This window comes from Centroberyx affinis, unplaced genomic scaffold (genome assembly GCF_046629955.1).
Source record: "Centroberyx affinis isolate AG114_WGS23_722 - 3 ecotype Tasmania unplaced genomic scaffold, CSIRO-AGI_Caff_v1 ptg001095l_1, whole genome shotgun sequence".
NCBI classification, from domain to species: domain Eukaryota; kingdom Metazoa; phylum Chordata; class Actinopteri; order Beryciformes; family Berycidae; genus Centroberyx; species Centroberyx affinis.
This window is the reverse complement of record NW_027279640.1, coordinates 162877-221069: the sequence shown is the minus strand read 5'-3', so window position 1 is coordinate 221069 and position 58193 is coordinate 162877. Positions and strand designations below refer to the sequence as shown.

The following is a 58193-nucleotide window of genomic DNA, read 5'->3' as shown; positions in this document are numbered from 1 at the left end:
GCGTTCCCTCGCCCTGCTCCGAGGACGACACAGCCACCATGGCTTGCCTCTCTGCAGATTGTCAACATCGGTGGAGGTGTGGACCTGCCATGAGGAACGGGTCTTGCATCTGTTTACATAATGTCACTGGCCAGGCCTGCGATATCTGTACCTCCATAATAGACAACCATGATCAATGCTCGATTGAGACACAGACGCAGGGCAGCACGCCACTGTGGCTCATAGCTGTGATTCTTCCTGTTTCCATCTTCGTGATTATTATATGCTTGCTTATTGCCCTCATCAGAGTGAGGCGAGAGAAGGCAAAGGATCATGGTCCTAAGTGTCCACAGAAAACAGAGCAAGGCACAGACAATATAGTGTTTTGCTTTGATGACGGCAGTACGCTGGCGGACGCTTTATCTGCAGAGGGAGGCAAACCATGTGAGATAATCAGGGCCGACAAGCAGAAGTCAAGTGTGGAGTTTTACTGTGATGCCAGTCTGTCCAGTGTTCAGGCAGTTGACCCAAACAGTGAGCTGGAGTACTACGAAATAGGCAGCGTCTGTAGTGCGTTTCATTCAGACACGGCCTCTCTGAGGCTCACTTGGCACAAGCATTTCTACAGCACAAAGCGTGTGAGAGCTGATCGTAAAAGATGGGGAGATTTTCAGATGCTGATAGCGGGTCTAAAGAATGACCGCTTGAGCCAAGAGAGGAAAAAGTCTCCTGTGAATCCCAAAACCTTTGCTTCCCCAAAGAAGCGTTTGTCGGCAATGTTTGACTCTGAGCAGAGACAGAATAAGCAGTCCCAGCACGCACAGCCCTGCTACATGAGGCGGTTCCTGAAACCGGAGCTGCTGGAACCAGTGCAGTGCCTCTCTGTTGAAGAGGTCAGGCAGTTGAACACTCCTCTAGAGCAAACGGCGTGCTGCGACTATCAGACACGCCAAGCATCCGTGAGGCCCGGGCCAGTCAAGTCCACCACCATGATCAATGTCTCATCTGATAGTGAAACGGATAGCACATTCACCTGCTCGGAGTCTGGGTATGGACAGTTTTCTGTCATCAGGGACAGGAAATTTATACATGACCAATCATCGCTTTCTGCATGCAGCTTCAGACAGCAAGGTATCTTTCCTGTTCACTCAGTATTCAAACACACCTGCTGCTGCACTGAAGGGCAGTACAAAGCTGAGATCGCTCCCTCTGGTACCATCGAGCAATGGGAGAATATTTTGAATATGCGTCTACACTTTAGCACCTTTGCCGAGGTATTTGAGGATATTGCATGTCTGCCCATCGAGCTCAGCCATGACTGTGACATGCAAAGTGACTTGGAGGAAATTATTTGATGATTATAATTATGTCATTATGGCTTATTACTTATGTGATAGAATACCAAGTATTAACACAGAGTCTGTTACTTGCACTACTACAGCTATTGAAATATGAATTTTGATCTTATGTTGTAATTGTTACCTTTATACCTCATCGAAACACTGTTATTAATGTAGATTTGCAGAGACAATCCAGATTTTTTGACTAGACTTTGATCAAGCACTGAACAAGCAGTGAAAGGTGTAATTTCCACTTCAACCAAAACAACAATCAGTTCTACTTATCTCTGTTACCATGACAAGTAGTAGCTTATACTTCAATATCTTTTCCTGTTTAGATATTCAGCAATCATCTCTTGCCAATTCGTCACTGCAAACGTATCTGATTAAAGTTCATTCATACCATCTTCCCTGAATTGTGGTTCATACAGTCGACTTACATTATTCCAAAGCTGCCCAAGCTACCACTGTATGTGATCATGCCTGTTATGCGTGTAAAACCCATGAAGATCATCACATTTAATGAAAATGTCATGGTAAACATTTGTATGTCACTGTTTTATTCTAAATGCCCAGGCTTACCTGAAGCTGATTGCTTTGTCCAGGTGAACTTGTGGACTGTGGGTTCATTGAGTGGCCTATCAAGAAAAAAAAGTGACACCTGATTATTCAGGATTACATTTTTAATAGATTTGGTGAGTTTTGTGGGCTTTTGAGGAATTCCCTGTACATTATCAGATGCCTTGGAAACCCGTGGCAGCACTGGACCACTGGAAGCCTATAAGGATGATAAGAATTATATTTATTTATACAGCACTTTTCAAAACACAGTTACAAAGTGCTTTACAATGTAAAGTAAGTAAAAATAAAAAAATTAAATCAACAGGAAAAACTAATCTACATTTGAAATAGCCAATAGGGGTCTTCCTAAGCACCTCAGGCTGCCATCCGCTCATATGAAGTTAAAAGCGTTGTGATATAACATTCATGCCTTAAAAGTGGTCAGTAAAATCTTGAAATCAAATCTCTAACTAGCATGTAACCAAAGTAAAGATGCTATAATCAGGATGATATGGTCTTGTGTTTTTGTTCCAGTAAAAATCCGAGCTGCTGCACTTTGTACAAGCTGAAGATGAGAGAGGGACTTTTGACTGAGACAGGAAAATAAACAGTTAATCCAAGCCAGAAGAGATGGATGACTTTTTCTTGATCACTAAAGGACAAAACCTGTTTAAATTTGGAAATATTCTTCAGTTGGAAAAAAACAACAACATTACACAACTTTCTTACTAGTGGCTTTACACTGGCAGACAGAGTATCCAGTTCATGGTTTAATGGATCAGTTTAATGGGGTTTGGTAGGCTGAAAATAACTATTTTGATTTGGTTTCATTTAGTTGTAGAAAATTCTGTGCTATTAAGCACTTTATGTCTGTGAGGCCGTTTATGAGAGTGGCTAGACTGTTAATGTCTTGACCGTTTTATAGCCAGATATAACCGTGTGCTGTTGGTAGAACAGTGAAAATTTAAGTTGTTTGGGGATAATACGTCCAAGTGGAAGCATATAAATGGAGAATAAAACAGGGCCCAAAATTTAACCCTGTGCAAGTGTGACGCCATGTCTGCTGTGGATAAAGATGAGTTTACAATGTTAAAAACATTCTTGTCATTCTAATATGGGAAGATAGGAGTCGAATCAATGAAGAGCTATGACCCACTCAGTCTCTAATAAAACAGTATAGACTGAAATCCTAAAGAATTAAACATTCTCATGCAGTCTCTGTGCTATAAAGTAATCTAAATCCAGTTTAAAATTTCTCAAAGATATTATTTTAACTCATAAAGGATATCATTTGGGTTATGACAAATTAGCATTTTCTAAAACCTAGATAAAAAGGGAAGTTTGGAGATGCCCTGTTTGCAGGAGACAAGGGGGCGTGGTTGAGCCACTATTGACAAAAAAAAAATCAATAACATTCAAAAGGGCCCCAGAGTTATGATGGTTTCACCCCCCCAAAAATTCTTCACTGTCTGACTTAAAAGTGGAGGTATAAGTGGACTTGAATCCACAGTTTTAATTGAGGCTTTGTTTTTATTTTACATACCATAATGGTTTGGCTCTATCTAGTGGACAAATGTAAGGTTACAATCAGATCTATAGCACTCCACTATACTTAGATGGATGATTTAGTGATTTAATGATTTAGTTTAGAAGGGCACCCTACTTCAGAGTTATGAGGTTTCCCATGCATTCTGAAAAATCTGAACATTTAAAAAGTAGTTTTCCAGTCAGGGAAAATACATGAAACTTGAGCAAATACGAACACCTTTCTATGCCCAATATCCTGTGTATTTGCCTCTGTAAAAATATTTTAAATACCAAATAATATCTGTTCATTATGTATAGGGGTGATTTTAATTAAATACTTCCACTGTGTTATTTCATGCTTAGAATTCTAATACACAGGTTCATCGACAGGAATAAGGCCACTGTAAAAGTAAGTGTTGCTGAGTAAACAAAAAATAAAATGTCATGGGGGACTTTATCTGGACTGAATATATCCATGTGCAATTTGATTGAAAATGTTCTGCAAATGTGCAAGAAGATTATTTTCTCAAAACAGCTGGAACCCTGCAGCACTCCACTGGTGAGTGAGAAAGGTAAGTGGTTGTAGGTGGGGGGTGGCATCATATCAAAAGAGCTATTATGCACAGAGTGACTGTAATTTTCAACAAATACAACCCACTTATTACAGTCTTGTTTCTGACTTGTTGATTTAGTTGCCGGCAACAACAAAAAGGCACATGTCATGCTCAGGGATTTTTATTTTGCAGTAAAGTGTGCAGACCTCCGTGGTTTTAGAGTCAGAGAATGATAGAGAGACACAATATGGATTCACACCTGAAAACTGTAAGAGGTTTGACTTGATCTTCAGCTGAGAGCAAGCCAACATGTTTGACTTCATTCATGAGCAAGACGACTACTCAACACTTAGCTCCATTCTTTCTCAATTTTACTCTGCATGTTCATTGCAATGTAAAATGACTGGCTTGATCATAATTTTATATCAGCAACAACTCACTTTAAATCACTATCATTCTGACTGCACATCAGTCTATTGTGTAACATTTAGTGGGAGGCCTTTATGTCAAATCCAATTTTTGTGCTTTTCAGTTTTTTCGTAAGTGCTTCCTTGATGTCCTTAGTTTTAAAACAATATATAAGTGGATTAACTGCAGCAGGGAGAAGACTGTATAACAATATCACAGCAATGCGCATGTCTGTATTTGGGAATTGAAATCCCAAAAAATATGCCAGATAAACAAAACATCTTGGTATGTAATAAAGGCATGTTATGAAGATCTGCGGGGTGCAGGTGGACAAAGCCCTGTAGCGCCCCTCTGAGCTGGAAATTTTCAGAACAGATATGATAACAGCAAAATATGAAAAAATGATGAATGTAAGAGGAACCAATAGACTGAACATTGAAAAACCAAATGCCACGTCTTCAATGTATTTGTCTTTTTTGCATGCCAGTCTGACTACTGAGATGCGATCGCAGTAGCATTGCACAATCATGTTGGAATTACAGTAAGGTAAACTGAGAGCGTGGACCAGAACCACGAGCATCCTGATGAATGTCACAATCCAAAACATCCCACAAACAATTGAAATAATCTTATTTGTAATTAAAGCTGGGTACCGCAGTGGAATACATATGGCAGTAAAACGGTCAATGGCCATCATCAGCAGAATGAGAGAATGAATGGCTCCTAAGGAATGAACAAAGTACATCTGAGTGAAGCAGGCACCAAACGATACAATCTTGTCATCCCACCAATATCTGGCGATGACCTTAGGCAGAGTTACAAACCCAAAGCCAATGTCCGTCACAGCAAGGTGACAAAAAATAATGTAGTTTGGCTTATGAAGACACCTTTCACAGCTAACAAAAACTAAAATGAAGACATTGCCTAAAACAATAGATAGGAAAGTGAGGAGAAGAAGGGCCGACATCGGCCCATGGTACTGTGGCAGAAGTCCAGGGAATCCAATGACGCGGAAGTGCTTTATAGTTGTTATATTGGTGTAGATCATAATCGTTACAACCGTACAACAGGTATTATTCTGGAAATTATTTTATTTTGTTTGTTTGCAACCAAATCCCCCGTTTTGCTCAGTATTACTACTGAGTACTATCATCTACCAAGAAAATGAATGATCTGGTCTTCTAATTTTCACAAAATTTCTCCCCGTCAGAAAATAATCAAACAGAAAAATGTAATCAAGCAGTTTGGCATTTTCATCAGATCTGCAGAGCAGGCTCTCCTCTGCTGACTTGAACAGAGTGTGTCCTTCAGAAGCAATCTCTTAGCTCTTGATGCCTTATAAATTCTTCTCACCTTCTCTTTTTTTTTCTGACTCCATCTCAAAGGAGCAAATACTCAAGTGAATTCCACTGAGGACAACCTTTGTGTGTGATAACATAATAGTCAAACACCTTCATAAACAAATCATTAGATTGTGTGAGAATTGTTAGTGGAGTCAAAACAAAATGCACTGCAGTATAGAAAGTGGTTTGTTAAAACACAAATTAATGCATTTATAAATATTATCTTCTGCATTTCAAACCCCAATCCTATTGACAGGCAGATGAATCTGTACTTACAAATAGAAAATAAACTTGTTGCAAACTCCAACTCCCATCATACAATGACAAGAGTCTTCCATGTTTTTATTATTTCCAATATTTTATATTGTACATGTAAGGCAGTAGCCTAAATGAGCCACTAGGTGTCACTGTTGCGCTGTCTATTCCCCTGAGAAATTAGCAATTATCGCTGTTTGACACAGTAGTTCTTGAACGCCACCTTGTTCAAAGTTTACTTTCACTACTTCGTAAGGTAAGCGGTGTTAATGGCGACCTAGCTTTAAAGTCCCATTGAAACAGCATTTCAAGAACATTTTGCCTCCTTATTTTGATGTATTTTGATGTATTTCCTGTTGAAACAAGATATCGGGGCGGGACATAATGTGGGGAGGGATCATTTAAAAGTGTAAACCAATGGAATATCAGTTAGGGAGAGAAAGGCTATTTTATTTGATGGGAGGGGCGGAGGGGCGGGATTGTTAAAAAAATCTGTGATGGTTTTATTGGTTGGAATTTTTCTTTTTTTTATTTTATATATATTTATACTGTGGGGTCACTATTAACGATACACTGTTTTCCAGGAAGTAAGAGTAATGGAATTGTGATATAAAAAAAACAAGAAAATACAAATTTTGTAAATGTTTTGGAATTTATTGTTAAATATGTGTATTGTAGGAAGGAAAATTAGCTAACAAGGTGAGTAAGTCATTTTTCATTCCATTGTGTCTTTAAAGGAACAATCAGTAATATTTTACTGGCTCGTTGCACAAAATGACCATAATATGTCAGCGGGGGTTCGCAAGTGTTGTTTATCAATGCCAGTCTCTCCACTGTTACCTCAATGGCTGCTAAGATTTCATGCTTTCTAAACAAACAGTCCGGCCCGTGCTCTCTGTTTTGGTGGAAATGATCCACACCTCCAGTCATTTCAAGATAAGCCCAAGCTCTGCCCCCTGAACGACCCCTTTGGGTTCTGAACTTTCAGTTTCATTTGTGCAACCATGGAACGTAACGTTACAGCACCCAAACGACCATCTTTGCAAGACACCTCTGCAATGAAGCCTGAAAAGCCTCGTTCTGAAGTCAAAAAGGCCAATGACAAAGCCCACTCCAAAACCAGAGTGAACATTGCTGCAGCATTTCAAAGCTGGAGGGAGCTTATGACTCTGAAAAACTTCAAGACCGATGTGGAGTTTGCCTTACATTTGTTGAACAGGTAAGCAACCTAACGTTACATAACGTTAGCCACACAAGCTAGCTAGCTAAGATTTTGTGTTGATGCAACATGGTAAACGTTAGCTTGCCGCAGCTTCTTTGTATAAATAAATATCTGTCAAGCAATATGCTCACAAACAACCTGTTGTTATAAGCGGCTAAACGGTATTGGGTAAAGTTGGTTAGCGTATCTTGAGCTGCTAGACCAGAGGTCTGTCGATAGTAAAGCATCTTTTACTTGACTTGCTGTAGGCCTGCTGTAACTCTGTGGGATGCTCTAAACAGTTATCAGTCAGTTGTGAACGCCTGGTTCACTGTGTTGTGAAGGCACAAATCTTAAATGAAGTAGGCCATCACCTTTGTTAATCCCTCACTTTGCATGCATAGGACCTTGCTCTAGGATGTGTTGGTTGCTTTCTGTAATGGAATACTTGGTTGGCCCTGTATATAGGTAAAACATGACAATGTGATTGACATTAGTCATTGTTGTAGTTTTCCTAAAGGTTGGCTACTTGAGTTTTAAGTGGTAAAGCTTGCACAGTAATGCCATGTGGCTCTTATTAAGTTGTCTCTGGAATCTAATAAAAGCTTAATTCAGTCCACTAGTTTGCTTTTACAGAGGGGGAACTGGCTAAATTGTGCGCTTGTTTGCTTCTGTGTTGCCACTATCAATACCAAAAATCGTGCTTTGAGTAACAGAACATAAGAGTGCTCTTGTTTCTGTCAGTCACTTTGTAGGTCTTCTTGCGCCATCGAAATGTTAAAGTTTCCATACTGTTCACATTTCATGAATTTGAACCTTGTCTCAGGATAATAATATAGTCCTGATTTTTTTTTTTTTTAAATAATAGCCTAAACATAGTTTATTATTTACAGAACATGTTTAGAATTTTAGTTAGCCACCCATACCTCTTAGTAGAGCCCTGCACGGGTCTCAAATTTAGGCCCTAGCCCAGCCCGGGCCCTAAGGCTTATGAGCTTTTTTTTTTTTTTTTACATAAAAACCTAATGTGTTTGATCAATTTCGAATAGCTTATTAAATCAACACCATACAAAACACCATACAAAACATTTCCAAAGCATTACCAGTATTAAATATGTCAGTTCAAACGTTTATCAGAAAAAGGTTGAGCTTTTTAACAGGATTGGAGCTTACTTCTATTTTTGACGGACTACTATGCATCCGTCTGTTCTGTATTTTAGCCATATAAATCTACATAAATAATAGTTTGTTTATTGTAGCCATTTATCACCATGTCAGTTAAGAAAATAGAGGATACATGAATCAATGTTGCTTATATGTTGGAGATTAAGTTATCCACGGAGAGCCGCTGAGAAGCAACATTACATCTACACTCAAAAAAAGGGACACAAGTACTCTTCTATGGTACAATAATGTTCCTCACAGTACAACGTGAGTTGTTTATAGAACAATAAGCAAAACTGGATAACTGTGTTGACTGTGTTGACCCATAGGTAAAATAATAGATACACACAAAAGAACGGGCAGCAGCTCCGTTACGCAAATGGAATGCATGCTGTGTATGATCAAAAGCTCCACGAAGGAACATGGCTAGAGTCTTATCAAGAACAGAACAGTAACGTTAGTCCATGAGGCCAGTGCTTGCTTGGAAGCGACAGGAGGGCGAGTGTGTGCGCGCCAGCCAGGCAGACTGTCTGTATTTGATAGGCTAAAACGTTTTTCTATCTTAACTTTGTTTTATAATCAAATTTTATTTATTTTCTTAAATTAGTAGTTTCTTTGATTGGTATGCCTATTGATTTCAAGTCCCAAGCCCAAAAAAAAAAGAAACAGGCCCGGCCCCAACCCGAGCCCGAGCTAGTGATGTGAAAATCGGCCTGAAGCCCGGCCCGAATCTGTCATAGCCTCGGCCCCCGTCAGGGTCGGGCCAGAATGCAGGGCTCTACCTCTTAAGTCATATGGGACTGGTCTGTTAGTTGTTCCCAGGGTGAAAACAAAATCTGGTGAAGCTGCTTTGAGTTATTACACTCCCAGTTGCTGGCATAAACTTCCAGATGCCCTGAGATGTTCTCCCTCTTTCACCTTTTTTTTCAAGTAGACTCAAAATATTCCTTTTCTTTGTGGCCTTTTACTAAATCATGTGTTTGTGGCCATGATTTAGAACATATAGGCCTAGAGGTTTATATAGGCATAGATGGCTGTTGCTGGAGTACAGTAAATCGTATAGGTATATAAGTTTGTTCCTACACTGGAACAAACCTTATAAGATATAAGATTGTGAACAGAAATGCTATAGAACAAAATTGTATTGTTATTGTGGATCTGCAGAATACATCTTGATAACTCAGTTCTGAGTTGTAGTTTACTGGTGTTACTATGGGTGTTATGAACACAGGTGGGACCCAAACGCAGGACACGGACAGGGTGGTGTTGGTAAGGAAAGGTTTTATTGTAAGGGAGGATCTGGATGAGGGGCTGATGGCAGGGAACGGGAATCCGGTGGCTGCAAGGGGGAGTGATGGGGAGGAGAGGGGCTTGGCGTGAGCGTGGGAGGAGGGGAAGCGTGGCAGGCAGGGGTAGCTTGGAAGCTAGGAGGTCGCTAGCAGGCAGGCAGGGAGACAGGCAGGAGGACAGGCAGGCGGGTGATGATCCTGGGATACAAGAAAGGCTGGTTAGGCTGGGGATACACTAGACAACTATTGCCCTGATTTTAGCCAGGATTCATAATCGGGCCGAGTCTGTCCTGGTCTGCACTAGTCTGCAGATTTTGGGGCAGTCGGCGTGGCCAGTTGGCACAGAAAATCTATAAGTGTATGAGGGGAACAGACTCTAGTCGACAAGTGTGTGAGGGGAACAGACTCTAATCTCTTGCCTCCCGACGTGAGTTGGAGCCACTACGATTACATCAAACATGTATTTTTACAAGCGGAATCTGGACGCAGTCGGGTAGTGTTGTAACGTTCTTGGTCGTGTCTTAGCTTACTTTAGCTTTAGGTTGCTCCAAGACAGCATGACAGAGCCAGACGACGTCAGTATTGGGATCTCACACAAGTACCCCTTTATTCACCTATACTTGTCAACCATACAATGCCTGGTCTCTACGGCACTATAATCTCTCAACATACATGTAGATTGATATAGTTTAACACGCACCAAATCGTTACTGAAGACACAAGCTACTCGTCGGGAGACAGACTGGGAGTAGTACTCAAACTCAGTGTTGCCAACTAATTTTCAGGGAAAGTTGCTACAGGCAAGTCGATTTGTTGCTAAAAGTTGCTAAATGACGTTGTGATGTCATTGCGTGATGACGTCATTACGTAATGACGTAAAACTGCGTAATTACGTAGAATACACAATGACATTACTCAAATTGACTGTCCATCTACGCGAAAAATATGATTTGAAATTTGTTAGTTTAGATTTGTTTATTTATTATCATATATTTTTATTTGTAAAAGTAATATAAACACAACACATTTTTTATGATCAGAATTTTTATTTTTGTTTTATTCAAGACTAGCTTAATTTTCATCTGCAGTGAGTGCGCTAGCATGTAGCCTAGTAACGTTACTGAAGGCTTAGCCCTTTTCAGATTGTTAATGCTACTTTGTGGAGGAAATTCTAAATTCATCTTTTTTTTTTTAAAATTGTGACTGAATGTGTTTAAATGATTTGACCAAAAAAATTACGTTTTTCTCGTTGAAGGCATGCTACTGCTGCTGCAGTCAGCCAACGATTGCTGCCTGTGCCTGGCTATTGTGCTGTGCCGTCACTACTGCTGACGTCACTCACAATGCACCCGTTTTTGGGTCATTAAAATGCGTGCATTTTAGCGTTTGAGTCACTTTTCAAAAGTTGCTAAAAGTTTCCAAATAAATTTTAAAAGTAGATAAATTTGTTGCTAGGTGCTTCTTGAAAAAAAAAGTTGCCAGGGTAGTCTGAAAAGTTGCTAAATCTAGCAACAAAATTGCTAAGTTGGCAACACTGCTCAAACTGTGACTGTAACTCTGTAAAAACAAGGAGCGCCACCCAGTGACTTAATCTGTTACTGCAACCAAACAATGTTCCAAAAGCATAGTAGCCATATTTGCGACTGTTACAGTGTGTACTCGTCAACAACTCAAATGCAAATGGATCCCATCAATAGCCAGTGAAAAACTATGAAGCTACGCCATAACAAGCCAATACGGTGTTTAGCCCACACCAAGGAGCAACCAACTAGTTAATTCTTCATACAATAAATTTATAGATAGACCTACCAATCTTTCTGGTACCAAGGCACACAGGAAAAAAAATATCTCAATTATTGATTCCACAAAACCTTGGCTGCCAGATGCCGAGTCTAGACCGTAAAGTCAGGTTTTATAATTATTATTTATTAGCCGACATGTCCGGTTGGTAGTCCTGACCGGACAATGTAAATGCGCAGTCCGGTTTTGCAACATAATCATCTGGCACTGTAGCAACATCGCCTACAAACATTCTCAGCTCCCACTTCATAGCTTTGGCTCCATTATGTAGCAACAGGTATTTGATTCACATTGCTACTCACCTCCAGCTCCCTCTGCAGTCTGTGCAGTCCATACTGACTTCCACACCTTTATGTAAATGCGTTTTGGGTCTGTGTATTTTTTGGTAATTCTATTTTCCTCCCTCTCTGCTTCTCTCTCTCTCTCCTTTCCGCTTTCCAGGCCTTGATGGTGCTGAAAGACGCACAGCTCTGTATTCAGGTTGCAATCCCAAAATGGGCTTTTTTAATTTTTGTTATTTTATTTTCTGTTTTACAAAGGAGAAAAAGAAAATCAAGTCCTTTGTAAATGTTGTATCTGCCGTTTCTCACCAGGAAAACGGTCAATGCCTTGTATATTTAGGTTTTCCATTTTTGGATTTTGAAATGAAAATTAAATCATCATTTGTTTTCCATTTTTTTATTTTCTGTTTCTGAAAAGAAAATAGAATGACCATGCAGATGGTCTTTATTCCATGCAGATGGTGGCGCAACAACAACAGCAAGCTCTAGTACGCTACTCATAAAAATGTATAATGTGAATTTACAGTATATCTATGCTGTATCCCCGTGTTTGCTTTGCTACCAGCATCTCGTAGCATACCGCGAGAGCTCGTGTTTTCATGTGAGTTTGGTACGTTCAGTTTGGTTCAGTTGCAGTGACAAGTCGATTAGTGTGTGGTCCCTCATCTGGCGTAGTCATTAAGTGTGTGATCCCCAGTTTTTCAGTCGTCATAAAAAAATCTGCAGTTAGGATTTTAAAAGTTGTGTGGTGTATCCCCAGCCTAAGTCACAGGAAACACAAAGGGACAAAGTCCCTAGAAGTTCTAACTAGATTTGGCCTTGAAGTGTAACTACCACTGTGGTTGAAATAACAATCTGGTGAAGATTGGTTGATGAGCTGGGGTAGATATACTGCAGGCAGATGAGCTGATGAGAGGCAGGTGCGCAGACTGGGAGAGGTGATGAGCCGATTGCAGACAGGTGTGCAGAAAGAGCAGAGCTGGGAGCCAGGAGAACGAGGAAGGGAGACCACATCCACGCCAATACACACACAAACAAAACATAGACAGAGAGAGAGACAGACAGGGGAGCACTGGGAACACAGGGAAGGGGAAACACAAGGAAACACTAGAGAACACTAGATCTTCTAGGGGTACGGCCACGGCCGTAACAATGGGAGAGAAACATAGTGACTGGACTGTTCTTGGCCAGGAGAATAATATATTAATTCTTTAATTCTTTAAAAGAGTGTTTTTCAGCAAACCTTTGTATCAATATTAATTTTCCTGTTATTCAATCTCTTTTTCAAAGTTTCTTTGATATCCTTGGTTTTGAAGCAGTATATTATTGGATTGACTGCAGCAGGTAAAAGACTGTACAGCATTACTACAACAATGCGAACTGGAGCACTGAAATTTAATCCCAAATTATTTGCCAGGTACACAGAGCATCTTGGTATATAATACAGGCATGTGATAAAAAGTTGTGGAGTACAGGTAGACAGAGTTCTCATGGGCCCCTCAGAGTTAGACATTTTTAAAACTGTGGCAATAATGCAGAAATATGAGAAGAAAATAAAGCCCAGGGGGACCAACAAACTGAACATGGCAAGACCAAATGCAACAACCTGAATTGCTCGCACATTCTCACACCCAAGCCTCGTTATTGCTATATGGTCACAATAGCATTGTGTAATTATGTTTGAATTACAGTAAGGCAAAGTAAGAGCATGACATAAAATACCCACCATCCAAGAAATTGGCAAAAACCAAGATATTCCACAAAGCACGTTAATAATAGTATTTGTGATAAGTATAGGATACCGCAATGGAGTACATATTGCAACAAAGCGATCAAGGGCCATCACCATCAGGATGAAAGAATGGGTAGCTCCTAAAAAATGAACAAAATACATCTGTGCAAAGCACTCATAAAATGAAATAATGCTGTCATCAAACCAATATTTTGATATAATCTTTGGCAGAGTAACAGTCCCGAATGCTAAGTCAGTTAATGCCAAGTGGCAAAAGATCAGATATGTGGGTTTGTGAAGAGACCTCTCGTGTATAACAAATGCTAAAATGAAAATATTTCCTAAAGCTATAGCAAGGTAGATGAAAAAAAGAAGGGCTGACACAGGTCCATAATACTGCGGTAGAAGTCCAGGGAATCCAAGGATAAAGAAGTTTTTTATCCTTGTTACATTGGTATAGATCATAATCACTTGAATTCACAATAAGAACTTATCAGAAACAAGACAGAAATCCCTGGAAGGTAAAAGTAGTCATTAGGCGTGGCATGTCGAGAGCAATTCTTAATAACATGACTTAACAATAACAATATACATGATAACTACTTAACACAACCTACACTTAAGCTGTTAAGTATGGAGTTTACAAAAGAGAACAAATGCGATGCAATCCGATGTTTTCTATATGGCGTCTAAGTGTAAATCTTACCTTCCAACATTTAGATCTTCATTGAGCCTACTGCAACATCTCGTTTTAGTGCTTCCTAATATGTGCTTTGATGCTGTGATTTATATAAACAGGCATAAACTCAAAGGAGCAAGGTCCCAAATGAATCCCACCAGTAACTGTAACCACTAATTGTCCATGGATCAGTAATGACACGTGTTCAGCAAACGGCTTATGCAGATCAAAAATATGACAGCCTCAAAATAAAATGTTTTATCTTATCAGAAAGAAATCTAACAATAGCTATACCCTCGAATATCAGCTTTTGTACGTGTGCTGCAGTCACTCAGTAGACAAAGCTGTTTTGACTTCCCAAGTCAAGACTAAACTCAAAAGTTAATTGAACATTTGCAGCCAAGGCATCTATACTTGGAGCAACTTGCCTGAAGAAATACAATAAGCAAACAGAGTGCCTTCAGAAAATATTCAACCCCCTTGACTTTGTCTGCATTTTGTGGTGTTGAAGCACAAATTTAAAATCGATTAAATTGAAATTTTGTCAAAAATATACACAAAATACCCCATAATGAAAAAGTGAAAACACATTTTTTGCAAATTCATTGCAAAAATGTACAGAAGTATCTCATTTAAATACGTTTTCAAGCCCCTGATATTTTGATATTTTGTAGAAGGCCCTTGGTAGCAGTTACAGTTTTGACTCCTCATGGCTACATCTGTATCTGTATGGAGAGCCACATGTGCCAGAGGAATTATTATAGGCTAGTACAGTGATTAATTACCAGTAATTGATTAAAAGAAAAATAGCCTAAGTAAAACAATTCATAAAGCGATTAATTTAAATGCTTTTAAATGGCCCATTTAATAAAACTATTTATAAACTGATTAATTAGCATGCTTTTAGATCGCTCATTTAATAAAACTATTTATAAAACTATGAATTAAATGGACAAATAAATGACACAATTTATTTTTCAATTTATTTTTTCACAATGCGATTTTCAAGAAGACATTTAAAGGTCCCATATTCTACACTTTCCAGTGTTTTATTTTATGTCTTGAGGTCCATTAAAAACAGTTTGTGTGGTGTCATGTACCAAAAACACTCGCAATCCATTTTTACACGTTCATTTTACAGCATCTCTAAGCCTTGCCAAGAACAAACTGTTTCTGTTGCTGTGTCTTTAAAGCTCATTAATTTTAACGACCCAGTGTCAGGTAGGGAAAACTCTCTGGTAAGAAACAATGACAACTGCTTTGTTAGTCTATTATTTCTTGCAAAAATGCTAATGAGCGTACCTTTGTGATGCCACAAAGTTGCAGAAGTGGATTTAGTTGGCTACCGTGCGTTTTGATACTTTCAGGATGTTTAGATAGCACATCCAACTCCTTTATAATCAAAGAGGCAAGGGAAATCCCGTTTTCCACGATATTTTCCTCTTCTACTTAAAGCACAAGCACCAAGAGTGTCATGCTAATAGTAATAGCTGCAGAGCTCTTAGTAATTTAATATAGTTGACTGATCAAAAGAAAAATAAGTCAAACAATTAATAATAATAATAATAACTAATAATTTACTAATTAAAGATTTAAAATGTGTCAGTGTTCTTTTTTATAATAATGAAATGGGAAATTAAATGTATCAATATGATTTCATATAGTTTCTGTAATCCATAAATAAATCACTCAATTTATAATTTCATTTGCAAAATGGCTGTTCAAATCTAAAAAATCGTTTTGTTTTTGAACTTGCTTATTCATTTTCCTATTCCTTTTCCATTAAGTAAATGCTTTAAGTAAAATGACAGGGACCAAGAGTGTCCGGGTAATATAATACAAAGTCCAACCCGCAGAGTAGTAACATGAGCCCTCACTGGCCAGCTGCTGGTCTGTGGATTCTCCCTCACTCTATCTACAGTCAGTAGGCTGTAGCATGTTACTAACGCTACCAAGCCAGCACAATGTCAGGGAGGGGAACCCTCAACCTTAGCCTGGTCTGACAGACCAGATGGAGCACTAACCTGACTGTGTTCCATCCAAGCAGCCAAAACCACGGGTGAATTTTGAATCCAATAAGGAAGTGGCTGAAAGCTGCAATTCCTTTAACGTCCGTTAGATGCTGGCTCCAAAAAGACTCCGAATCCAGCCCAACTCCATGCAAGTCAATGTCAAACCCCAACTTTTGGCTTTAAAACGGCCCTTCAGAAAACTATAGATTACGTCACACTTACGACGTCGATCTTTTTTTACAGTCTATGGTGCCATCACAATCCTCCTCCAAGCCATCTAACAGCAGTGGAGTAAACCAGTGAACAGTTTTAATTGTTTTATAAATAGTTTTATTAAATTTTTTTATTAAATTGCCCATTTAATAATAATTCAAAATGCATGTATGCATAATTAGATTTTGCTTTTTGAATATTATAGCTTCAAATACATTTCTAGAATTTTGTTTTCACTTTGACAGGCTACAGAACCTTGTGTAACTCTCGGACAGGAAATCCCCAAATAATGTTTTTTTAAGTTATTTTGAAGCAAAACAAAATTTATGCATGTATGCGTAATTGGCTCAAACAAGGCTTAGGCCTACTTCACTGTTAGTGGACTCTCAAGTGCCATGATAGTACACAAGGTACACCAGTGAAATTTAGATATCAGAAACATAAAATTATTGAAATACCATGCTGAGCTTTTTCAAAATATGTAGGCACATATTCAAACGCTATGTATTTATTTACATACATCAACAAAGAATTGCTAACATGTTTGCACAATACATAGATTTTACTTTTGTAGTTCCACATATTTTGACCATTAAGCTAGTCTGTCAGTTTGAATGGCTGAGGTTATTATTTTGATATTCTAAGCATCAGTCCTCTATTAGTAGGAAAGTTTTATCTCTATTCCAATTTTAGTTTTTTTCAGCCTCTTCATCAAAGTCTCTTTGATATCCTTAGTCTTGAAACAATATATGACTGGATTAACAGCAGCAGGAAAAACACTGTACAACAATATCAATAAAATGCGGACATCTAAACTGAAAGAAAATCCTACAGTGTTAGCCACATAAACGAAACATCTGGGTAGGTAAAAAAGGCATGTGATGAATATTTGTGGGGTGCAAGTTGATAAGGTTTTGTAGCGTCCTTCAGCATTAGACATCTTCAAAATAACTACAATGATTGAAAAATAGGAAAATAAGATGAATGCAAGAGGAACCAAGAGACAAAACATGGCCATACAAAGAGTAGTAACCTGAACAATTTTAACATCCTCACCACATCCCTGTCTTGTAATAGAGATGTGGTCACAGAAGCACTGAGTAATGACATTTGATTTACAGTAAGGTAAAGTGAGGGCATGGAGTACAATACTCACCATCAAAGACATTGGTATAAACCAAGCCAAAGCACAAAGCACTGATATAGTGTTGTTTGTGATTAGAACAGGGTAACGCAATGGAATGCATATCGCAATAAATCGATCAAGAGCCATTACCAACAGGATAAAAGAATGTACCGATCCTAAATAATGAACAAAAAACATCTGTGCAAAGCATCCATAAAATGAAATAATGCTATCATCAAACCAATATTTAGATATAATCTTTGGTAGAGTCACAGTGCCGAACGTTAAGTCATTCAGTGCCAGATGACAAAAGACCAGATATGTTGGTTTTTGAAGTGACTTCTCATAGATAACAAATGCTAAAATGAAAATATTTCCTAAAGCAATAGCTAAGTAGGTGAAGAAAAGAAGGGCTGACACAGGTCCATAATATTGTGGTAGAAGTCCAGGGAATCCAAGGATAAAAAAGTTTTTTATCCTTGTTACGTTGGTGTAGCTCATAATCAGTTGAGGTCACAATAAGAACTTATCAGAACCAAGGCGAACCAAAATCACTGAAAGGTAAAAACATGTATTAGAAATTGTAAATACTTTTCAATATAGCTAGTTTATAATACTAACCGATCAAGTGATTTGACATAACTATATCCAAAATTAGTTTAGCAAAGTTTAAAGCCATGGGTTATCTGACAAATATGTAGTATACAAAAGAAAACAAAGATCATTACAATGGTTTCCCATGTTTTCCATTCAAAGTCTGTGTCTGGGTCTTACCTTCCAGATCGTAGGTCAGCATCCAAAAGCTCATTACAATGTCAGGGTGCCAGCTAATATCTGCTGCTCGTGATGTTTGACCAGGCATACCCTCAAAGGATCATATTCTCAAATGAATTAAAGAGCCTGAATGTGTAAATGTGTAATTTGTTTCCCCTTCCGATTATCAAATCAACCTGAACAAGAAATTGTAAAAACTGAAAAAATGCAGATATAAATTCATGTTTACATCACTGAAAGGTTGCATGAAAATTAAATCAATAAATAAACAATAAAGATATTTACACATGAAAATAGATGGATTGTGAGACTGACTGCCAGTGAGGTGCATTGGCTGCTGTAATGCGGATGTCGTATTGGATGGTGGTGTTGAACAGAGAGCTGAGCCATAAAGCAAAGCTCTTTATTTACCGGTCGATCTTCATTCTGACTATCACCTATGGTCACAAGCTTTGGGTAGGCCAGTGGCTGGCCTCACTCTGCGTGATAAGGTGAGGAGTTCAGAGAGGACCTTGGTATCAAGCCACATTTAGAGGAGCCAGTTGAGGTGGTTCAACCACCTGGTAAGGACGCCCATGGGCAACTCCCTTTGGAGGTGTCCTGCATGACCAACTGGGAGGAGATGTCAGGGTTGACTCAGGACATGCTGGAGGGACTACATCTGGGAGTGCTTGGGGATCCCCACCTTTATCTCTTTCAGTGACTGTAGTGACCAGAGAAACAGGGACCACATCATTCCAAACTTTAAACAGTTGGTATATTTGCGATGCATTGGCTGTCAGTTTGTGCTGCCCCATGCCATGTGACCACATTTGTGACCTTTGCCACTCCTCAAAGTCAATGGCCACCCAAAATCCTCATAGGTCAAACTCTGTGACCACGAGGGTCAGGAGGTATAGTATGGCATTCTTTAGCTGCTGGTAGTCCATTTGGGAGGATGCTGGTGTGCTGCTAATTCACTTGGATGAATACGAAAACTCTACCATGACAGTCTCACCTCATAATGTCACACTATTCATGCCAGTCAGTTTTTTGTATAAACTATATATTTGCACGTATAATGGTGGGAAGGTGACTATTTTTTTTAACAAGACTAGGTTGACCTAGTGCAAGCTGGGCCATTGATGTTTCGCCTCCTCTTGGCTTTCACACCCTAGTATAATAGGTGTTCTGTACTGCCCTCTGCATTGTAGTGATATAGCTTACTATATAAGTGGCACTTTGTACAATTTTAAAGGCCCATTTACATCTAGAACGATGACTATAAAGATAACTATAACTACAACAAGATTTAAATCATTCTAAGTAAATAGAATGTCTGTGTTCACACTACAACTATAACTATAACAACATCCAAAACGACAACTATATTAATGGTTCCATCTCAGAGCGATTTTTTTTTTTGGATGTAGAGACAACGATAAAACATTTTCAACCAATCAAAATAAAGTTCTGCAAAGGACGGGGTGGGAGAATTCGGTAGTTCACTGCAGTGATGGCGTTGCTTACTGAGGAACTGATTACAGAAGTCCAGAGGAACCTGGCGCTATTTGACAAAGACCATCGCCTCCAAAAGAAATGTGACATATCGGTTGGGATTGGAAGAGCTCTTGGGATTAGCAGTAAGGCGTGTTTACTGACTTGGATATACTCTCTAGCTAGAGTATTTGCTAGTTACCTTGCTAACTAACAAAATAGCATCATGTCTTGGCCAACCTGATCTGCCGAGGGCAAATAAAGCAATATCACACAAGAGGGAGTGCTGCTGCACTGTGTATCAGCATTAGAGATGCACCGATTGCAATTTTCTTGGCCGATTCCGATTTCCGATTTTTTAAAAGTCTGACCTGCCGATTCCGATTTTGGCCGATTCCGATTTTCTTTCTAAGAACTATAATTGACAGCACACACAAACATTTTTGTAACTTTTCTTTAATTGAAAATTAAAATTCAATTGTATGTTCATAATAAAACATTGACTATTAATAACTTACATTTTCTCCAAAACTGCACCAGGTTACAGGACCTTCTCTCACTCTCACTCAAACAAATCTCAAAATAAAAAAGTGCTCCAGCTTTTTTGAACAAATAAAATCCAAATGAAAATGAATTGCAGTATATCCCACTTAATACTTTCCCGAAAGAAAACAGGTGCAACAGATCTATATAACAACACACGGACTATTACTATTATGGACTATTATACAACAGGTAGTTCCGACCAAGCAATCTGATTGATCAACTAGACATTTAGAACGTGATCAAATCAGCATGACAGCACACCTAGCCGTGCTCATCACTAAAAATTACTCCGCCATATTATCATACAATATATTTAAATATAACGCTACGCTAACTCTGTTCAGCCTTGATGTTACCAGACGCTCTGCCATCCATCAGCTGTGCCGGTGAGTCGGTGACACGGCGCTACTAGCTTAAAAATACATGTGAAGTTCGCGGAGATAGTAGCTAAATCTGTCCATGGAAAAATTATTTTTTTCAGCAGATATCTTAGTTACAACAAGATTGAGCTAGCAAGGCAGTTTTGTGTTTATATGTGTGGTATTTATTCAGTTTGGGAAATCCCGCGATCTCTAGAAAGCATTAGCTCAAGTTGGCTGGCTGACTCAACAGGGACTAGAAATCGTCTCTGTTGCTAGGTCGTTACTAAGGCTCCGCCTACTTGCTGGAGTAGTAAACTTGTTCCATTACATAGGAGTCTACTGACGTGACTGATTGTTTTCCAGTTATTAGTCAGACCTCATGTATTTCCAGGGAAACGGAGATAACACTAGCAAAACGTTTTTTATTTTGAGAGCGAATTGCCCCACGATATGAATACATTTTGTTTGTATCTTTTATTTTGTTGGTAACTGTTGTATAATCGCAATATTACACCCGAGGGTGTGCGTTACCGTCATTATTGGCACGACAGTGATGCGGTCAGGACCGAGGCGCTTGCGCCGAGGTCCGTAAGCATCACGGTAACGCACACACTCTCGTGTAATATTGCTTAATTACAGCGGAGTTTTTACTGTTGTCTTAAATTTGACCGGCACAGAATCGGATATATGAGACTGATCGGCTGGTCACCGGTCATGGCCGATCAGCTGAAAACCGGCCGATTCCGGTCACCGGCCGATCGATCGGTGCATCTCTAATCAGCATACTGTGCTGATATACAGTACAACAGCACAATCTTGAGTAATAAAGCAAAAAATGACCTTTACACTAATTTCCAGGCTGACTCCACATCAACTTAGAAACCCCTCTAACAATAATATTCTGTGTCAGAAGAACGTCTAGGCTGCAACTAAATAGCGTCTTTGTTGCTTTAGTTTGAAAGCCGGTCATTTGTCCCAAAAGCATCTATATCAGTAGTTCTCAACATGGGGTCCGGGGACCACTGGGGGTCCTTGAGGGGGTTCCAGGGGGTCCCTAGCAAACTGATGAATTGTTAAACTTCAGCATTATTTAATTCACAAGAAGTTAACACAATTAGAGAATGTAGAAGAATGACTGTTTTGATCATAGTTTCTCTGTTATCTCTCTACCTACAATACAGATAGTCATGGAATTCTGAATCAAAATCATATCTAACAATAAAAATATTCTCAGATTTACATCCGAGAGACAAAATTTCATCAAATGGGGGTCCATGGTTTTAATATGTACTAAATTAGGGTCCTTGATATGAAAAAGGTTGAGAATCACTGATTTATATGTCATTATAGGCTGACATGGTGTGAATTAGTCTCAAGTAAGTACAGTCTTGAGTCCATATCTTGCCTGCACGCTTCTGAAACTGTGTGTTGGCAGCGATGAGGCTGTGTTCCTGGAGAAAGTCGACCAGATACTGTCCATTCCGGTTGGTGAGGTCATGGAATGAGAAGGGCACGTCTTCCAGGCCCACTCGGGCGTTGAAGTCTCAGAGTATAGCCAAGAAGTTGTGGGCTGGTACTGAGGCAACGGCAGCTCAAAGTTTCTTATAGAAGTTCTCCACATACTCTTCATCGCTGGAGTTATGGGGTGAGTAGGACACAATGACTGTGCTGGCGGGGTTGCCATCAAATTCAGCTACAAGTACTCGTTCACTGGCTGAGGTGGCGCTTCGCAGTGCTTTCCTCACCTTCCGGTTCAACATCAGCCTGACTCCGCCTCGTGCAGAGCTAATTGTTGGCTCTCTCCAGGCCGATGTGATGAGGTGGACTTCTTCTGTTTCTGAGAACCTGAGCTCTTCATTGGGGTGTACATGCCGGTGTTCCTGGATTCCCAGGATGTCTGTTCTACAGCTGCTTGCTCTCGACACCAGCTCTGTGGTGCGCGTCGTGAGGCGAATTGTGCGAGCGTTGAAGGTCGATATCGCAGCACCACAGCATCTGGCTTTAAAGCTGCCCTGTGGCAGGACACAATATTGCCACCAGTGCTAAAAGCATGCTCTGAGGGTGAGCTGGTGGCAGGAATACACAGGTACCGCTTTGCCAGGAGGCTCACTCTGGGATATGTTGTTGAGTGGATCTTCCACCATGCCAGGGGGTTGGTCTCGCTGTCTGCATCAGGAGCTAGCAGGTAGCTGTTCACTTCAGCCTCAATAGCCTGCTGGTCTGTAAGACCAGAAGTAGCAACAGAGTAGGACTTCTTGAAAAAGCTGCCCAGTGTCTTGTCCCGCATTTTGGCTGGTGTAGCTGCAGCATCTCCTCTGCCTCCCCCGGTGCAGTAGATCTGAATGTGAGAGTAGCTTGCGATGTGCTCCGATATTCATCCAGCATCTGAGCCACAGCTCTGGATTTCACGGCCTCAACCTTGTCTTCTTTGATGTAGCGGGTCTTGAACCGAGGATCAACTAGGGATGCCCTCACTGTGTGCTATTTTTAGAGCTGAAAACTTAACATTTAGGCATAACTCTTTTCTCAGATGTGTTCATTAACTTACCAATGGCTAGATGCAGCCGGTGACCGAAACACTGCAGGCGAGTCCAACCTTTAAATGAAACAGCCTTGACAATGTTTGCCCCATTGTCCGTTGTGATACACATCTGTCGGTCTTTGCTAAGGCCCCAAGATGTGAGTGCATCCTCCAGCCCCTGGCAGATTATTTCGCCAGTATGGTCCTCTGGAAACTATGCCGTCTGCAAGCATCTGCTTTGAAGAGCCTACTCCTCATCAATGTAATGAATGGTGTGGCTCATATATGGCTCAGATGTACGGCTGGACCATACGCAGGGCTCCAGACTGCGACCAAAATGGGGGGGTGTGGGGGGGGGGGGGGTGTTACCTTTTTTGTTAACAATTTCCTCACCTGAGGATAACGCGAGTTCACTTGTTTCACCGTCACTTTCGTGTCCCTCGGCACTCATTTTTTTCCTCTTTTCCAGAGGACATCCACTTTCTTCACCGGTAGCTCAAACAATGCTTTGCGGTAGGAAATGGGCATGTACTTTGATGTGTAAGCCAAAAGCTGCAGACTGACTGGCTGTTGTCGCGTTTATTTCTGCTGTGTGATAGGCTGTTAGATCTATCCATATCGAGTAAAACATGTCCAAAGTTTATCATCGTTATTGACATGAGTTTTATCGCGATCCCTTATCGAGATCGTTTTATCACCCAGCCCTAGCTGCAGCACTAAAAGTTCATCTATTACAGGCACCCAAAATAGTTAATTATTTAAAGACCACTTATTTATAATTTAATGAGGGCCAAAATAATGTTATCGATGTGTTACAAGCCAATATTAACAATTTGCTAACTACAGAAAATTTTTTAAAAAGTTTTTCAGTATATTCAGTGTTAGTAAACTATTTAAAGACAAAAATATTTGTTATTATTTGATAGTTAACAATACATTAATAATTAACTATTGCTAAATAATGATAAATTACCATTTATTAAGGATGATTATCATAAAGTGTTACCCAAAAGGCTGGATTAGAGAAATTTTCATGGAGAACAAATAATTGCCCTTGAAACCATTTAGCCCTAAAAGGAAACAGGAAGAGGTTATGCTTTTGTACATTACATTTTCTTTTATTTGAATGCTATATCTTAAAGTAAACTTGAAGAATTCTGGTTTTCACAAAAAGTTGTGTAGCTCATAGAATATTACAAATAAAAAATGTGCAAAAAGTCAAGTAGCACCCATACTTTAGAGCATAACTGTGATTGGCTCAAGCATGGCTTACTTTACTAAGGAGTCTCTAGAGTGCCATGATGGACTACAATGTATGCAAATTCTACACATTGACTCATCACCCTTGTTGTTTTACATGTCTGCAAAACAGTTAGCACCATACAAATAATTTTATACTAGAAGCTTGCAGACCTGAATTACTTTAGAATTAATGTGGTTTAGACTGATGAAACATTTTGTTGACTTAAATTCATTGAAATAAGCCCAGCATTAATTAAAATAGGAAACATGTATACACACATGGAAACACTATGCGGTCTGTTTCAGTAAAATGTGTTTAATTTCATGCACTGACAAAAAATTGCCAACAATTTTGCAAAATGAGTGGATATTAGTCACATATTGTGAACATAGCTCTAACCTTTCAGTTTGGATGCCTGAGGTATGGTGAGGATTTAATGTACAATATTCTGACAATCTATGCATCAATCCCCTATTAGTATGAAAGTTTTATCTCTATTCCAATTTTAGCTTTTTTCAATCTCTTCATCAAAGTCTCTTTGATATCTTTAGTCTTGAAACAATATATGATTGGATTAACAGCAGCAGGAAAAAGACTGTACAACAATATCAATAAAATGCGGATATCTAAACTGAAAGAAAATCCTACAGTATTAGCCACATAAACAAAACATCTGGGTAGGTAAAAAAGGCATGTGATGAATATTTGTGGAGTGCAAGTTGATAAGGATTTGTAGCGCCCTTCAGGATTAGACATTTTGAAAATCACTACAATGATTGAAATGTATGAAAACAAGATGAATGCAAGAGGAACCAAGAGACAAAACATGGCCATACAAAGAGAAGTGACCTGAACAATTTTAATGTCCTCACCACATCCCTGACTTGTAATAGAGATGTGGTCACAGTAGCACTGAGCAATGATATTTGATTTACAGTAAGGTAAAGTGAGGGCATGGAATACAACACTCACCATCAAAGACATTGGTATAAACCAAGCCAAAGCACAAAGCACCGATATAGTGTTGTTTGTGATTAGAACAGGATAACGCAATGGAATGCATATCGCAATAAATCGATCAAGAGCCATTACCCATAGGATAAAAGAATGTGCCGATCCTAAATAATGAACAAAAAACATTTGTGCAAAGCATCCATAAAATGAAATAATGCTATCATCAAACCAATATTTAGATATAATCTTTGGTAGAGTCACAGTGCCGAACGTTAAGTCATTCAGTGCCAGATGACAAAAGACCAGATATGTTGGTTTTTGAAGTGACTTCTCATAGATAACAAATGCTAAAATGAAAATATTTCCTAAAGCAATAGCTAAGTAGGTGAAGAAAAGAAGGGCTGACACAGGTCCATAATATTGTGGTAGAAGTCCAGGGAATCCAAGGATAAAGAAGTTTTTTATCCTTGTTACGTTGGTGTAGATCATAATCAGTTGAGGTCACAATAAGATCAGAACCAAATCAGAACCAAGAAACAATGAAATACCTGGAAGATAAAAGCAGGGATTAAAACAGAACAATCCATAATCCAACTATCCAAAATGCTGTTAACAAAGGTTTCAAATTATATCTTGCAATTATTTAACATATAAAAGAGAACAAAGATCCACTAGAATGTTTTCCCATGTTTTCTTGTGACTGTGAGTCTTACCTTCCAGATCGTAGGTCACCATCCAAAAGCTCATGACAGTACCTGGGTGCCAGCTAATATCTGATTCTCATAAAGTTTGACCAGGCATATCCTCAAAGGATCATATTCTCAGATGAACTAAAGAGCCCAGCTGTGAAAATTTGTCATATATTTCTTTCTTTTTTTTCTCTTTCCAACAATTAATTCAACTTAAAGAAGACAATGTAGCAACTAAAACAAAAGAGATTAGCCTAATTCATATTGTTTACTTTACTGAAGGCTTAGATGAAAATAAAGTTAATACATAATATTCTATCAATAAAAAGACAAAAATAGATAATAGCTAAATTCCATCTGGATGCTGAATCCTCCAAACCAAAAAAACATCCATGAAGCAAGAACACAGTGTATCATGCTCATGTGGCAATCATTTATTAAATGGGAGTCTTTTTCTTTCTTTCTTTCTTTCTTTCTTTCTTTCTTTCTTTCTTTCTTTCTTTCTTTCTTTCTTTCTTTCTTTCAAAACTGTCAGGTTAGGTAGCCCAGTGCACAGGCCCATTATCCAACCTCCCTGGTAGATGTTGGACAGGGCCTTGGCACTGTTAGTGAGAACAAGGGTACAGAATAGTAGAAAATAGATCATTATTACATATTATTAGGGGAATGTTTCTAGCACAAATAGAGATCTGCAGTGTAAAACAGACAGTATGTGAATTAACTGGCAGAGAGAGAGAAAGCAAACAGATATCAGAAGGCTGTTAGACCATTAGCATGCTGGATGAGTGTGGACTTCTTCGGTCTTCTGAACTTCTGATAACAGCTTAATTTCAATCAAGGAGACAGAAAGCAATTGACATGGAGAAATGAATTGATCATATTTACTGGAAGTATAGATAAAAATGAAACTGATACATAAAAAAGTAACTGCACACAACCTGAATTGTCAGATGGCTTGTGAGGAATACCAAGAGTGTGCTTAATAATAGTAAATTAAAACTTCACCTTCTCCAAAACAACTTAAGTGGCCGGGAACTGGTGCTTTACAGTTCCAAAAAGGGCAAAAAAATTACCATAAAACCAAACAGCTTGTGCAGCATAATCCAAATATTTGCCAAAAATAGCAGCAGCAGTGTCAGTCCCATTGAGATGTATTACATGGAACTGACATCAGCTTTGCTTGCAAAAAAGTAAGATGACTGAAAAGGTTAAAAATGAACACTAAAATTGCAATTTAGCAAATTTGCAATATACCTGTAGACCAAAAGATGGTTTCTTATCAGGTAGTTCCCTTATTTCTTTGGTACAAGTTTGTTCATTCATTCATTCATTCATTCATTCATTCATTTATTTATTTTTCAACCTCAGAAATCAGGCATTAAGCATCATTTGAAAAGGTGTTGCAACAAGAATGGCCATGACAAGAAGAGCATTAAGGAGTTGAAATGAGACTATATTATTTTAGAGGGTGCAGAGCAGGGTGTGACAAGAAACTGGTCCATAATTCATGTTGTTACTTTTGCATGATGGCAAGTTGAACAATGGCTCACTCTCATAACATCGTGCTAACCATGTATTTTTGCATATGGTGGTGGGAAGGTGATTTTTTAATTGTCATGCCTATGTGAACCACAAATTACACACTCTGTTCATGTTTTTTGAATGTATGTCTACCCTACAATCACTTGTATTGTAGTACTGTATTGGCTGGACCTGCTGTCAGCTTTGTTGGAAAAAAGGCAGAATTAGAACAACTTTTAATGGGAAATATTATTCGCAGCTCATAAGTAAAACTCAAATCAAGCTATAAAAACTATAAAATATGATACCAAAATGTGATACAAATAACTGCCAGTGACACCATTTAGCCTAAAATGAAAAGAAAGGGGTTATGCTTTTGTACATTACATTTTCTTTTATTTGAATGCTATCTTTATAGAATTTCTAGAATACAGAAGTAATTTTCTCAGACAGAACATCACAAATAATCACAACAAAATGCACAGAAGTGGTGACCAAACTTTAGAGCCGAACTGTATGTGTAACAAGGCCTACTTTACTAAGGAGTCTCTGGAGTGTCATGATGGCATACAATGTACACAGATTTTATAACTCCTCTCTCCTGTTGTTTTACATTTCTGTGAAACAGTTAAGTCTTAGCACCGCACAAATTGAACCATTTTGTAGCCGAAGCTTGCAAATCGGAATTACGCTAGAATGGATGTGGTTTAGACTGATGAAAATTTTTGTCGACTTAAATTGATTGAAATACAAGGCTGAACATTGCTCAAAATATTAAATATGGATGGCTGAGGTATGGTGAGGATTTCATGTACATTATTCTGACATTTAGCCTATGCATTAGTCCTCTATTACTATTCTATCTCTGTTCCGACTTTTTAGTTTTTTTCAATCTCCTTGTCAAAATCTCTTTGATATCCTTGGTCTTGAAACAATATATGATTGGATTAACAGCAGCAGGAAATAGACTGTACAACAATATCAATAAAATGCGGACATCTAAACTGAAAGAAAATCCTACAGCATGAGCCAGATAAACAAAACATCTGGGCAGCTAATACAGGCATGTGATGAATATCTGTGGGGTGCAAGTTGATAAGGTTTTGTAGCGTCCATCCAAGTTTGGCATTCTCAAAACAATTACAAAGATGGAAATGTAGGAAAAAATGATAAATGTAAGTGGAACCAAGAGACTAAACATTGCAAGACCCACAGCAACGGCCTGAACAAATTTAACATTTTCTCCATATCTGAGGTTTGTAATTGAAATGTGGTCACAGTCGCAATGCACAATGATGTTAGAGTCACAATAAGGCAAAGTAAGGGCATGAAATACAACTGCCATCATCCTAAGAAATGTCCCTATCCAAGACAACCCACAAGCAACAGAAATGGTGTTGTTTGTAATCAGAACAGGGTATCTTAAAGGAATACAAACTGCAATGAAACGATCAAGGGCCATAATCAGCAGAATAAGGGAATGAATGGCTCCTAAAGAATGAACAAAATACATCTGAGTGAAGCAGCCACCAAATGATACAATCTTGTCATCCCACCAATATTTGGATACCATTTTGGGCAGGGTTACAGTCCCAAATAATAAATCATTCATTGCCAGGTGACAGGAGATCGGATATGTCGGCTTATGAAGACTCCTCTCACAGCCGACAAAAACTAAAATAAAAACATTTCTGGCAACAATAACCAAGTAGGTGAAGAAAAGAAGGGCAGACACTGGTCCATAATATGTGGGCTCAAGTCCTGGGAATCCAAGTATCATGAAGTCTTTGATAGTTGTTATGTTTGTGTAGAGCATTATCATTTGTCAGCATAAGACACAATGCAGCACAGAATGGAAAAAAATTGTTTGAAGGTGAATTCTTCTGTGTGCTGACTCCATTAATGCCTTGCAGCCCATTAAGCCAAATCAGGAAACTAATAGACGAACTGTCTATCTGTCTATTATTAGTCTATTCTGCAGAACTGCTGACAACAATCTTGGCACTGCAACGGGTGGAACAAGTAAGACCAGATAAAGTGCTGATATATTCTGACTCATATCCTTTTTGGAAGAGTGTATATTCTTGGCAATCTTGTCAGAGTGATTTAATGATGGAGGTGAATTTAATTGTAGATTAAGATGCATGGGTATAATGATTAGGTTTGGGTTGGGCTCCAGCACACTGGGGAGATATCTTAGGTAATGAGACTGCTGATAAAATTGCTTTAAAAGCTTTGGAAAGAGGAGAAATAGTTGTTACAGTTATGCTGGGAAAAAAGGAAGTAAAAGGAAGCAAAAACTATTAGGATGGTGGGGATTAGTAGGTGGCAAGAGAAGTGGGAAGCGCTACAGGAATGTGGCATCATGAAATGGTGAAGAATGTGCTGGCAAAACATTCTCCAGGTAGAAATAAGAAGGAGTAAAATGTGATGTGGAGAAAGGCACGTTGTTTCACTGCTTATGGGAGTGCCCAAGAATCATGGACTTTTGGAATGGTGTACTTGATATACGTATTATCACAAATAGTATCTGAAAAGCTACCAGTATGTCCACAGCTGTGCATCCTAGGTCTGTTCCCTGAGGAACTGAATATTAGTAAGACCAAGAAGAAAATGATTACATGTTGTCTTCTCCAAGCTAAACACACAATTGCACCATTTTGGAAAATCCAGACAAACCAGATATCAGTCAGTGGTTCAGAGACCTATCTAATTGTCTTGCTTTAGAGAAATTGACGTATGCTATCAAAGGAAAACCTGATGTCTTTCAAGAAATATGGGGACATTTCCTACATTTTATGGAAAATAATCCTTTGGGACCTGTATTAACTAGCTATATCTGTATCAGACCTGTATTAACTAGCTATATCTGTATAGAGCTGTATCAGCTCTTGTACATTGTTAGTACGTAATGACTTTGTCTTTTATGTCATGTACAATTTAATTTTTTTTTTCTTTCCTAGTTCTGTGTTTTTTATTTAGGCAGGGGTTGGATGTGGGAGATGGGGTGACGTGTGCTGTATTATCTGTTTGGTTTTTTTTGTCATGATCTCTGTTGTTGAAACTAAAATGGCAATAAATATATTTGTTAAAAAAAAAAAGAAATAGGAAGGAAGAAGTGCAGCTAAATGCATGTTTGAGAAAGTAATAACTGATTACATACATTGAAAAACCACTGCGTTAAGTTAATTGTTACCACAAACAAGCACAGATCCTGTACAGGGATCTGTTCTGTTCAATTCAATTCAATTCAATTCAATTCAGTTCAATTCAATTCAATGTTATTGTCATTGTACAATGCACAAGTACAGGTACAACTTACAAGCTCTATTAACAAAGTTGGATAGGCTAATTCCTGGAATACACTTGTAGGATACAGTATGTGATAGGTAAGACGCCCTCTAGAGGCCATCTAACAAAGTGTTGATGACATTGTGAATGCTGAAAAATGAAATGACTCAGAAAGACATGGTATTGTTTTCTTTTTTTGTAAGCATTTATTGTTCACATAAAAGAGATTCAGATTGTGACTGAATGTTTATTTAGATTTTAGATTTCAGATTTCATTGCAATTCTATGCTACATTCATTATCCCATTGGAAGGCTGTGGCTTTACACCATGATGATGCAGCGACTACGTGGTTTTGCTGTGCATTCCCAATAAATGCCCAAGCATGAGCAGGCAGCAGCATCTCTTCAATTATGTTCTGTCACCTTCTCAATAATATTACAATTTTTAAAGTAGCTTGTGTTCCCATTTAAGTTAATGAAATTCACACGTTAGTGGAGATATTCTGTTTCTTAGATGGTGATATCAAAAGGTATTTATTATATTATCTTTTCTTTTCTGCTCTATCTCATCAAATCATAAAATATTTAAATCAGAGAAGCTAGCCAATATGGAGATTGAGTATTATTATTATTATTATTAAATGTACCATATACGTAGCTATATATGTAGCTGGTAGGAACCTCTTGTTCAGGAATTATGAATGTACAATAAACCATAATATATCATGTTATTCGACATAATATCACTGTCGGGTGAAAACCTTGTATCTCTAAAATGTCAACTGTTAAGGAACTTAGAAAAACTTGTTTTTAGCTTGACCACCAAACATTTCTAAGTTTATCCAAAGGGGTTTGAAATTAAAACATGTAAATGACCAAAATTGGAGTTACAAGGTTTTCACATGACATCAGCAATATCCACAATATACAATTTGTCCAGCAAACCATTCACTTGGGGGCAGTCTTCATTCTCATTAGCTCTTAGAGAAATTTTGTCTTGCGCATCGAGAGACAGCAGTGCACAGAAACAGTCAGTACTTGACTACTTACATACACACAGTACATACTCTTAGACAATAACTACAGTGAGTTCATTACAGTTAATCCATTCATTTCACTAGTAATGTACTCAAATAAGTAAGTACTTAAAAAAGAGTTCCAGTCCTCAGTGTAAGTGCTGTTGAACATTGTAATTGGCATGTAATGAAAACTATCACAGCATATATTAAAATGTAGCTCCCTGAGACACATCTAAAAATTTTAAATATGAAATTGAGGATTATATAGATCAAATGATAGAGGCTTGCTGAGCAGTATTTATTTGACTGGAGACAATATAAACTGCTTATGTGCCAGCAGATTTTGCCTAGAGAAAACTAACATGCTGGAGGTCATATGGCTATAGAGGAATGTAAATGATTCTGTCAAGAAGCTGCAAGCCTTACTTTTTGGATTCAACAGTATATAACTACTAACACCCTGGCACTGCTCCCAGTCTGCCCTTCCTGGCCTGCCACCAAATCTGGAAACCTATGGCAGACACTGAGGTTTGGCCCAAGTTAAGGTTTAGGCTGTTCTCTTTTGTATGCTTCAACAGAAGTCACAGAGCATTGTAATAAAAGTAACGTGTGTTGAGTCCTGTTCCACATGTTCAAGATACCCCAGTCATCATTAAGGATTGCTTTGTGCTAATGTTACCTGCTTTTTAGCAGGCGTTTGGGGGCTGCCGCTAGCTTGTGCATCTCGCGGTGCCACACACTTCTCCCACTCGGCTGCGTGCCTCTGTTGGAGATGCTGGAATAAATTTGTCGCCCTGCTGCCTTTAGTTGCCACAGATTTTAGACAAACTTTACAACGGACAGTGGTTCGCTCGACGTCTGACATTGCAAAACCGAACCACTTCCAAACGAGCTCCTCACTTGTAGAAGCGTGTGCTGCCGTCTTGATACAGTTTGTGTCTGAGCGGAAATCTCGGTGGGCGTTGTTATCGACTGCGGAAGCTCAGGGAAGCGGTGGGGTTTGTTTGACAGAGAGTGATCTGTGCTGTATTTACCCAGGTTAAAGTGAATCTCGATTTTCATTTTTACACATCGTCCTAAACCATACATTTAGTTTATCTCATAGTTCATAGTTTAAGTCTTGTTGCTCCCATATTCACCTCTGTTTCCAATCACCAGAAACAGAATCTCAGAATCTTAACTCTGATTTGAAAATTTCCAATGATCTTTCAACTTTGTGAGGAATGTATATATAAGGCTCCCACACACCATCTACTTGCAAATCACAATTTAATATAGCGACGTTTCGTTTCGTCATAGACCTTCTTCTTTCAAGCAACATCCCAGGAAGAAATATGAAGATATTTCAATTTGAAAACCCTAAGAATTAATAATGATTATCCTGCCCATGTCAGGTTAGATTTGAAGAATCAATCAATTATCCATAAGGACCGATGAGTTTTAAATTAAAACATTTTTGAAATAACATTGAACATTATTAAACTGCTTCAGCTTAACCTAAACAGAATGTTTGAAATGGGCATAAAAAGACATGAAAGTAGGCTGTTAGTCCTATTCATGGTAAACTTAATTGTCATAATTAAGTATGAATTTTTGAATGTGGATATTTTAAAGTCTGGCCAGAATTTTATATTCACCAGCTACTAGTTAAAATGAATTGGCATTTACCAAATTTGTAGCTTAAACACTCAATCTATTTTATTTCATGGAACATTCCAGGTTAATTAGAAGGAAGGTACAGCGGTGAATAATGCAGTGATTTATCAGTTACAAATAGCAGTAACCTGAGCTTTTTGTGGAACAGTGTTCCTCTTGAATCGTTTGGTCAGGCTTTCTCTCATGTCTTTAGCTCTTAAGCAGTATATAAGTGGGTTAACCATGGGGGGGAAAAGGCTATACAGCATGATAATTACTATACGCATATCGGGACTGAATTTAATGCCAACAATGCTCGACAAATAGACAAAACTCCTGGGTAGATAATAGAGTGTGATTATTATCAGTTGAGCACTGCAGGTAGACAGAGTTTTGAGCCGGCCTTGCGAATTTGCTATTTTAAGCACTGCTAAAATGATAGAGCTGTAGGAGAAAACGATGAATGCCAGAGGTACAAGTAGCACAATCATTGCAGCAATAAATGCAGGAATGCCATAAGGGGCCCGGTTAGTGCATGCAAGCTTTGTTATACCAATATGATCACAGTAGCAGTGATTGATTGTGTTTGAGGCACAGTAAGGAAGAGGGTATGCCCTAATAACTAACATTAAAGGGACTGCTTTTGCAACAACCCATGCAGTAATACTGAGAATGATAATAGTGGAGTTTTTGATCAAAATTGGATATTTGAGAGGATGGCAGATAGCCAAATACCTGTCTAAAGCCATTATGAATAGAACAAAGGAATTCACTGAGCCAAGATAGTGCACAAAGTACATTTGGATAAAGCAAGCGGTGAATGAAATTTTTCCTGATTGAAACCAATACTTAGTGATGATCTTTGGTAATGTGGTTGTGCTAAAGAGAATATCGCATGCATTCAGATTAAGCATAATACAATACATGGGCTTATGAAGGCCCCGGTCGGTTGCAAACAAAGCAATAATTGAAGCATTTCCTATCAAAGTTAAGAGATAAACTAAGAATAATACAGCCGAGGCAAGGCCTTGGTACTCTGGGTGAAGTCCAGGGAATCCAGTAAGGACAAATTCAGTCACAAAGCTCTGATTTCCCTCTGGCATGATGGAGCAGGAATTTCCTAAACACAATGAAAAGGAAATCAGAGGACAACAGATGGAAATGTAAATATTGGTTCAAATAACTTAAAGAATAGTAATCCTATACTACTTATAATTGTCAATCTGGTACTGCATTAGTGTATCCTTTGATCTCACAAATTCATTTTCTTTGCATTCTAATCTCAACAGTAAATAATATTATATAAAAATAACTAATAAAGCATTTAAGTGTGAATTCAATGAGTATTATATGTGTGGCTAGTGCAGTTTCTAGGACCTGAGAGTTTATGCTTACCCTTCCCATACAGGTGTCACTACTGTGGTAGTTTACTCTACTGATATACCTCTTTATGTCAGTTCTTTGCCTACACCTTGTGATGGTGAGGTATCCATCCTTCTCTTATCCTCAGTGGATCAATAACAATCCCTCAATCAGCGTCTATGGGCCACACACTGACAATTTTTTCATAAGGGACTTCAAGAAAGCTGAAAACAACCAATGCTTTAAGAAAAAAATCACAGTAGTACTAAGGTACTAGAATTGTAAGATCATGTAAAAAAAAATCTGATTAAGAAACTCACTCACTCACTCACACTCAATTCTTTAGAGCGATTAAATTGGTCAAGTTGAGAGAAACACCTGTAACTTCACCGTGGCTAAACAGGTTTTCAATAGGCTACTCGTTACCTTCCGGTCGAAGCCATTAACAAGTACAGATCCTGTACAGGCCCGCGGCGTGTGTGTTGAATTCCACTAGCTGTGGCCACATTGATCTTTCGGAAAATTGACAGAGTTATTGACGGATAGATTTCTGTCCATTGGGCTGTTTTGGAATGTCAACATGGTGCGAGAGGCAGAAATACAGTAGCCTAGCTTCGCTCATAATGGTGCTACTTCATAGAAACAAGTTAAATTCACTTGAACACATTGGTTTATCACTCACATTGGGTTGAAAATAGGAAAGAATAGTTTCACAACACAACCTGTCAGCTCCACGGCTCAGAGTAACCTGTCTGTGCTTGTTATTTGATTGTGCGTTTGTTTAATGTCACCCGGCTTCCCGGTTGAGTGAAGTTTTCCGTTTTTAAGCACTGTGATTGGCCCGAACCAGTAGTTTAAGGGCCTAAAACAGCTACAACCACCGGTACTGCTCTGTATTTATTTTTTCAAAACCGGAAAGCGGACGCCCTCTAGAGGCCATCTCACGAAGCGACATCTCACTAAAGCGTTATCTGACTGACTGACTGACTGACTAAATGCATGACCTGAATTTGCCGTCTGATGCCCTCGGCTGCGTCATGGGAAAAAGATATAACGCAATTTCCCTCGGCAGATCAGGTTGGCCAAGACATGATGCTATTTTGTTAGTTAGCAAGATAACTAGCAAATACTCTAGTTAGCGAATATATCCAAGTCAGTAAACATGGCATACCGCTAATCCCAAGAGCTCTCTGATTCCAACTGGTATGTCATGTTTCTTTTCAACATTTTTAGAGGCGATGGTCTTTGTCAAATAGCGCTGGGTTCCTCTGGACTTCTGTCATCAGCTCCTCAGCAAGCAACGCCATCACTGCAGTGAACCTTTGCAGTACTTTATTTTGATTGGTTGAAAATGTTTTATTGTTGTCTCTACATGCAAAAACATCACTCTGAGTTGGAACCAACAATATAGTTATAGTTGTCATTTTCAGTGTTGGGGGTAACACGTTATCAGACTTTTGTGGCAACTAGTAACTTAACGCGTTCGTTTTTCAATTTATGTAATCAGTTATTAGTTACTTTCTCAAACTTACATTTCGCTACTTTTATTTTTCTTTCAAATGCAAATTAAAAATTAAGGTATAGGTTACACTACATGATGTTATTCAAAGCAGACTATAGGCAACTGTAGGCTGGCGGTGCAGTGGAGGCTTGTAGGTTACGACCGACTCGCTTTCAGAATGAACACAACAACTTGGAAATATTCACATTACTTTGAACTGATCAAAGAGAATGGTAGGAACATTATTGTTAACTGTAAGCAGTGGTGGAATGTAACTAAGTACATTTACTCAAGTACTGTACTTCAGTAAAGTACAAGTACCTCTAAATTGTACTTGAGTATTTCCATTTAATGCTACTTTATTCTTCCACTCCACTACATTTCAGAGGGAAATATTGTACTTTTTACTCCACTACATTTATTTGACAGCTTTAGTTACTAGTTACTTTGCAGATTTAGATTATTAATACAAATTATAAATGAACTAATAAATTATGATATATTTGTATAGGTTAAGCTACCCAGCAGTATATAAAGTAATTAAAATTAGCTCCACCTTTACCAGCTGCAACATTAAAGTGATGAACACATTAATGCATCAATAATTATAGTCCAATAACATGATATATATGATTCTGAAATGGGCCATTCTGCATAATGACTACTTTTACTTTTGCTACTTTAAGTATATTTTGATGCAAATACTTTTGTACTTTGACTTAAGTAAGATTTTGAATGCAGGACTTTTACTTGCAAAGTATTTTTACACTGTGGTATTGCTACTTTTACTTAAGTCAAAGATCTGAATACTTCTTCCACCACTGACTGTAAGTTTAGCTTTCACTATCACACCTGAAGATTTGAATTGAAACAGCTTGTGAGCGCAGTCTGCCGTTTATTTTGAGACCAGACCGGATCAGTTAAGGCTCCGTTGATCACCAGGATGAAGTTAATTTGAAGTTTGATATTCACTGGTTGATGCGCCTTTTAACGTCGATAGCTCTGTGTCGATAGCTCTGTGTCGATAGCATAATTTTTCTCAAATTAGGCTTTTTTATAGAGAGGAACACAGAGCCAATGTTTCACAGTATTGATAAAGTCAAAATCATCTACGGTTGTGATGCAGTGATGGCAGAAAGGCATCCAGTCAGTCCAAGCACCCACTGAGTATTTACTGTGGAAGCAGGTAACTGAAAGCTGCCTTGATGTTTTCTTTAGACAACAGTAGCTTGTTACTTAAGGCTGCGTCCCAAACGTGACGATTAGTGACGATTTCTATACATTAAGAGTGATGACATCAGCAGACGTATTTTAAAGGCATGCTTTTAAGTGGGTAACGTGAAAGTAGTCTAACGAGTTACTTTTAATAAAGACTAACTTAGTAACGTAACTAGTTACTATTTAGGGCAAGTAACGAAGTAAAGTAACTAGTTAGTTTCAAAAGTAACTTTCCCCAACACTGGATTTTGGATTTGATCTGAGCCCATTTTTATGATGTATGAACATACCTCTCTTTGTATCTGCAGATGATTCCTTATATTGGGAGAGATGAGGCACTATAGATCTCCTCTGGCACTGACCCCTTCCCCTATAAAAAGAGTTGAGGCACCATAGATCTCCCCCAATATTGACCCCTATAAGGTATTAGATGACTATATAGAGTTGTGTTGTGATGATATTGTTGCCAATTTGTGGCCCCATCTGTGGAAATGGTACTTATAGTGTGTGAAGTAGAAATAGTTTGACCACGATATTTTGATATTTTGATATTTTGACATTTTGACAGTTCGACCATGATGATATTTGTTATTGTTGTACTTGTTATTGTTACCTTGTGTGTTTGTCGCATCAAATACTGTAAGTAAGTAAAACTGATGTTGTTATATAGTGATGACTTCTGTTGTCACATGATCTGGAATTCATGTTGTCACACGATCTGTAATTATTACCACCTTGGCACAGAAAGTCTTTGTAAATCCACATGCCAATCAAGTGAAGAGCGAACCTGAAGAAGCCACAATGCGAAGCGCGATGTTTGCCCCGATATTTTATATGAATTTAACTAAAAAGGCAAAAGGCAGTACAGAACACGTATTATACTAGGGTGAGAAAGCCAAGAGGAGGCGAGACATCAAGGGCCCGGCTTGCACTAGGTCAACCTAGTCTTGTTTCTCAATATGAACAATGTTTTAGACAATGATTACAATTATGCTGAACATTAAAATATTGATTGTCCTTCAACTCTATTACCATTTTCAACCCTGTTACACTGTGTTCAACATTGTCATTTAATTTTTATTTTATAATTTGAGTTATAAAAAATCTGTAATTTATGTTTGTCAAAAATGTGTATGGTGTGTACAGTAATCAATAGAAAATAATATGCTCTAATATTTCTGATGTTAATAATTTTAATACAAGATGTGCAGGTTCGCAACACATAAAGTACTCATGACATGGTTTGGAGGGCGAATAGTGTGGGTTTTTATATCTGGATTTTCTGCTTAGAACTAGTGATCTATAACAAGGAACTTTTCCAAACATATTCAGAGTCCAAGCTGTCTGTAATGGGGTTGAGCTTAAATAGGGTCTTTGTCAGAAAATAATGATACTAATTTCAGGGTTTTCTGCTTGAGATGGGAAAATATGTTTTCTTGAAAGCGAAACAAGATCAGATGAAGTGATCAGAAATGAAATTACTTAATTTATTTGTTTTCAAATAGTAAGGCCCAAATCAGAGAAGCTAGCCAGTATGGAGATTGAGTGAGTATTAATAAATTTACCATATACGTAGCTGGTAGGAACCTCTTGTTCAGGAATTATGAATGTAAACCATAATGTATCATGTCATTTTATTTTACATTTCAGTCAGGTAAAAACCTTGTATCTCTAAAATATCAACTGTTCAGGAACAGTTTAACATTGTAATTGGCATGTAATACAAAGTATCACAGCAAAATGTAGCTCCCTGAGACACATCTAAATAGCTTGAATATGAAACTGAGGATTATATACAGTAGATCAAATGATAGAGGCTTGCTAGTAGTAGTAGTAGTAGTAGTAGTAGTAGTAGTAGTATCTCTTTGACGGAAGACAGTATAAACTGCTTATGTGCCAGCAGATTTTGCCTGGAGAAAACCTACATTTCTGTGCTGGAGGTCATATGGCTATAGAGGAATGTAAATGGTTCTGTCAAGAAGGTGCAAGCCTTACTTTTTTGATTCAACAGTATATAACTACTAATACCCTGGCACTGCTCCCAGTCTGCCCTTCCTGGCCTGCCACCAAATCTGGAAACATGTCTCTCTTTTGTATGCTTCAACAGAAGTCACCAAGCATATTAATAAAAGTAAAATATATTTTGAAATAACATTGAACATTATTAAACTGCTTCAGCTTAACCTGAACAGAATGTTTGAAATGGGCATAAAATGACATGAAAGTAGGCTATCAGTCCTATTCATGGTAAACTTAATTGTCATAATTAAGTATGAATGTTTGAATGTGGATATTTTAAAGTTTGGCCAGAATTTTATATTCACCAGCTACTAGTTAAAATGAATTGGCATTTACCAAATTTGTAGCTTAAACACTCAATCTATTTTATTTCATGCAACATTCCAGGTTAATTAGAAGGAAGGTACAGCGGTGAATAATGCAGTGATTTATCAGTTACAAATAGCAGTAACCTGAGCTTTTTGTGGAACAGTGTTCCTCTTGAATCGTTTGGTCAGGCTTTCTCTCATGTCTTTAGCTCTTAAGCAGTATATAAGTGGGTTAACCATGGGGGGGAAAAGGCTATACAGCATGATAATTACTGTACGGATATCGGGACTGAATTTAATGCCAACAATGCTCGACAAATAGACAAAACTCCTGGGTAGATAATAGAGTGTGATTATTATCAGCTGAGCACTGCAGGTAGACAGAGTTTTGAGCCGGCCTTGCGAATTTGCTATTTTAAGCACTGCTAAAATGATAGAGCTGTAGGAGAAAACGATGAATGCCAGAGGTACAAGTAGCACAATCATTGCAGCAATAAATGCAGGAATGCCATAAGGGGCCCGGTTAGTGCATGCAAGCTTTGTTATACCAATATGATCACAGTAGCAGTGATTGATTGTGTTTGAGGCACAGTAAGGAAGAGGGTATGCCCTAATAACTAACATTAAAGGGGCTGCTTTTGCAACAACCCATGCAGTAATACTGAGAATGATAATAGTGGAGTTTTTGATCAAAATTGGATATTTGAGAGGATGGCAGATAGCCAAATACCTGTCTAAAGCCATTATGAATAGAACAAAGGAATTCACTGAGCCAAGATAGTGCACAAAGTACATTTGGATAAAGCAAGCGGTGAATGAAATTTTTCCTGATTGAAACCAATACTTAGTGATGATCTTTGGTAATGTGGTTGTGCTAAAGAGAATATCACATGCATTCAGATTAAGCATAATACAATACATGGGCTTATGAAGACCCCGGTCGGTTGCAAACAAAGCAATAATTGAAGCATTTCCTATCAAAATTAAGAGATAAACTAAGAATAATACAGCTGAGGCAAGGCCTTGGTACTCTGGGTGAAGTCCAGGGAATCCAGTAAGGACAAATTCAGTCACAAAGCTCTGATTTCCCTCTGGCATGATGGAGCAGGAATTTCCTAAACACAATGAAAAGGAAATCAGAGGACAACAGATGGAAATGTAAATATTGGTTCAAATAAGTTAAAGAATAGTAATCCTATACTACTTATAATTGTCAATCTGGTACTGCATTAGTGTATCCTTTGATCTCACAAATTCATTTTCTTTGCATTCTAATCTCAACAGTAAATAATATTATATAAAAATAACTAATAAAGCATTTAAGTGTGAATTCAATGAGTATTATATGTGTAGCTAGTGCAGTTTCTAGGACCTGAGAGTTTATGCTTACCCTTCCCATACAGGTGTCACTACTGTGGTAGTTTACTCTACTGATATACCTCTTTATGTGAGTTCTTGACCTACACCTTGTGATGGTGAGGTATCCATCCTTCTCTTATCCTCAGTGGATCAATAACAATCCCTCAATCAGCCTCTATGGGCCACACTGATGGCAGTTGTTTCATAAGGAACTTCAAGAAAGCTGAAATGCATCCAATGCTTTAAGAAAAAAAATCACAGTGGCACTTTGAACACTGATTTTTTTTGAGTGAGTGATAAGATACTAGAATTGTAAGATCATGTAAAAAAAAAAAAACCCATCTGATTAAGAAACACTCTTTTTTTTCAGAGCGATTAAATTGGTCAATGGGGAAATGATAGCAAGAAATATTGTGTAATAACTATGTGTAATCCCATGATAACTCACTGAAAGTCCCAGTTCATTTAATAATGTTAATAATTATAAATCCGCATGGAACAAACAACTGCAGTTTTGGAAAACCCCGAAGGAGACATAAATTGATATTTTGAAAGCTGAGTTAATATTCCCAGTGTTAATGCTGGTCTCTAAGCACAGCCGCCAAGAAAATGTGTAATCATAGTGGATTTCATTAGCAGTCTGACGCTTCAGGTTGCAGTCATAAATTATTAAACATAAAATTAAATTGGGTTGGCTTTTGTACTTTTTCTATAGGTAGTTGGATAGATGCGTACCTATTGTTGTTATTATTATTATTAGTAGTAGTAGTAGTAGTAGTAGGAGAAGGAGTAATAGTTGTAGTCACAGTAAGAATTGTAGTGCAAATAGTACTTCACTGAAACTTCAAGTACACTGATGGTAAAATCTACCCTAAAACATTTATGTCACTACGATGATCTAAATTTTGTATTTCGATTTTAATCAAGTATCTCTTAAGATAGAAGTAAGAGAACAACTCCATTGACCTGGAAACATTTAGAAAACTAGAGTATGAACACATACTGCTAAAAAAAATCACTCTGGGTACTGGTTGGGTTTTGGTCTACTCATCTCAATGACAATCACAGATAATCTAATGATTTTGATTGACTTATATGAGTTTTATGATTGTGGTGATTTTTATGATGGTGGTGGAAAATGTTTTCTCAGGCACCTTTTTTAGAAGCACACATTATATTATGAAGAAAGACACTACTACAGTTACCAAAGAAATTGATAAATGGATTGATGCCATTCAAAGAAACGCATACCACCCCGGTAAGAAAAAAGTGTCACAAAAAATAATATTTCCTAATTTCAGCCATACCTTCTTGGCCTTCTAGTCATTATGTCTCATTGGATGTATTTTTTTCATTGGGTCTGTTTGTGTGTGTGTTTTTGTGTGTCCTTTCACAAACTTATCTTCACAATTGTTCAAATTAGAGCTAAGAATCAAAAACCAGAATACTCAGTCAGGCTTGGGACTAAAATGAATCCATGATCTTGACCTATGAGGGCCTTAGCTTGTGGGCATCGTACATCAGCAGTTCTCGCCTCTAGCTTTGGAGGAGGCTTGTTCATGTTCACAAATCTAGACTAAACTTTTTTTGGATATATACTGTAAATATTATAGTTAGGGGTTTAATTTCCCTGCTATAGTTAGATAGAGAAATTTGTGAAAGAGAAGATATCATATGGGAAACACAATATTTTGGAATTATGTAAAGAAGAATATGTAATGCAGGAAACGGGGATTGCATAAGACTGTTTGAAATGATAATTCACTAAGGTATAGAGACACACACACACACTTTAATCACACACCTGGGACCACTGTTGATGTGAGACACTAATTAGCTTCCTCTTGGACCTAATTTACTGTGTTGTTGCTTTTAGTATCATAGGTCCAAAACAAACATGCCATCCCCAGCCTTACAGATAACTTTTTGAAGGTAAATAGCTGGAAGTAATCATGAGTTGAAAGATGATAGAATGCTTACACATGTAGCATTCATGCAAGTGGAAAGTTAGTCTAGGCCACTTTAGGGATGGGCGCGATTAGTCGACTAGTCGTTTAAACGTTTCTACCCTTGCTAATCGGCACCACAAATACTAGTCGGTTAAACTAATTATTAATAATGTACAACGCCGGTTAACTGTTGCGTCTAAAATGTTACGCAGCCGGGGCTCCAGCCTCAGCAGGCGGTTATGCCCGGATGTAAAGGTGGAAAGTGGGACCGGACAGAGATGACATCTCCAGTGCAGTTTGGCAATATTTTGATCTAGAAAAGGAAAATAAGGTTGTAAACCTGTATCCCACCTAACGAAGATCCACTTGTGTGGTGGTGCGGGAAGACGCGACGCTTTCGAAAACTATGCCGGCTTGCAAGTCACTATCTCTGTGTGCCTGCAACATCTGTGCCAGCTGAGAGAGTTTTTTCAGCTACTGGACTTATCGTTAACAGACTGAGGTCTCGCCTTTCACCCGAACATGTTGACATGTTGATTTCGCTGAACAAAAATGTTTCGTTAGTCAAGTAAGTAGGCCTACCACGTTGTGTTTGTGTGTGTGTACCTGCTGTTTGAAGCTGATTGCCAACAGCACGCCGTTGTTGAATAGCCTAATAATCTAATGTCACGTCGATCAGTATTATTGGTAGTTTTTCTGATCACAGATTATTATTTTTTAATATTTTTTATTATTATTTTAAATGTTATTTGTTAACTTTTATTTAGTGAGTTGTCATGTTTTGTAATGTACAACGTTCATAATAAACGGCGCAAAGTGCCACAGTTATTGAAGAATATGATTAACGGTTTCAAATGGCTCTTAAATACATGCAATATTTTTTCGGACAACGTTTTAACCTTATAGATTAAATTGTGCTAATTTTTGACTGTTTTCTGAGTGTTTTCTTACTTTTAGACTAGTCGACTAGTCTACATTTAAATTTTCGTTTAATCGACAGGGAAATTAGTCGTTAGGAACATCCCTAGGCCACTTAGTTTGCAAAAATGTCTGTCTACTGTCTAGCTTTGTTTGAAAATGTCTGTCTACTGTCTGGTTTTGTTTGACAAGTAACTTTATTTGGCAGTTTTAATCCCATGAAGTTGCAAGTTGGATGTCAGTCTTCTCGTAAAACATTCCGACCCTCCAGTCAATATCATAATAGTCTGACCACTTCAAAAAGTATTAGGTTGCAAAAATGTGAGGATGCTAATTTTTAAAGAGCTTGGACTATCCAGTAGTCTAGTACAGTGTTTCTCAACCTTTTTCATATCAAGGACCCTAATCTAGTGCAGATTAGGGCCACAGACCCCCATTCAATGAGATTTTGTCTCTTGGACCCAAATCTGAGAATATTATTGTTAGATATGATTTTGTCCAGAATTCCATGACTATCTGTATTGTAGGAAGAGAGATAACAGTCATCCTTTTACATTCTCCAATTGTGTTAACTTCTTGTAAATTAAATCATGGTGAAGTTTAACAATTCATCAGTTTGCTGTGGAACACCCTCAAGGATGCCCTGTGGTCCCCGGACACCACGTTGAGAACCACTGGTCTAGTGTATGAGAAGCTGTTTATAGCTCTTTTTTTTTGTGAACAATTGTTTTTTATTGAAAATCAACAAAATACATCACAATACACGTAACTTTTTTTTCCCCCTCCCTTCCAACCCCCCCCCCCCCCCTTAAGTAGGTCTGTTATTAGAGAGGCAGCCCCCTTCCACATTTCCAACGTGGTGGCCTTAGCTTTGTTTACCCGGGCCGTGGACAGTTCTAACATGACCACATCTTGAAAGTATTCCAACCATTTTCTAGTATACAATTTGTGTGGTGGCAGCCAACGCTGCACTATAAGTTTTTTGGCTGCAGTTAGACCAGCGAGCCATAACTTGCGTTGTCTCTCACTCAATTCCATGCGTGAATCGTCATTGAGTAAAAGAGCACTGCCTTGTAGCACTCCCTCGTAGCACCTATGTCCTGTTGGACCAGAACTTAGCTTGTTGCACTGTCTCGTAGCACCTATGTCCTGTTGGACCAGAACTTAGCTCTATAGCACTTACTCTCGTTGTTCTCTCCTATCTAGAAACTTGCTTGTGTTGTATGCAAATCTCATGTGTAAGTCGCTTTGGATAAAAGCGTCTGCCAAATGTGAAATTGTAATTGTAATTGTAGGAATCAGATCCAGGGGTACACGCTTGCCAATCATATCAGACAAGGTTAATGTCACTTTCCTCCAAAAGTCATAGACCTCTGGGCATTCCCATACCATGTGTTTAAATGTTCCTGATGTATTGAGGGAGCACAAGTCACAGTTAGGGCTGGCTACACGTTTCATATGGAATCTCACGAGTGGTGTATGGTAGGCCCTCTGACACAGCTTGAAATGAATCAACTGATGGTTGGGGTTCTTTGACGAATGGAATATGTTCTCCCAAACATTTTCCCAGTTTATGTCCTCATCCTCAACAGCCAAGTCCTTAATCCAAGCCTTAATCAAAGGTAGGTCCTTCTGTGTTCGGTATTGAAGCTGTGAGTATATGGCTGACACAAGTCCTCTGGTGGGTTGTTTATAGCTCATTTTTAACAGAGCTGACAAAAGCTTAAATCAGACTTCATATGCTGTAATCTGAGTCCCGAAACATTGATACTGTGATCTCTTTTTAGAATATGGCTGCAGGCTCAGATCAAATCAAATCAAATCAAATCAAACTTTACTTATTTACTTATTTATTTATTTAAGACATAAATACCTAACAATGCAATGCAAGAGTAAAAAGAATATCAATTTAAGGCAATCAATGAAACAATCAATCAATAGCAAATATATAGAGGATAAAAAGGCATCAAAAGGGCTTAAACTTCTGTGTAAAGTTTTTAATGTAGCAGTCTTCAGATCAACAGGAAAGCTGTTCCAGAGCGACAGAGCACCAAATGTCTTTGTCCTTGTTTTAGAGGTAGCTAAGGGGCTCCGACTGCATCTATGAAATGGTCTCAAGAAGCTACAAAGTTTTGAACTGGCAAAACATGTATATTTTGCTACTTTGGTTGCTACATTGCCTTTCATAATGTTTCATAATTTCTTCTTTCCATCGACCCCAGTGATGGATGCAACTGTTCCCACTTTTACTTTTTGAGACATTTGTTCCTGTATTCTTGTGTGCAAATAAAAGTTGCAGAGAACTGGGAGGCTTTGAATAGCTTTAATAAACTTCTTGTCCGTTTTGCACGTGCCAGGTGGAACGACTGTTCATGAAAAAAAGAATCACATAGGGAAACAAGAAAACACAGAAATCTAATTGCCTGTTGATGACCCCAAGTTCAGCCTTCAATGCATTTAGTTTTGAAATCAATTTATCTCTTTGCCCCTTTATCCCAATTAACCCTCTGTCACATGGAAATGTTAGTTAATGGTTAGGTTTAGGCAAGTAAAAGAACTTTGGTTAAGGCTAGGGTTAAGGTTATGGTTTAGGTTAAGCTCAGGCAATTAAAACAACTTTATTTAAGGTATAGGGTTATGGTTAGGGTTAGGTTTAGGCCCTAACCTTAACCAAGGTTAGGGCCCAAATTGGTTAAGGTTTTTCCCTAACTTTAACCAATTTGGTTAAGGTTTTAGTCATGATTAAATCAGAAAAACTTTAGCTAAAAATTAAAACTTCACTCACAGTAGAAATTTTCTTGGTATGAGTTGGTAAATGTTGTCATCACCTGTAACGCCATCACCTGCTGAGAGTGCAGTACTGGAAAAAAATCTGTTTTTTTGTTTGTTGTTGTTTTCATTACAAATGTTATCAAATCATCACAGCTGATGTGAAGAGAGCTAAAGGAAATGGCAGAACGTGATTTGGTGAGATGTTTATTGATATTGAAAATATAGCTAAACTTTATAACAATATCAATCTTAGTCCTTCCTCAAAATTTATACTATCTGTAACTTAGAGGGACTCCTTCTGAAAACAGTCCATATTATGTTCTTCCCATGATCTTGGAGGGTTCTGTGTGTACATTTGTAAACACAAAGCACAACAAAGAATGTCTGTTGTTTATTGCATATTGTGCCAAATGGTGACTTTGGGAGGGTGTTGTTGATGTTCACAAATATTGATTGACCTGTTCAACATCCCAATAGCTTATACTAGTGTGTTTCAAAAATCCACTGTGATTGGATAATGGGTCTGTCCAGTGGGGGATTACTGGTCTGATCAGCCTTAAACATCCCCAACACCATACAGGAAAACACAGACGCTGTCCATTGTTGGTTGTAATGAAAATGGTTTTATTGAGTCCAATTACATTTATTGATTTTTAACAGAATGTGACTGCAGCTGTTTTTCTAGATTGATTGATCTTTTGTTTTAGAGAAGATATTTTGCATTGCTTTCTGTCTTTTTTGGCAGTTTTTTCTTGTTGGTATATTGTTGAATATGCTCTTATGGAACGTTTCAACCAAAGTGACAGAATTTGTTATCGGTGGTTTTGACACAACTGAGAGGCCCATGGTGCTAGGGGTGGTGATATTAGTTATCTATGTTCTTCTCATGGTAGCCAATACGGTGAATATAATCTTCATCATTTATGACAAGCGATTGCACAAACCGATGTATCTTCTGATTTGCAACCTGGCCGTTGTCGACATGCTGTACAGCTCCAGCGCCAGTCCAACAGTGATCGGTGTTCTGGTTGCCGGTGTTAAGACCATATCCTATGTGCCATGCGTGTTTCAAATGTTTGTTTTCCACCTGGGAGGGGTAATGGAGATGTTTGCTTTGTCTGTTATGGCATTTGATCGACTGATTGCTATCTCTTGTCCTTTGAAATATCATCAGTTTTTAACAAATGTGCGTACCGTTGTCCTGACATACCTCCTCTGGATTGTTGCCTGTGCTTTTGTGGCCATTATGCCTGCTACTGTGATTCCCCTCCCTTACTGTCACTCAAGGCTTAAGTACATTTTCTGTGATTATGCTGCCTTAGTGCGAGCGTCTTGTGTCAACCCCGGTTACTATTTCAACATGATAAGCATCATATCATTCTTTCTGCTATTTTTCACATTCAGTTTTATTTGCCTGTCATACTTGTGGATCCTTTTTGCTGGGAAATCGTTCTCAAAGAATGACAAAAAGAAAATGTTTAGCACTTGCTTGAGTCACTTGATTGTGGTCACGTGTTATTACTGTCCGTTATTTATTCGCATTGTCTTGACCAGGATAGGCGTGGTGTTAACTCTGGAGGAGCGCCACGGCTTGATGATTGGGGCCATTCTTGGTCCATCTCTTGTAAATCCCTTTGTGTACTGTCTTAGAACTAAAGAAATAAGAAATAGGATGTTTAAGATATTTCAAAAAACCTGAGACCATTGAATAGTAAATATGTAAATGCATGTAACATATCAGGCCTGTATTTTCTTGTGAAAGTTGCATCCTTGGATAATCTAAGTGTTTTTGTAAAATGATCAAATATTTGTTGGGATCAAAACACACTGTAAATAAGAAATGTTTTGGCTTTTTGAATGTTTGAATGCTAACAGGCTAATGCTTTTCAGTACCCTTATTTCAACAATACTGTATTCTTTTGTAGGTGTTGACAAAATGGTACATAAAAATGTTTACTCTATTTTTACTCTATTTTGTCATGTTCTTTAAATAGCATAATTTGTGCCAGTGAATAAACAGCTTTACAATGGACTGAATACATGGGAAGAGGCTCACTGGTGCTAAAGAGCAAGGAGTGTGTGAGAGTCCATGTTATGGCCAAAAAGGAGAAGCAAATCGTCTTACTAGCACAAGCACAAGCAAAAATCGTGACACTTGGGCCTGTTGTCTTAGATACAAGATAGACTTAGATGCATGTCTCAGATACCAGACTCAGTCTGACAGCTGATGTTGCTGAGAAGCAAACTCAGAAAGGTTTTTGTGACAGTAACCATGGTCAGAGGTACTGATGAATGAGAGACTTTCAGGGTTATTGTCATTCAAAACCTTTTTCCCCTTATTTTCACATTCATAATGTCAGCACAAGTCTCTCTATGGGATATTTAGAAATTATTAATGAATATCAGAAATAATCCAGGTGGTGTAGCTGTTTTTCCATTGTACTTCATTGATTTTACCACTTCCTTATATGTATGGCGAGATATTTCAAGAGCAAAAAGATCCTCTAAGGAGACATGATATGACAAGTCATCTGGCAGCTTTTTATAATAATAATGAGCACTCTTCTTTTTTTTTTTTTCAGTTTCTATTGGAATTTAATGAGCATTCATTTATTGGCATGAACGTCAAAAAACAATATTGCCAAAGCAATGCAGTTGAAACAATGTGTAAATCAAAGTTAATCAACATTTAAACAGATCCTTGATGAAATCCTAAGTGGCTTCGAGCGATTTGTTTCTCACAAATTATTAAATGCCTTCCCGCCTGCCTCAACAAAAATAATAATAATAACAGTAATAATCATTATTTCTATAGTGCTTTTCAAAACTGAGTTCACAAAGCTGCTTTACAGATTTTTTTTATTTTTTTTTATGAAAGTTTATTGAATCTTTTTACATATAGTGTAAAGTAAAAATATAAGGGGAATGGACAGGTTAGTTATATTGTTTCACATTATGCCCTGTTGAATCTAGTAATGGAGGCATCATGAGGAGAGTATGTCCATGTGTATACATGTCTATACCCCTACATACATACATATATACATGCCCGTATACACTCATACACATATATACACCTCTGCGGATACATACACACAACTACGTGCTACATGCCCGCATACACACACACACATACACTCCAGCCCACATGCACATAAACGTATATGCATGTATAGGCTATACATACACACACATTTGAGCGAAGATAGTATAAAACAGAGGAGAGAGAAAGAAAAAAAAGGAGATAAAAGAAAGAAATAAAATGACAAAAAAAAAAAAGAACAAAATAAAGGTGTCTGGAGAGGGGGTTGTACAATGGTATATAGTCACAATACTTACACAGTTCACGGTATAATACATGGCACATAAAACACGGTCTACAGAGTCATATTAGTGTACCGTAACATGGTCTACAGAATCATGTTGGTGTAATGTCTGTTTTAATCGATTAGTGGTGTAACGGACCGTAGTTGATCCGTGATCCGTACGGATCCCCCCCCCCACGGTTCGGCACACATGTGAACCGCAGATTAATTGCAAAGTTTAACCATCATAGTGTGAAATACAGTTTTACTGCCGCTGTTACTTTTTAAAGTAATAATTCCCTAAATCTCGATGCAGAGTTGCAGTGAAAAGATACAGACAAGACAGATGCCTGCTGTGTTTTACTCTGAAGTGCAATAATTGCGTTAAAGGGTAACTTCGGTATTTTTCAACCTGGACCCTATTTTCCCAACTGCGGGTGTCTAAGTAACTAATGGGAACAACAATTTTTGAAATTGGTCCAGTATTGAGCGAGATCGCTTCAGCCGGCAGCCGCGAAACGGGCTGCAATGTAATCCAACGGGGCAAATGCGCGCCGTCAATGTACGTCCACTAAAAATGCTTGTTTTTGCCACTGACTGGCTCAGATTGTTATTATAAGAGTCTGACACAATATGGAAAGGACCCTATACAGAAATGAAACGTACTTCCTTACCTTTAGCTTGATCCCGTCTGTGTGTAACCAAGTCTCGCTCAAGTCCCGCGAGAGCTTAGTTGTTGCAGGAAGTCACCTGTGGAAACGCGAGTGAGCGTTGGAGAGAGGAGTGCCGGGAGGAGTTTGTTGTGTTGGAGTACAGAGATCGTAGCTTAGCGTTATCTAAAAGATTTTCTAAGTCATGGCTGAATATTTACCTGATTTCGACAACGTGGAAGAGGCCTTTGAATTTGATGGCCGCCCGTATTTATTTGAGCCAGAGTATACGGATGAAGAGCTCCTACAAATTGAAGAGCGGACGAGGAGAGAGAGAGAGGGGCAACAGGCAGAGGAGGGTGAACCAGCTGCTGCAAGGCCGCGAAGCTCGGGAGACTGGTGGTGTTCCTGTGGGTGCTGTGACCCGATGCCCACAGAGGAAGAATGCCTATGTTGTAAGGAGTGGGACCTGCTGCCTGATATTGGTGGTCTTGATGTGTCCACGGATGAGACCTCGGACACTACACAACTCTGTGTCACCACGTCTGAGGATTTCCCCCCTCTGATCAACAGGGCTGTACTGGAGACATTCTTTCATGTGCCCAAAATAAACTGGAAGAGCCAGCCAAGACCACAGGGACCAAATGGGCAACTATCCATCGAGTAAGTATCTAACATGATAACTAACTAACATGTTTACATGCATGTAATTTCTTTACCTAGATATGTCTCTGATTGATGAGTAATTACTGTTGCATATTTTAGTTTGGCTTCATACATTTCACAAACCAACTTGACCCTTTCCTCTCCTCCAGCCAGTACAGACTTGTGGCCTACCGTGTGGTGCTGGAGTGGGTGCTCAAGGGAGAGCGCCTTGGTTGTGGTAATAGAAGAGTATTGCCTAGCTGCATCGTCGCTGCCATCAGAAGCAAGTCTCCTCATTTTTTTATACACCACAACATCATAGTAGCTTGCAATAATGCCTTGCGATGAACACCATAAACAGTCAAGAACATAGATTTTTTTTTCCACAGTAAAGTATAAACAATACTAACAGGTCCAAGTATGTTTCTTCTTTATCTTGCAGATACTACACAGTGGTTACTAGATGTATCATGGATTTCAACATTTCCAAACTTCCCTAATGCCACTCTATATCTCATGAAACATGTTGCTGAGCTCTGCACAGAATATTTTCCTAGCAAGTGAACAATAACAACATAACAATTTAGACTGTGCTCGCTCGATCTATCACTAGACATTCCCAGTATTTTATCACATCTTGCAGCCTCTTCTGAGCATACTTCAGCATGGAAGAATGGTACACCTCCAGAGATCCTGTGTTGGTTCAAGTTTGAAAACCACAGTTGGTGCTACATCCACAGACGACAAATTACCTAATAATCAAGTTGGTAGAAATATTTGTTCAACTAGAAATAGAGAACGTGTGAGTTTGCTAGCTGGGTGTAAATGTAGCAGCAGTGTTAGTACTATTAGTGTGGTGTGGACAGTAGAGCAGTGGTACTAGTCCTCACAGCAGTGAACAATTTCTTTTTACTTGGTAAGTGTTGAACAAAACAGGTGAACTTGAATGAAAAACATACGACTCTGTAAACAAGGCATACCCGTGTGCTTGAAACGTGCCATATGCTTCAAGTCTCCAAGGAGATTCTTGTCCATCACAACTGCTTTGAGAGCCTGGAAAGCAGGTGAATCTGCTTGGAGCCACTTCTTTCTTCTCTGCTGCTCCTCTGTCATGGCTGGGTGATGACAGGTGTACTCAACACCATTCTCCTCCCATCTATGCACGCCACAAATGTGATGCAGCAGCGACTTCCACCAACGCACACAATCCTACAAAAAGGAGAATGGACTCTAAGTGACACATTTATCCTTGGAGAACACAGAGTATGGGAAAGGAACCCTAAATTTGGAGTATGTATCCGGGACAGCAGATTAGGAATAATGTTTTGCCTTTTGGATTATGCCAGTGTGAAAACAATCTGAATACCATTTGTATCCTGTGTCCTATCAATCATTTTTCTTACATCGATTATAACATGGTCTCTAGTCAATTATAGTGTGTTATAATTACTAAATAATCTCATTATTACCTCCTGATCACCTTTACATGAGGCGCATGACCAATACAAGTGGTTGGAGATTGATTTCAGCCATGGTTGGAGATCTTTGTTCTCTTTCTTGTTTGATGCAGCCACAGGTTTCTTCTTCACACCTAAGTAAAACAACAACAACAAATCATCATCCAAAAAAAACAAGTAGAAGTTAGAATAGGATGATGTATGTAACGTTATACATAACATCAATAAATTAAAAAGCAGTTATGCATTGTCTGTGGGTTATGTATTAAACTTTGTTGGTCTTTTAGTGTAGGTATCCCTCATGATTTTCCGGATGGATGGCGATCTGTCTGTGGTCATGACACCTACATCCACTCCCATATACAGCAAGTGGTTCAGCCCCCTCTGGAACCCCATGACCTCCATCGCTACAGAGCTGGATGCTTCTGTAACCTACAGCATAACAATGTCTTATCAGATATGGCATATCCATGGTATTGGAAAACCAGTCAAATAACGTTTCAAACAGATGTATTTTATTTTTACATAGGCTAATACTGCATGCTGAATTACCTCGACCAATTCAAAATGAACAATTTCCTTTGTAGCATTGTCTTGGAAAGAGTAGGTGGAGTATTTGGCACTGTAACCTGGGGAGAAAAACAAAGTTTATACAGTTTCACAGTGAAATGACAGTAATAAACATTTACATGGAGGAAGTAAAATGCTTACCAGGACTGTCACATCTGGCATCACCACAGAGTTCAATTTTCTTTCCAGATGCCGTTTCCTGAGTGAGTCGCTCCATGATTTTCTCATGTTGATCTCTGTATGCATACTGAATGATGGGTATGAGGTAGGTTGACTGCATGGCATAAAACTGGGTTTGCTTTGGAATTTGTACATTGAGTAGTTCAGCCCAGTCTGCTATGTCTGTGTGTGTAGCTCCAGTAAAAACTGTAGCTGCGCATATGAGAAGGTTGTTTTCTGCCATCCCTCTTCGATCAGGACATGATGCCCACTTTTCTGAGTGTCCATTTAGGCAGGTCCACTGAAGTTTTATTTGGCTGGAATTTGTTGTAACTTTTTTCTCAAGTATGCTACAGCCACATTTTCTGCATCTTTTAAAAAGTTCCATGAGCTTTGATTCGTTGACCAGCCACTTCTTTTCAGCCCATCCTCCTGGAGTATCTCCATGGGAGCTTCCTGAGGCAGAGCCAGAAACAGATCCTGGGCTGGAAGACGAGGTGGTGCTGGGTGGTGCAAAACTGATGTCTAAGGGATCCAGATCCATCTCCCCGAAGCTCATGCTCATGTCGCTCACTGCAGTTTCCGCTGCATCTTCCCGTTGAGTCTGAAGAGACAGGATAGTTGTGGAATTTAGAACTAACAGCAAAGATGTCTTGATAATGGATTTTGAATCTAACATCAACGATAGTACTATGCAGATCTGATAGCTGTATGATGGAGCCAAGTTTTTCCTTTTACAAAGATGACAAGACAAGCCATTCAACTCACTTGTGATACGTCTTCACTGGCTGCATGCGGGAAAGTCAAAGATGTGGTTGATGCGATGGCAGTCCGGTCCTTGTACACACACAAAAAAAAAAAATACACTGAGTTTCACTCCAGTAATGTAGGAGGTGAATGGTTACTATTCAGTTGTTCAGAAAAGGTGTCAACACTGCTAAGCTTACCACTGATTGTGCCCAAGTAGGAGGCAGTGCAAGGTACGTCCCAGATAAAGATGGCTTGGTGCGTGGTGTAGTCTGATGTGGACTTGAAAGAAGTAGTGTCAAGCAAGAGGAGACACTAGGCCAAGTTGAACCAGATGGTTCTTGATCTGCTCTGTGTTGAGTCTTGATAGGAGTGGATTGTGGGACTGTAGCAAATTCGGTTTCTTTGGGAGAAACATCACCACCATCACTTCCCTAAAAAGTAAAGAAGAAGTAGGTTTTTCCCACAGCCAAGTATGAACAACATTCCTATTTTACAGCTCCAACTAAGATTTATTTTCATACAGGTCCTAATAATGTAGAAAAACAGGTAAGTATACAACTATTTCCCTGTCTTCAAAGTCAGACTAGCCATATAGTATGGATGTGTGGTGTAAACATTACACAGTCATAGAGCTACGGCTTGGCAATGCTGGAGAGAATTATTCAATGAATCTTTCAATGTGGACATTAGTAGAACAGACCGTGTATAGGGGCTCATTGAAGAGCTACCATCATCATCCATTGCCAGTAAGTATCTCTATGATATCTGCAAATGTATAGGATATACAAATGTAGGCATAAAAATGGTCTTATAGGTCGTATAATAGGTAAGCATAAATATGACATTCTTACACCACGCACACACACTTTGGCAACAATATTACACAGATAATTTCAGCTTGTTGATATCACTTATTGTATTATTATGAATGTCAACTGCTGAAAAGGGGAAATGAATCTATATCCATATTTTATAATCAATCATGACTCAGTTGATATTTTACACATACTACTGGCTAGCTCCGCCAAGGAGGTTATGTTTTCGGTGTCGTTTGTTTGTTTGTCTGTTTGTTTGTCTGTCAGCAGGATTACGGAAAAAATACTAGCCCGATTTTCATGAAACTTGGTGGAAGGGTGTAGCATGGGCCATGGACGAAGCCATTACATTTTGGAGCGGATCCAGATCCGACTCACGAATAAACAATAATAGCATGAACCTTGGCGGAGGTCTGCGCTCTCCGAGTGACTTTCTAGTTTAGTGATTGTTTTTGCCGTGTGTACTGATGCCAGGACAACACAATAACTTCCCTATCCAACAAAGGCAGTCTGTGAAAGCTGCATGAAGTGTTGCGCGACATTTTGTTGGCACAATTCGGAAATGCGCAAATACGAACCATTGTTGTTGTTTTTTTTTTATTTAGATCTTTCAGATAACGCTAAGCTACGATCTCTGTACTCCAACACAACAAACTCCTCCCGGCACTCCTCTCTCCAACGCTCACTCGCGTTTCCACAGGTGACTTCCTGCAACAACTAAGCTCTCGCGAGACTTGAGCGAGACTTGGTTACACACAGACGCGATCAAGCTAAAGGTAAGGAAGTACGTTTCATTTCTGTATAGGGTCCTTTCCATATTGTGTCAGACTCTTATAATAACAATCTGAGCCAGTCAGTGGCAAAAACAAGCATTTTTAGTGGACGTACATTGACGGTGCGCATTTGCCCCGTTGGATTACATTGCAGCCCGTTTCGCGGCTGCCGGCTGAAGCGATCTCGCTCAATACTGGACCAATTTCAAAAATTGTTGTTCCCATTAGTTACTTAGACACCCGCAGTTGGGAAAATAGGGTCCAGGTTGAAAAATACCGAAGTTACCCTTTAAGGAAGAAAAAAAAAGGACGACGACTGATTTAAAAGCTGTCGCTTTCGCCTCCGTTGAGTGAAATCCTGTAGGCTTTGACTTCGGGCATTTTCAGTGGTGGAACTGGGAAACTGGGCATGTCATCATGCTTGTCATCATTGAAATAGATCACAAGACTGTGATGTTTATTTCAACTTCGGCAACATGCTGCCTTCCCTTCACACACAGCTCCGCTCGGAGCGGCTCCAGTCTCTTTGCCTGTCTGTAGCATAGCCTTCAGTGTTGATAGGCTGTTACTCGTGACGTGTAACCAATCAGTGCTGTGGGCGGGACATTGAGCGAGACTACAGAATAGTGACTACAGACAGAGGCGGCTGCATCAGAGCCAAAGTAGTAGTAATAATAATAATAATGATGATAATAATAATAATAACCTTTATTTGTATAGCACCTTTCATAGACAACATGCAGCTCAAAGTGCTTTACATCAATAGAAGGCAGATAAAAGACAAATAAAAAGATACAATTCATATAAAAGAACAAGAAAAATGCATTGCATTAAAAGAATCAAATAAAGAGTAGCACATTTTTAAATTAATTTAACCCTAACCCTTTTTTTTTTTTTTTTTTTTTTTTTTTTTTTTTTGCTGATCCGAAAAATGATCCGATCTGTGACTCAAAACCGTGATACGATCCGAACCGTGAGTTTTGTGATCCGTTGCACCCCTATAATCGATGAATGCACGTGCTGTATCCCAGTGTCCTTGCATGCCCTTGTCAAAGTCAAGAAGCAAATTGGTGGCTTGTTCCATACTTAATAAGTCCAGATAGTCTTTGAGCCAACCACACAGTGCAAAGCAGGAGGGCTTGTGTAGCCTCCAGTTCATAAGAATAATTCTCTTTGCAGAGAGGAAACCTAAATTCTATAGCACTATAATCTATGGCAGTTTACAAAGTGCTTCACATATATAAAAAAGACCAGGTGAGATAATAGCACCACAAAACAAATGGTAGATTAAATCACAACACAATAAAGCAAAAAAAAAAAGACAAACACAATAAAGTAAACATAAAATTAGATAAAAGAGGAATTAAATACAGAAAGGTAGTTTATAAAACTAGTGATTTGAAAGTTGATACGGAGGATCTCAGGCTACGATTTGGCTCATAGGGAGTTAAAAGATCACAGATGTAGCTATAGAGGCCAAACCATACTGCGCTTTGAATGTGATCAGTAAAATCTTGTAATCAATTCTAAACTGGATTGGTAGCCAGGGAGTGATGCGATCTCTGTGTTTAGCAGCTATTAGCACCCTGGTAGCTTTGCACTAGTTGTAGGCGGGACAGTGACCTTTTACTGATACCAGAATGCAGAGAGTTGCACTAATCTTAATACAAGCATGCATGACTTCTCCCATATTGGTAACGGATAAAAATGATTGAATTTTAGAGGTGTTTCTTTATTGCAAAAAACAAAGACTGGACAAGATTTTTTGGAAAATAAGCGATTAGAAACTACATTTTCTATTATTTTTAAATAATGGAAGACATGTTTTTTTAATTTATAATTTGCACTGATATGGATTCAAACGTTAATTACATTAATATATTTTTTTCTTTGGTAAGTAAAAATAACTAAATCAATTTTGGAGGCAAATTGCAAGTCCAGATTCCACCATATTTTTAATACGACACCTCAAGTGTGTTATGGTGCACAGAGACACCTGTTCTGTTACATATCACTAATACTGTGTGAAAATCAAGGGACATTTCAGTCTTACTGACTGTGTTACATCTTGTGAAATTATCTTTTTTCAATACATTTTCTATTATTATTCTTCCTGTTTATATGTATTTTTGGAGCAAAGAGTTCAGATGAAGATAGTTCAACTAGAC

General features: G+C 38.5%; 7 protein-coding genes and 2 pseudogenes across 7 annotated transcripts; 1 reads left to right on the top strand and 8 right to left on the bottom strand.

The window, feature by feature from the left end:
* Positions 1-4448: 4448 nt before the first annotated feature.
* On the bottom strand, positions 4449-5417 carry LOC139647653 (olfactory receptor 52E8-like). Its single transcript, XM_071523584.1, has one exon. The coding sequence runs from the start codon at positions 5415-5417 to the stop codon at positions 4449-4451; it is 969 nt and encodes a 322-aa protein (XP_071379685.1).
* Positions 5418-12936: 7519 nt separating this feature from the next.
* On the bottom strand, positions 12937-13899 carry LOC139647652 (olfactory receptor 52E8-like). The gene has a single exon (XM_071523583.1). The coding sequence runs from the start codon at positions 13897-13899 to the stop codon at positions 12937-12939; it is 963 nt and encodes a 320-aa protein (XP_071379684.1).
* A 3097-nt stretch (positions 13900-16996) lies between these two features.
* LOC139647675 (olfactory receptor 52E8-like) lies at positions 16997-17965 on the bottom strand. Its single transcript, XM_071523620.1, has one exon. The coding sequence runs from the start codon at positions 17963-17965 to the stop codon at positions 16997-16999; it is 969 nt and encodes a 322-aa protein (XP_071379721.1).
* A 3991-nt stretch (positions 17966-21956) lies between these two features.
* Positions 21957-22909, bottom strand: LOC139647651 (craniofacial development protein 2-like; annotated as a pseudogene).
* Positions 22910-24860: 1951 nt separating this feature from the next.
* LOC139647669 (olfactory receptor 52K1-like) lies at positions 24861-25829 on the bottom strand. The gene has a single exon (XM_071523610.1). The coding sequence runs from the start codon at positions 25827-25829 to the stop codon at positions 24861-24863; it is 969 nt and encodes a 322-aa protein (XP_071379711.1).
* A 2580-nt stretch (positions 25830-28409) lies between these two features.
* Positions 28410-29372, bottom strand: LOC139647649 (olfactory receptor 52E8-like; annotated as a pseudogene).
* A 4251-nt stretch (positions 29373-33623) lies between these two features.
* Positions 33624-34598, bottom strand: LOC139647648 (olfactory receptor 10A6-like). The gene has a single exon (XM_071523582.1). The coding sequence runs from the start codon at positions 34596-34598 to the stop codon at positions 33624-33626; it is 975 nt and encodes a 324-aa protein (XP_071379683.1).
* A 5428-nt stretch (positions 34599-40026) lies between these two features.
* Positions 40027-41001, bottom strand: LOC139647647 (olfactory receptor 10A6-like). The gene has a single exon (XM_071523581.1). It carries the CDS (start codon positions 40999-41001, stop codon positions 40027-40029), a length of 975 nt encoding a protein of 324 aa, XP_071379682.1.
* A 6672-nt stretch (positions 41002-47673) lies between these two features.
* LOC139647646 (olfactory receptor 1500-like) lies at positions 47674-48600 on the top strand. The gene has a single exon (XM_071523580.1). The coding sequence runs from the start codon at positions 47674-47676 to the stop codon at positions 48598-48600; it is 927 nt and encodes a 308-aa protein (XP_071379681.1).
* The last annotated feature ends 9593 nt before the right edge of the window (positions 48601-58193 follow it).

What these genes read in the sequence shown, in the direction of transcription:
- LOC139647652 (XM_071523583.1), bottom strand. Translation starts at nt 13,899, where the DNA reads ATGATCTATACCAATGTAACAAGGATAAAAAACTTCTTTATCCTTGGA.
- LOC139647647 (XM_071523581.1), bottom strand. Translation starts at nt 41,001, where the DNA reads ATGCCAGAGGGAAATCAGAGCTTTGTGACTGAATTTGTCCTTACTGGA.
- LOC139647648 (XM_071523582.1), bottom strand. Translation starts at nt 34,598, where the DNA reads ATGCCAGAGGGAAATCAGAGCTTTGTGACTGAATTTGTCCTTACTGGA.
- LOC139647653 (XM_071523584.1), bottom strand. Translation starts at nt 5,417, where the DNA reads ATGATCTACACCAATATAACAACTATAAAGCACTTCCGCGTCATTGGA.
- LOC139647675 (XM_071523620.1), bottom strand. Translation starts at nt 17,965, where the DNA reads ATGAGCTACACCAACGTAACAAGGATAAAAAACTTTTTTATCCTTGGA.
- LOC139647669 (XM_071523610.1), bottom strand. Translation starts at nt 25,829, where the DNA reads ATGATCTACACCAACGTAACAAGGATAAAAAACTTCTTTATCCTTGGA.
- LOC139647646 (XM_071523580.1), top strand. Translation starts at nt 47,674, where the DNA reads ATGCTCTTATGGAACGTTTCAACCAAAGTGACAGAATTTGTTATCGGT.